Here is a 67,186-nt window from a genome sequence, read left to right as displayed (position 1 = left end):
AAAAGCAACAGAGGGTCCTGTGGCACCTTTGAGACTAACAGAAGTATTGGGAGCATAAGCTTTCGTGGGTAAGAACCTCACTTCTTGCATCTAAAGAAGTGAGGTTCTTACCCACGAAAGCTTATGCTCCCAATACTTCTGTTAGTCTCAAAGGTGCCACAGGACCCTCTGTTGCTTTTCATGAAAGGAAGTATTGAGTGATAAAGGGCTCTTTACTTTTGCAGAGAAAGGCATAACAAGAACCTATGGCTGGAAGCTGAAGCCAGACAGAGTTAACTTAGAAATAGGGAGCACCTTTTTAACAGTGAGGGTGACTGACTTTGGAACCAACTACTTAAGGAAGTGGTGGATTCTCCCTCTCCTGATGTCTTTAAATCAAGACAGAATGCCTTTGTGGAAGATATCCTTCAGTCAAACACAAGTTATTGGGGTCAGTATAGGTCAGAGGTTCTCAAACTGGGAGTTGTGACCCCTCAGGGTGTCGCGAGGTTATTACATAGGGGGGTCACAAGCTGCCAGCCTCCACCCCAAACCCTGTTTCACCTCCAGCCTTTATAATAGTGTTAAATATATATATATTTTTAAAAGTGTTAATTTGTAAGGGGGGGGGGGTCGCACTCAGAGGCTTGCTGTGTGAAAGGGGTCACCAGTACAAAAGTTTGAGAACCACTGGCAATGGGGTAATTGGGTTAAATGATATGGCCAGTGTTAGGAGGTCAAAGTAGATGATCGCATGGACCCTTCTGTCCTTAATCTATGGATCTGTATCACTGCTTCCAACATCTGCAAACGAATGCATATATCTAAATGGTTCATAGTGTCTCTTCCATCTTTGACCTCTGATCTAGAGCAGTAGAGAGTGGGGGAGCCAGGGGAATTAGCAAAAAATTACTTGAGGGACGATAATCAGGGAACAGGAGAAGAAGCAATAATGATAAAGAACAAACAAAACAAAAAAGACAGGAGAAAAGGGTGGATGGTGGAGTGTAGGAGACAAAAGCAATGAGAGAAGTTCAAACTCTATCGTGGATGGGCTAGGGCGTAGTCCCCTATGTGTGGGACTGGGGAGGAAGCGCAGATGGAGGGTTTATGGTTAAATCAGTCATCATAGTAATCTACACACTGGGTAAAAATAGCCATGTTAGAGAGAAACCTTAATGCAAAGTCTAAAAATGACAAACTAAACATCAGTCCCTTCATAAAATATTTTGAGTTTCTAAACAAATTTCTAAGAAATAGAAGAACATGACAAAGTAGATGTACCAAATGTGGAATGTCAGTACACTACTACCACACTCGACCAATCTGACCTCTGATTGCAGAAAGATGCCATCAGGTTGGAGGGACTTCATAGGAAAGCATCAATAAAGATCAGGAGCATAGAAAAACATCAGTAACGATTGTGGCGTAGTGTGATTGATTTATGTGCAAAGATTAAAACAAGTATGTGTAACTTGACTAAACTAGGAAGGGAACATATCAGTCCATGAGTATTGAAACTCTTTGGAGATGGTGTGTATAGGTAGGATTAATAAAATGAAGTTAAAAAGGGAAACTTTCTCAAAGAACCTGACTGAAGCTCCTTACTAGAGAAATTTTAAATTAGATATGCCTATAATCGTACTCTGTGCAAAGCACTCTCTTGCTGTTGTATCTAGGCACAGTACAAGGGTTTTAAAACAGCAGGGTCCATCCATAAGGAACAACCTCATAAAGAATAGGAAATGTTCATTCGTTGACCATAGGGAAGGACTGGATGTGACTTAATAGGTCTCTCATTATGTGTGTTACTATTATTTGTGTATACTGCTATGTTTGTAATAGTAAAGTGCCTAGCGGTCCCAGCTGAAATCAGGGTCCTGTTGAGCTAGACTGTATATAAACACATAGTAAGATAATCCCTGCCCTGAAGCGGTTTCAGTTTAAATAGGTAGGATAAAGGCTGGAAGAAAGAGAGTATACTTATTCCCACTTTGCAGCTGGAGAACTGAGGCACAGAGGTGTAGTGACTCACCCAAGGTCACACAGTGTGTCTGTGGCAGAATGTAACCCAAGTCTTCTGAGTGGCAGTGCAGTTCCCAAACCACAAGACCGTTTTTACTCTGTCACAGCTCTAGTTTCTATGCTTGTGACTTGGCTGCTGAATTTTATGGGTCTGAGATTTCTTTCAAATCTCCTTTTCTGGTCTCAGTGTAGGATTTTCTTAAGATAGTAAAGAAATAAAATAACAGTTAAAAAAAATTATCCAGACTGCTGCTCCTTCAGCCCTAATTCTGCTTTTTTTTATTACAGCAGTACAAACAACTCCGCCCCGTGAGCTAGTGACAAAGAAAGTCCCTTCTTCAACCCCTTCTCCTCCAATCCTGGGTCAGAGCGTGCTGAGTTACAGCCCATCCCGCTCACCTAATACCAGCCCAAAGTTTGCCACTGGTTGCATGACTGGGTACAGCCCTCAGCTACAGGCTCTGTCAGGCAGCGGTGGTTCTTATAGCACTGCTGTGACCTACTCACCAAACAGCACCTACAGTAAGGTAATAGCCTTGATAACCCAATGGAACAAGTTGGAATTTACTTATTAGATTGCTTGTATTGTGCCCTACACTGCAGAACCTGATTCTCCAGTAGCTTGCTCCCCTTGTGTATTTATTTACCCCTTTTGCACAGCAGGTGTAAAATTTTACCCACCAGGAATTCTCCAGTCTCCCACTGGTGATGGCATTTTTTTCACTTTGCACCACCTGGCAGGTGATGCAGTAAGAATTTAAATAAACCAACCAGCAACTGAAACATACAAAAGCCAAAGTGGCGTCTCGTTGAACAGTAACTAGCAATGCAATGACAAGTTGGATAAATGAGGATAACTACATTCATTTTGTTTCCAAATTGAAACTAATAAATAGAATTCCAGCTTTACAAAATAACACAATCACTCACTCTATTTCCCACAGGTATCCAGCTTCAGTCCCTCTCCTGGTGGCTCACCATACCCCACCAGCATTGGACCAGTGGAAAGCAGCGGGCTGAGGTCTCGGTACCGTTCTTCGCCAACTGTGTATAACTCCCCTATTGGCAAAGAAGACTATATGACAGACCTAAAGTCCTTGGACAACTTCCTTCAAAGTGAAGAAGAGAAGCAACATCGAGTTCAGCTGGGTAAGTCAGTAGCTCTGTTTGGTCTAAAAGTTGTTGTTTTTTGAAATGCATTTGTGGGATGGTTCTCCAGTTCTTCTGGTGTAAGGTTTGGCATATCTGTGCCCATCTTAATGAAATGGACTTAAGTCATTTGCACAGAATCCACCTCTTAACAAATCCCTGTAGAAGGCACAATCTGAAGACTGATGCAGAACAAGTTAAGTCTTTTACTGAATAGTCTAAGTGAGATGTGAAGCTGAGCTCCATGACTTCTACAGCCCTTTGCAACAGAGAAGCCTTGGGGAAACTTTCCAGAGAATAAAGCCTTGTGTTATAGATAGAAATGTACAGCTGTTGACACTCTGGAGATGACTCTTGGATGTCTATAAATGACAAACTACACCTCTACCTCGATATAACGCTGTCCTCGGGAGCCAAAAAATCTTACTGCGTTATAGGTGAAACCGTGTTATATCGAACTTGCTTTGATCCGCCGGAGTGCACAGCCCCGCCCCCCTCGGAGCACTGCTTTACCGCATTATAACACAAATTCTGATACATCGGGATAGAGGTGTATATCTGTATAGGGCTTACTGGCCTACAGTAAAGAGCCAGGGCCTTCATCTTGACAAGAGGTGTGGCCTGTGGAGACGGCATCTCGGCTCAAGATGCCAAGTAATCTGCAGGTGACCTGTGTCCTGAAGACACTTTTTATTATTGAGATGACAGTGACTAATAATATTTTACATAGACTGAGTTTGGCATTTGGTTCATCGCAACTTGTGGATGGCGTCCCTCCAGTCAAAGCCTAAATGCTCTGACCTGTCATCTGTACAGCAACCTCACACTGCTTAAAAATGGTTTGGCAATCAACACGGAGTAATTATTTGTTTACTGAATGGATAATTTCAGGGAGTTCAGATTCCAGCTCTCCTTCCAGCAGTCCGACTCTTTGGAACTACAGCCGTTCCATGGGCGACTACGCACAGATGCTGAGGAAGTTCCAGTACCAGCTGGCCTGCAGGTCCCAAGCCCCATCAGCACACAAAGATGAAGCTGATCTGAGCTCTAAGCAAGCTGCGGAAGAGGTAAATAGAAAACTCGAGGGAAAAAGAGACAGTTGTGAATTTTGCAATCTTCTGCAAGGATTTGGACGCGTCTCCCATTCACGTTACTGGAAAGAGAGGCGATAAATCCCATGGCATTGAGTTGCCTTCGTATAATTTATACAAGTATTTTCTTATTCCAAACTTCAATCTGAACTAGTTCGTTGTACATTACCTTCACCAGGAGAGGGCAATTATAAATTTGTTTGGGGTAAAAAAGTGACTTCTGACCAAACGCTTCTAGATATATCTGCTGTATAGAATTTTATAGTTTATTAGTATTCATTTTGTGAGCAGTGGTGGGAAACAATAAACACAGATTTAACTTTTTCCTGTCTTAACCAGTTTCTCACAAACACCTTAATTATGTAGTAATATATAACAATTCTAGATATAGTAGTTCAGTCTGGAGTTCAAAAACTAGTAGTTTAACTGCGTTCTTGGACTTAGTGATGAGAAATCTTCTCTTCTGCCATTTTATACTATGGATAAAAGTGTTTATAACAGTAACAGTTAACTGCATCTAGTGCATTTCAAGCAGCTGAATGTATATTGAAAATCCTCTGTTTCACCTGTACGTGCTCAGTGGATTTTGTGAGACACATGGAGAAGAGTACTGCACATCTGACTTTAGTGTGGCCAATAGGAGTAGCTCTTAACTTGCCTGTCTTTTAATTAAATGTTACCCCTTTTCTCTACCTTGCACACTGATTTAGTGTAACTTTCCATTAACTTAAACCTTTTCTAGAAATCCTATTAGCTTAGACCAGTTTTATCCTAATACAAATAGCTATGGGTACCAAAATAGTGCATCTGGACTTGGTGTGTTAAACTAACTGGTATATAGTCCTCATGAAATGCCCTGTGAGATATGAACATTCTAAAACCTAGCTGGGACTTATGATGGGCGCGCTATAATTAGTATCAATAAGATGGCTTGGCCTCTAAAAGCCGTATTGCGTTCAGCTGGGTTCCTACATCTTTGCAATAAGTCTCTTAAACTACTTAACTTTTTAGGTTTGGTTGAGGGTGATAATGAATCGACAGCTACTCAATCATGTGGACTCATGGACAGCTAAGTTCAGAAATGTAAGTCCTATCATTGCTCTTTAGAATCTAATATTTTAGTATCCTGTCCTTATTTCTGCGGAACTCAGAGCTAGAAAATACATGAGTACATCATCATTTGCCTCAGCCTTAATGGAACTGAGCTATGGTATAAACTTGGTAGGGTGTAATACTTTCTTAATGATCTTTGATTTGTAACAGAACTCTTGCTTTTTGATCTAATTGTATTATATTAGAATGGTGGTGTGGTGGGGGAGGGGGGAATTGCGTTGCCACATGTGAACCTAAGATTGTAGAAAGAACTACAGAGTGTATTTAAGGATTAGCATATGGCTGTGTAACTAGCAACTAACACAAAGCATGCTCACAAGGGGGCGATATTAAGGTTACACGTTCAACCTTAACTCCTGCACTTGCTGACTTTTGTGCTATGACATCCTGGAAACTTCAAATTGTAAAGTTCATACCAATGAAATTGGGTAGACTTGTTTTTCCCTTTTCCACAACTCAACCTGCTGACTCTGTTTTCCTCAAACATTTCAAAATAACTCACCTGGGCTGACCTGAAGCATGGAAAATCCCATCTCCAAGGTTAAAATTTTCCAAAAGGTCTGAACAGCTGAAAAGTTAGAATGACAATCCTGACGTAATCTGACTTTTAAGAACTGTTATTTCTGCTATTGCTATTGCAGACCTAACTACACTTCAAGGTAAAAGTATTAGGTAATCACATAACAAACTACTCAACACACTGCTTGTTGGAATTCATGGCACTCCCCAGGCATGTTTGTTTGTTAAGCCAATAATATCCATGAAAAGCTCAAGTGTTCACAAATAATAGATTTCTATCGGCACCCTTCTTCCTTAAAACAGTCTGTGGGAATTATGGACACATGCAAGCATAAATTAAGTGTTTGTGGATGACTTGCTGCTCTTCATACCATTACTCCCCTCACCATACAAAAAGTCTGTATCATAGTCTAGAAATGTTATCTAGAACTCACTCATTGAACTTTTTAAATAGTCATTCAAATCCTACCATAGCCTGATAGTCTATTTACTTAATAACTTTGTATATCTCTTCTGCTTCCTTAAATGTTTGTTGTTCACCTTTTTTACTTTGCAGTCATAACAGTAATTCAGATACTGATTAGGGTATAGTAACATTTCACACAGACTTCCTGTTGCTGCTTATCTTTTTAATTGTCTACCTTTCTCTCCTCTTCTAGTGGATTAACGAGACTATTTTAGTGCCACTTGTGCAAGAGATTGATTCTGTGAGCACGCAGCTGAGAAGAATGGGGTGTCCAGAGTTGCAGATTGGAGGTACTGTATGAAGATACTGTAATAGATTTGGTTCAGTTCTCATTAGTACCTGTGCTCGGGATGAAAACTTCCAGACAGAAGAGAGTGTTCTTTGCAACCTTAAGAACTAGAAACAGATTTTTTTTTTTTATGAGAGATCTTGGATTATACAGCAACTTCCACAGGTGCAGAATTGCAGAAACACAGGAACCTTGTTACAGCTGCATCAGTGAGAGGACTATGTTCATTCCAGTTGAGCGTCCTGAGGCAAATCCCTTAATAAGACAATAACCTGGTGTTTGATCTCTAACTGTTAGATGCTCTTATAGCTGCTAGCCTGGATTCTATCTTCAGTTAAACTGGTGTTTAATCTGAAGTAATTCCACTTATTTGCATTGTTACATCAAACTTGCACCAATTTAACTGAGAGCAGAATTTGGCCTTCTATTTTGTAGGCTACTTAAGCTTTAATCTCTCCTTAAAACCCACTTCTGCTGTGACACGTATGAGAAATTAACCAACTAATAATGGCTAGATGGAGAGGCAGTTAGAAATCTGCTATATATTTAGTCAAATGCAACACTAGAAAGTTTGTCGTATCTCCTTTTCCCACCAGTATAAGTGTCTTTTGTCTCATAGGATGCAAGGTTTTCAGGACAGGGACGGTCTTCCTGTATGTGTGGTGCCTAGCATGTTTTGTATGCTAGGATGATGTAAATAATACAGACTCAATCTTTCTCCCAGTGAAGTAAATGTAGGAGTAAACTTCTCTAGGATCAGAATTTGGTATTTGGCAACATCAATAGTGATGTAGTGTGCCAACTATTCCTAGGACCCAGATTCTCAGAGTGCAACAGGCAAGCAAGCGGAACAGAATGTGTCAATTCTTTGTAATAGTCTGTTAATGAGCTCCTGAGTAAGTGAGGATGTTCAGTGTTCTGCTATGGCCATAGATCATATGTGCTGGTGCTCTTTTGTATTGCAGAAGCCAGTATTAGCAGTCTGAAACAAGCCGCTCTTGTTAAAGCTCCACTCATCCCCACACTGAACACTATAGTGCAGTACCTGGACCTTACACCAAACCAGGAATATTTGGTTGAAAGGATCAAAGGTAAATGGTCATCATGCACACTTAAAATGTGCTTCATTACAGTTCTCATGCGTCAAGTGTTAGTGATGTTGAACACTGTCAACAAGACCTTTGAACTTGTGTATTTCCACTACTTGAAAAGCAGCCCCTCCTTCATACCTGCTGTGACCCAAGTATTGGTGATTTTCTACTCTTGTTTAAAGTGACTTAATGATGTGGGATCTTAATATAATTTACAATACTCTTAAAACAAAAGCTTTGTCACTCATTCACCTTTTGAAATGTGTGTTCTGGAAGCTTATTGTTGGATTTAATCAATCTCTTCTCTTACTACTTTATCACTCCCTGATTTCATTCCAAATAAAAATGAGTGTTAGGATTTAAATCTTTTTTTAAATCCTGATGGTGATTTTTAAAATTTGCTTTGCAAGTGTTTCTTGCATGCATTTCTCATGTATACAGCACCATAAATATGCATGATGTCTGAAACAGACATAATAGATTTCCTTCTTCCACTTCCATCTCCAACCTTGCCCCAGAATAACTTCATATAAACTCTGTTGCCTTTAGAACTTTCTCAGGGAGGATGCATGAGCTCATTCCGATGGAACAGAGGAGGGGACTTCAAAGGCCGTAAATGGGATACTGATTTGCCCACTGATTCTGCTGTAAGTTTGCATAGTTGTGTTTGATGAGACTTAAAACGCATTATTTTTCAGTGCTAGTAGTAGGAATACGAAGTAGAGATACAGCTTGTGAATCTCTTGAGGAACATGATCCCAAATCCTGCACACCTCATTTACCCAAGTAATCCCATTGCACTCAGTGAGATTACTTGGTAGAATTATGCAAACCAGATCTAGCCCATATAGATCACAAAAATAATGTTGTTGTGTATCTTAATCTTACGTCACTCTTATTTAGACATAAGTGAAATGCCTGTTGAATAGCTGTGTCTGAATGTAGAAAAACTGCTCTGACCTCTCTACTGCAGTTGTTTTTCTACATTCAGACACAAATAAATAATCATCTGCATTCAAATGAATCGTCTATAAAATAATTCCCAATACAGGAACAAATTATTAAATGACTTCACCTTGATTAAATGTCTAATTTCAGTTCTCCAAAGCAGATTGCAAAGTAAACAGACATGAAAGAATAATAAACATGGATTGAGTGGCCTTGTGCCCATTTAATTGAATATGGTTTAAATCCTAAATGACTAACTCAAAGGAGTAAATAATCTAGTTAGAGACTCTGTGTGGCTCAGCCGAGCAACCTGAAAGGTCAGAGGATAAGTGTTTCTCAACAGAAACAGTAACATGTACTTGAAAACAGTGAATTAAAATATCACTTCAGTTGTCAGAAAACTGACATAACATAGATACGAAGAATAATGACACACAGCTGAGTGACACAATTCTGAGGATTTATTTTTCTTGCTGTCTGTGCAAGAAAAGATAGCGGAAGTCCTGCCTTGAGTCAAGTAGGAACCCACCAGTTCTTAAGGGAAAGCACTCGTAGTCATGGGGTCGGACATCACATCCTGTAATTGAGCATTTGTTTCCCCCTCCGACAAACCGCCAGATGAGAGGCCATTGGAGACTATATTGAATATCTAAATACTAATAAGACAAGACTAGTTCTCACAAATCCTCCTAAACTTCTGTAAACCCCTGAATGAGTTACTAGTCTAAAATATATTAAATGTATATTGAGGAAATGTTAACATTGAAAACTTCAAGACAAAAGTCAACAAATGCAAAATTGTAGTATATGCAATATGACTGTTACTGTAAGAACCTTAACATTGAGTACTGGTTCTAGCACTCTTCCCCGTATATAGGGCGGACTTTTGTTCAGACTGAGAGAGGTGGGCTTAAGTTTTACAAAAACCTCAATGTGTGAGTATACAGTTTGCCAAACCATGGTTGGTTTGAATCTGTCAATCTCAATCAAACCTCCCAAGTTAATGGGGGAGGACGGAATGAGTTAAAATAAATATTCTGGTTTGGGGCCCACGTTCGCTACTAAATTCTGCAACTTTGCATACAGCCATCTCTGGAAGGGAATGAATGTGCCATATTGTGGCTGACGTCTCGTTGTTCAGCTGACAGACGAACCTTGACTTGTTAACATCTTGCATAAATATTCTGGCCAATATCAAGCATTGGGCCACCGAGGAGAGTGGTTAAAGCACTCCACTGCTTTGTCCCTTTTTAAATTTGCTGGGGGTCAGTCAAAGCTGCAATAGGATCACTGTCCCTTGGATTCTGTAACGAGTATCTAAGACTGTTAAAGATTAACCGCTTTATTGTAGCAGTTGGTTCTACAATCTGTCTGATGGGCACTAAATTCTGATTTAATTTTTTCTTCAGATCATTATGCACGTGTTCTGCACTTACCTTGACTCCAGGCTGCCTCCTCACCCAAAATATCCTGATGGCAAAACATTTACCTCACAACACTTCATTCAAACACCAGATAAGCCAGGTATTGGCATCCTTGGTCCCTTTGTTTGCTGGGATCGATTGCTTGGATCATGTCCTCCATGTCCATATTACCTCTTAAATTTCTATTCATAGATGTTTCAAATGAGAATGTGATTTGCATCCACCAGAGCACCATCAACCCTCCCCACTATGAGCTTATCTACCAGTGCCAAGTCTACAATCTGCCCAAGGTATGAACATGGTGCTTTTCTTCTGATACCTCAAGGAAGCTACATACAGTCTGAAACTCTAACTGATGTTGATTGGTTATCTTTTTTGAGCAGTCAGGTTTATTGACAGGGAAATTGTCTTTGAATATAGCAACGGTCAGTGCAATGTACAAGGCAACATGTTACCTTGATCTAGTCATAGCCCTTGGCATATAAGTTGCTACTAAATAACACCATTACCATAAAGAGTCTCAGTAGAGTACCAAAGGCAGTATCTTCCCCTTGTTGCATGTTCTTTTGATCAGTTGCTAGTGTTTAAAATAAATAACTTAGACCCCAGAGGTCTATGTTAATTCTTCGGTGCCACAGATCTCGTGTCTCTTACCAGCAAAAGTCTGTGTTGGAAAAATTACCATTCCCAGAATCAAAAGCTTAAATTGATGCTGTTGGATCCCTGGTCAAAACTTGAGCCCTAGTTTCAGAAATGATCATCAATTCCTCTAGTCCTTAAGAGTGGAAGGTCATAATCCAGCCTCACAAATTTTCTCTTTTTGCATTTGCCCAGCTGGAGGATGTAAGCAGTGTCCCAAAACTAACTTAAGTCCTGGAGGTTCATTATGAGGAAGAAGCCCATAATATTATTCCTTTGGTAATGGTTTCCCTTCTATAGCAGTTTCTCATCTCAAAATACTTTGCAGGTCAGCATACAAACTCCATAATGACATCTTGCCAGTGAAGTGCAGCCACCTCTGGAGTGGAATGTGACAGCTGTTTAACAGTGCAAAGCCATATTACACAAAAGCTTAGGACAGGAAGTGAAGGGTATTTTCTTTTAAATAAGAAATTGTGCAGAACTTTCAGACGGAATATTGTATGTATTACTTAATCTTCACCCTCTTCTCTTCCGGTGCGTTCAGGGCAGAAACAACATGTTCCATACCTTGCTTATGTTCCTGTGCATCATAAAGACAAAAGAATCTGGGATGCTCGGGTAGGTATAGAGTGCCATGAATCCCTGCATTTAATACAGGCTGAGAACCGTAACATTCCCTGTTGTAAATAAGCAGTTTAGCTGCATGTAGACTGATCGTAAGTTCCTGTAGAAACAATCTGTATTCTTCACTGCATGGCAATTTCTTGCTGGTCTGCGAACATCCTATTTCTTTCACTCCCCGCAACGCTCTCTTTTGGCTGCCTCCTACACTCTTATGTTAAATAACTTAAACCTTGCCATTTGCATTTCTAACAGAAATACAGAATAATATTCTTTCTCCTCAAGCACGAGACAGGGAGGTGTGAGGGCCCTTTTCTCTTTATGAACTAGGATATAAATCTACCTTAAAAACCTGACTCCACTTTCACTTCCCAGTAACAGCTAAAAGTTTGCATTTCAGGATGAACTCTTCAAACACAAGAGCTTTACTCTGAACTTCCATGGGGAAAATCAAGCTCCTCGGTTCCTAAAAAGACTAATTCAGGGCAGCAAATGAGGACTGACAATTAAATGCACTAAAAAAAGTACTATGGGGAATCACGCACCCTTATGTCCTACAGAAATCTGGGATAGGAGCACTTAAATTATGGGAGTTCTAAGGAGTAACATATTGATTAAGCAAGGAAAATTAGCACACTAAAATGAAATACAAATTTGTTTTTAAAAGCTGCTTGTATAAGTCTTTAGGTGCATAAAAAGAGTTGCATTTTTTTGCAGGCTGACCATCTTTTGGAGCGCAAACTGTAGAATATTGGTCTCTTTAGTCACTGCCTGGCTAGATCCTGGCCTGAAATCCACTGCCATCGAGAAATATAGGTATAAGTAGATGCCATCATTAGCCACTAAACTTTGCTTTTGGAGCAGTATAAGAAATGTTGAGGGCAACTGTGCCTACGTTGGCATAAAAGTGAAGTCCAGACTTGCCCATTTAATTCCTGTGGGGTTGTACTCTGTTCATAGTGAAGCACGACTCCTAAATAGAAGGAACCTTTGGCAGGGATTGAAAGAACTGCTGGAGTCAGGGGCTTGCAACCTGTCCTGGCAACTTTCTTTTATAACAAAACTTTGCTTTAAATGTAGGTTTGTGCTTATTGTTATTTTATTATTATGACTTTGTCTTTGCAGGCGAGTAAATCTTGGCTTATCAGGAGTGAATGTTCTGTGGATCTTGGGAGACTAGTACATCATGGTTCACTGTGGATGGCCTCCACCTTCACATAGTGAGAAACAATTGTGCATCTCTGAGATAACTGAACAGCTTATTACACTTGTGCCTTGAATATAAACCTATAACAATGTACTAGTGTGATATCCTTGTGAACATAGGATACGTTTACATTCAATACACTGTTCACATGAGAACATGCTTCCAGCATTGAAATACTCCTACCAGCTCTTATTGCGCAAAGACATCTCTTTACAACTTCCCACCTTCACAAGCCCTACTTTAAAAGCCTTCACCATTCTTCTGGCTGAGTTGCCCTCCAGAGGCCATCACTGCTGATACTTGAATTAGAAGCAACTCAACGGTACCCCTGCCAGCTTGGGGAATGAATTGGGAGCCCATCTCATCTACATGGCAGGGTAGAATACTACAGTGCAACTTGGACTGCCCTACTATGGTTGTACACTGCTGCTTGGTACTTGGTACTTCAGTGCTGCCCCTTGAAAAATCAGTCACTGCCAAGTACAAAAATCAGTGTGGCCAAGTAGAAGATCCACATGCACCAGGAAATGCCACATAACCAGGATTCTCTTCGGCTTATGCAGAAAGGCTTGTGGCTAACCATCATTGGAGGACCAGTGTAGTGGGATTTTGTGGCACCACCACACTTTTAAAGTGACTGCACTGAAGGTGTAAGTGAAAGAAAACTTCAGACCCTACACACCAGTTAGACTATATTCTTATGAATCTTTTTTAAACAAAATAACCCAATATCTTTTAAATTTGAGTGTGTTTGGGGCAACAAAACGTTGCTGATGTCTTGACTGAAATTGAAGTCTTGCCCGAACGTCCTTTATTTTTTAAAAAGTTCTCACATTAGTGTTTCTGGTATTCATCCCCTATTTTAGAGGTGTTTGAGCTGTAAAAAATTTACTCTAAAATGGAACATAGCTTCAGTGTCTCTGCAAAAGAACAAAATTTTTACACTTAAATCAGGATGTCCTAGGAGTCCAAAGGGACATCTTCTCCTCCACCCCCATATTGCTGTGAAGTTCTTTATAACCAAGGACAAACCTGACCAGCGTTAGTCATTGGAGGGAGTTGAGGCTCTGCTGGTTTTTCCAGCCTGCTGCAAATAGCAATGACCCAAAAGCAAGAATCAAATATATGACTTGAACTCCTATTCTGTATGGGTGGCACGTCACTTTAGATCCTCAGACCAGCCAACACCTTCTTTTGAGAAAAAAGATGTTCTGCTCTAGTATGTATAATGATGGGGTGTCCCTGGATAACCCAACACACACACACATATAGATATATATATATATATATATATATATATATATATATANGGGGTGTCCCTGGATAACCCAATATATATATTAGTTATATAAGCAATTGCTTTGCAATGTAGACTAGTTGCTCCGTGGAAAAAATTGAGTCAAACTTGTTTTAAACAAAATGGATTCCTACATGTATGCCAAGGTTTTTCCCTATAGGGATGAAGAATCCATTGCAAATCCTGGTAACCAGGCAATTTTAAAAATGTGTGCTAAAGGTTCTTCTTTTAAAACAAAAATATTGTGGGGACAATTTCAGAAGCCCTCTGGTAAGGGTAATGTTAAGGGTCCTCCTGTTTCTCTGACTCTTGTCATAAGGCATGAGGTTAAGGCCGAGTGGCCTGCTTAATTTTACCCTTTCAACCCACAATGACCAGAAAATTGAGACCTTAATGTCACTGTGTTAAACTGCCAACGATGATGCTCTGTGGAATCCTGCTGAAAGTATTCCTCCAGGATTCAAAAAAAGAGCTGGCTGGCTAGACTTGTGAAGAATACACTAGATTTGTATTAGTTTTACACTCTTTTGTACTGTTTTCATTTTTTTACTGAACTGTGGATTGCCTATCTAGACGAGAGCAGGTGGGGAGGGGCTTGGAAATGTGTCCTTTTTACTATGCTCAGCAGGACATTCATTATCTCAGTTGGACTGTTTGGTTTTTTTTAATGCATAAGCCGAACTTACTGCCATTGTCTGTCAGAACTGCATCTTATTCAAGATACAACTTCCCCAAGGGGAGGTATGAATTCTTCCTGGAGATCAGACTGTTAACAATGGTTAATTTGGTGCCTGTATTAAATGGGTTCATTTGGTTAAACATTTGTGTGTGGTTTTGTGCAATAACAAATGGCATATTTTGTCACCCAAATCTGTTTACACATCCCATATCGTCTAGTTTGAGACTTATTTCCGCATTATACAATTCACTGTCAGGTTTGCATGATAGTTTATCTGTAGCAATGAGTAACTAAACTTCACAGTAATGTGGCACGTTTTGCTTAGGACAGGTGGCAAAGAACTGATAGAATTACTATTTGAGTGGCATTTATTTAAGATCGGAAGGAAATTGGTTTAGTCTGGTAACAATCACTCGCATGTTGGTGCATGCAATTCTCATTGAAGCTCAAGGGTAACTGAAGGCAGACCGTAGCTCTGTCTTCCACCCTGAAGACTGCACATACCTTGTGGGTGGGACAGCCCAGCAGCAGGAAACTCAACGATTACAATTCTAACACCTCTAGTGCTAAAATATATCACATGCTTCTTCCTTTATGAACTTTCAGATTGTTTGTTTGGGGACAGAAGAGAGAAGTAGACACAGTTGTAGAAGCTTCTTAAAAAAACAACTGCAGAGTTCAAAATTCACTTGGGTTTTTGGTCTGAAATCTGAACAAAGTTAGCTAATAAGTTCTTCAGGAGTAATATCCAAGGGCTGGAGATTATATCCAGTATTATATCTAGTATTTAAAAAAAAATGCTATGCAAAGGCAATATTAGTGATCAAACTATAGAAGAACGCTCAACCAAATTTTGTTTAACTGTTTGCAGCCTGCCACTGTTCCACTGAAAGCGCCTACTGTCCTGAGTGCAAATATTATGCAGGCAGTGTAGCCTAGTCGTCAAGCCCAGTGGCTCCCAACCTTTCCAGACTAATGTCCTCCTTTCAGGAGTCTCATTTGTCTTGTGTACCCCAAGTTTCACTTCACTTAAAAACAAGTTGCTTTCAAAATCATACATAAAAATATAAGTGTCACAGCACACTTACTGAAAAATTGCTGACTCTCATTTTGACCATATAATTATAAAATGAATCAACTGGAATATAAATAGTGTACTCCGTGTATAGCCTATAGAGCCGTGTAAACAAGTCATTGTGTGACATTTTAGTTTGTGTTGACTTCGCTAGTGCTTTTTATGTAGCCTGTTACAAAACTAGGCAAATAGCTAGATGAGTTGATGTACCCCCAGAAGACCTCTGTGTGCCCCCAGGAGTATGCGTACCCCTGGTTGAGAACCACTGCTCTAGCCACTGGAGGGTTCCAATTAAAAGGTGAAGTATGATAGTAAAAAGCTGAGATTGCTAATAAAATTCTGGTAACTTTAATTAAAAACATGACCTCAGTCTAGTTCTTAGAGAATGAGTGTTCATGCCACAGAAAAGTAAATGCTAATTGACCCCTTGTTGGCAACCTCAGAGGAGAGACCAACAAATGAATTGCTATGGAGAGTGAATTCCTCTTACCCCTAAATGAGGTCCCGCTAAAGCAGGAATCGGGCAGTATGAGGAACGTTCACTCTGCTTATTTTGCCTGCTGTGTGGCTAAAGGGAGGGCTCAGGCCCCAGTGATCTCAAGCCAACACCTTTCAGCAGCACTAACTTTCCACTGTTGCTTTTAAATTCTATTTATAATTAAAAGAAAGCTCACTTTTACAAAATCTAAGTGGAACATAAGCTTTTCTCCTTCAGTAGCTGAAGAGCATTTCTCTTGCTACATGGACGATTCCAGTGTCAACTGCCTGTTTTGCTTGCTTCTACAGCTGTCCTTTGTGCGTTCTTCCCACTGCCCTATATAGGTGGGGCTCTGCAAGACCATTACCACGTCTCTTATTTCAAGTCACTTCTCAAGACGCACAACTTGATGCCAACAACCAACTGCTAATAATGGCTGGTTTGAGACAGGAGATGGTTAATACATGTTTCAAGTGCCTTTCTAGAGTGTGAGCTCTTTGGAGAACAGGCACTGTTTCTTGTATGTTTGAAAATCCACCTAGACTTTGGGATCTCCTGTACATCACATAAGACATCTCTATTGCCTGCAGTGGTGCAGGGTTTTGCATTAAATGTTAGTAATGCCTTCTACTCTTGGAGGAGAGACTCAAATTCTCCAAAGGTACTGAGTTTCAACTACTGTATTTCAAAATGTATTTACTTTGTGTCACAATAGTCTGTCAATGATGGTTTTACATTTAAAAAGCATTTTGTTCACTTCTTCCTAAACCTCTCCATAGCCTTTGTTACTGACTTAAGAACATCAGAATGGCCATAACAGGTCAGACCAATGGTCCATCTGTCCCAGCATCCTGTCTTCTGATGAGTCAATGCCAGATGCTGCAGAGGGAATGAACAGCACAGGGCAATTTATCAAGTGATTCATCCCCTGTTGTCCAGTTCCAACATCTGACAGTCAGAGGCTTAGGAACACCCAGAGCATGGGGTTGTATCCCTGACTATGTTGGCTAATACCCATTGATGGACCGATCCTCCCTGAACTTCTCATCCTTTTTTGAACCCAGCTATACTTTTGGCCTCGCAACATCCCCGGCAATGAATTCCAAAGGTTGATTGTGTGTTATGTGAAGAAGAACTTGGTTATGTTTATTTTAAACCTGCTCCCTATTAATTTCATTGGGTGACCCTGGTTCTTGTGTTACGTGAACGGGTAAATAACACTTTCTCCACACCACTCATGATATCATAGACTGCTGTCATATTCTCCCTCGGTTGTCTCTTTTCCAAGCTGAACAGTTCCAGTTTTTTTAATCTCTCCTCGTATGGAATCTGTTCCATACCCCTGGTTATTTTTATTTCCCTTCTCTGTACCTTTTCCAATTCGAATATCTTTTTTGAGATTGGGTGACTGGAACTGCACATGGTATTCAAGGTGTGGGCATACTATGGATTTATATAGTGGCATTATATTTACTGTCTTATCTATCCCTTACCTAATGGTTCCCAACACTGTTTGCTTTGATTGCTGCTGCATGTTGAGCAGATGTTTTCAAAGAACTATCCACAGTGACTCCAATATTTTTCTTGAGTGATAACAGCTAATTTAGACCCCATCATTTTGTATTTATAGTTGGGATTATGTTTTCCAGTGTGTATTACTTTGTATTTATCTGCCATTTTGTTGCCCAGTCACCCAGGTTTGTGAGATCCCTTTGTAACTCTTCGCAATCAGCTTTAGATTTAACTATCTTGAGTAATTTTGTATCATCTGCAAACTTTGCCACCTGTTTACCTCTTTTTCCAGATCATTTATGAATATGTTGAACAGTACTGGTCCTAGTACAGATCTTGGGAAGACCCTGCTATTTACCTCTCTCTATTGTGAAAACTGACCATTTATTCCTACCTTTTGTTTCCTGTTTTTTAATCAGTTACTGTTCCATGAAGAGGACCTTCCCTCTTATCCCATGATTGCATACTTTGCTTAAGAGCCTTTGGTGAGGACCCTGTCAAAGGCTTTCTGAAAATCCAAGTACACTATATCCACTAGATTAGCCTTGTCCACATATTTGTTGACCCCCTCAAAGAATTCTAATGGATTGGTGATGTATGATTTCCCTTTACAAAAGCTGTGTTGTCTCTTTTCCAACATATTGTGTTCATCTCTGTGTCTGATAATTCTGTTCTTGACTATACGGGCAAATATAGTGCCCATCTATAAAAAGGGAAATAAAAACAACCCAGGAAACTACAGACCAGTTAGTTTAACTTCTGTGCCAGGGAAGATAATGGAGCAAGTAATTAAGGAAATCATCTGCAAACACTTGGAAGGTGGTAAGATGATAGGGAATAGCCAGCATGGATTTGTAAAGAACAAATTGTGTCAAACCAATCTGATAGCTTGCTTTGATAGGATAACGAGTCTTGTGGCTAAGGGAGAAGCTGTAGATGTGGTATACCTAGACTTTAGTAAGGCATTTGATACGGTCTCGCATGATATTCTTATCGATAAACTAGGCAAATACAATTTAGATGGGGCTACTATAAGGTGGGTGCATAACTGGCTGGATAACTGTACTCAGAGAGTAGTTATTAATGGTTCCCAATCCTGCTGGAAAGGCATAACAAGTGGGGTTCCGCAGGGGTCTGTTTTGGGACCGGCTCTGTTCAATATCTTCATTAACGACTTAAATATTGGCATAGAAAGTACGCTTATTAAGTTTGCAGATGATACCAAACTGGGAGGGATTGCAACTGCTTTGGAGGACAGAGTCATAATTCAAAATGATCTGGACAAATTGGAGAAATGGTCTGAGGTAAACTGGATGAAGTTTAACAAAGACAAATGCAAAGTGCTCCACTTAGGAAGAAAAATCAGTTTCACACATACAGAATGGGAAGAGACTGTCTAGGAAGGAGTACGGCAGAAAGGGATCTAGGGGTTATAGTGGACCACAAGCTAAATATGAGTCAACAGTGTGATGCTGTTGCAAAAAAAGCAAACATGATTCTGGGATGTATTAACAGGTGTGTTGCGACAAGACACGAGAAGTCATTCTTCCGCTCTACTCTGCTCTGGTTAGGCCTCAAGTGGAGTATTGTGTCCAGTTCTGGGCACTGCATTTCAAGAAAGATGTGGAGAAACTGGAGAGGGGCCAGAGAAGAGCAACAAGAATGATTAAAGGTCTTGAGAACATGACCTATGAAGGAAGGCTGAAAGAATTGGGTTTGTTTAGTTTGGAAAAGAGAAGACTGAGAGGGGACACGATAGCAGTTTTCAGGTATCGAAAAGGGTGTCATAAGGAGGAGGGAGAAAACTTGTTCATCTTAGCCTCTAAGGATAAAGCAAGAAGCAATGGGCTTAAACTGCAGCAAGGGAGGTTTAGGTTGGACATTAGGAAAAAGTTCCTAACTGTCAGGGTGGTTAAACACTGGAATAAATTGCCTAGGGAGGTTGTAGAATCTCCATCTCTGGAGATATTTAAGAGTATGGTCTAGACAGTATTTGGTCCAAAATAGGGATATGCATGCCATTTTTGCCCACCTGCAGTTAGGGAATCCCATTGCCGCAAAATCATCCACTGTTTCGTGGACATTTCCAAGAGTCACAGTCCTTCGTGGCAGGATGCAATTAATGGCCCTGCACCCTTGCGTTAATGCAGCCCCAATAGTGGACTTTCATGACTGCAAACTGATTTGTGACTGACCGATAGCAGTCTGGAGTTGCAATTGCCATGTGGAAGATGGCCACGTGCTTCTCCAATGAGAGGGCAGCTCTCATTTTGGTGTCCTCCTACCACAGTACTGGGGCGAGCTCCGCACACAGTCCCAGGAAGGTGGCTTTCCGCATCTGAAAATTCTGTAGCCACTGATCGTCATCCCAGGACTGCATAACAATGCAATCCCACCACTCAGTGCTTGTTTCCCAAGCCCCAAAGCGACAGTTCACTGTGTGCAACTGCTCCATGAATGCCAAAAGTAATTTGGTGGTGTTTCTTTCCGTGGCATGCAGCAGGTCAGGCAACTCTGATTCCTGTTCATATTGGGTGCTCATTATTTACTGCATGAGCAGCTGCAATGTATTTATAACAGGGACCACAACAGTAGCGAGCAATGCAGGAGCCATCCTTTCAGACAAAGATGGCTGGCACACAGTAAATGGGCCATTGAAAAATGCCACGGAACACAGTCCAAAACCCCTGGAATGATGGGACAGAAAAAATGGCATCATGGGAGGTTGAGCCCGCACCCAGGATGCACTGCGATACACTCCACCTTCTCACAACTTCTAACTGCAGAAAGTGGCGAGTTGCACAGCGGGATAGCTACCCATAATGCACTGCTCTCACTGTCAATGCTAGAGCACCAACGGTGGACATGCTCCACTGACACAAGGAACATTGTGTGAACATGCATAAGCGATGTAATTACCCAGCTCTTTGATCGGCGTAGCTCGCATTGACAAAATGCGGTAGTGTAGACAAGGCCCTAATTGCTTTTTCAAATTCGTTTCTGCCTGCCTAATTATACTTTTACACTGGACTTGCCAGAGTTTATGCTCCTTTTTATTTCCTCAGCAGGATCTGACTTCCAGTTTTTAAAGGATGCCTTTTTGCCTCTAACCGCCTCTTTTACTCTGTTTCGTCATGGTGGCATTTTTTGGTCCTCCTATTTTTTTATTTGGGGTATACATTTAATTTGATCATTTATTACTATTAAAACATCATCTATTAAAAACACTATGATTAGAGTTTTTAAACTTCTCTTTGCATTACAAAGTAACAGGTGTGGGTCCGAGCAGAGCCTGTCAGATGCAGTTGCAAACAAGTCTTTCATACACAAATACCCAGTGTTTTGTACACAGGTGTGACTCAGTCCTTTGCAAGAAGAGAGTTGGGTGGTTGCTAATAATCCATCTGTTTTTACTCCAAACATAGGCTTCCTTTTAATTTTTCACCAGCCAGTTTCTTGTACTGCAATTAGAATGGCGCGTGAGTATTCAAAACACCTGTATTCATATTGCATTTCAAGCATTAACTTTTTTCAAATAGCTTTCTACTGCTAACCTGACACTTCATCTCTTTAGCAGTGGTTTTCTCACATAGTCTCATTTTAAAATTACAACTGGAGAGCGGTCTTTATGGAGCTTTAAAGTACTTGAATGGGACTTGATTCTTCCTTCTCCAATGTCATATGCTGAGGATTAGACATTTTCCCCCAGATGAAGTAACTGATTTCCTTACCTTAGTCTTTCAATAGTCTCATGAACATTTAGGCCATGTCTACACTAGCAAGCCACTGTAAGATCGCTCGTGTAGCCATTCTATGTTGACTGGGGGGAGTTCTCTCATTGACATAAAACCAGATCAACCTGTCTCAATGAGCGGCGGTAGCTATGTTGGCGGGAGAAGCTAGTTTGGTGGTAGTGCACTCAGTGGCTTTTTTTCACACACCTGAGCAACCTAAGTTTTGCTGACATAAATGGTAGTGTAGATCTGGAGTTTTAGGCCATGTCTATCAACTTCCCTTATCATCATGCTGCAAAAACTAATAACTTGTTCTTCCCAAGCAAGTAGAAGTGTAGGGTTTTGCAGGATTGACTTTTCGTTTATTGACTTGATGTGCAACGATCTTGAATATATTTGCTGCATCCATGTGTGTTTCCTGGGTACACCTGGAACTGTCTCATAAAATGCGCTGAATGTCCCCTATAGTGGAGGCAGCAGAAGCTATGGGGAGCACCTATAATCTAACCTGGATGAACTCACATGAACTAGCTGTGGGCAATAGTGGAACACATGATTTGATGGCTGGCTTAGTGGCAATCTGAACATTGCCAATGGGATGGAACAGCTACCCTAGTCTTCCTTCTCTTAACATCTGATTCCGTGCTCCATCTTGTCCTGTTTAAGAATAAAAACAAGGTAGGCACTAATTAAAATGCAGTTTGCATAGAGAGCCATTTTTATTGGCCAAGGGTATGTATTATTCTAGGCTTCTTAGAGACGTGTAACATGGTCACCAAAAGTGCCTGCCATTAGGAGCAAGCCCCTTAGCAGATTGCATGAGCCAACTTTTGGAACCAGTTCTGCTTTCTTAAGAAAGAAGCTTGTGAATTTGGCAGGTTACTGGCTGCTCTAAAGTCTTCCTAGCTCAGAGAGATTCAGCTGGGGCGGCAGACCCACCTGTGGCTCTCAGCGAGTCCACAGGCCGAGTTTATCCATTGACTTTAGTGGCATTATACCAGCGAATTTGGCCCCGTCAGTTTGATCAGAACTCTGATCACAGAGAGGGCTGCGGGCAGAAGGGTATATCTCCATATAACTAAGGATCCTATCTCATAGAGCTGGAAGGGACCCCGAAAGGTCATCAAGTCCAGCCCCCTGCTTTCACTAGCTGGACCAAGTACTGATTTTGCCCCAGATTCCTAAGTGGCCCCCTCAAGGATTGAACTCACAACCCTGGGTTTAGCAGGCCAATGCTCAAACTACTGAGCTATCCCTCCCCTCTTCAATCCAGAGGCCTTCCTAGCAGTGCAGGTGAGCTCCTAACTGGTGTTGCAGAGAGCCACAAAATAATCGTGCAGTGCCTTAGCACCGCTACTGCGAACAACTAATGGAGTCTCTCCTTAGCTCAAGTGATAGGCACCTGTGTGTTTGGAACAGGAGCATCTGGACCTCTCCTTGCGGTCACTGCGACATTCCAGATGGCCTAGTGTGCAAAATAAAGAACCAATCATGTCCTTGATGGCCATATGTTCATTAGAGTCCTGATGCCCCTTGCTAAAACCAATTGAGATAAGAACCTTTAAGACTAACGGAAGTATTGGGAGCATAAGCTTTCGTGGGTAAGAACCTCACTTCTTCAGATGCAAGAAGTGAGGTTCTTACCCACGAAAGCTTATGCTCCCAATACTTCTGTTAGTCTTAAAGGTGCCACAGGACCCTCTGTTGCTTTTTACAGATTCAGACTAACACGGCTCCCCCTCTGATACTTGAGATAAGAACTTCCACTAAATAGACAAGACAACTTTGCCTCCATCACATTGGGTATGTCTACACTACGGGATTACTCTGAATTTACTGAATTCGATTTTTGGCAATCGATTGTATAAAGTCGAGTGTATGCGGCCACACTAAGCACATTAATTCGGTGGTGTGCGTCCATGTACTGAGGCTAGCGTTGACTTCCGGAGAATTGCACTGTGGGTAGCTATTCCATAGTTCCCGCAGTCTCCTCCGCCCATTGGAATTCTGGGTTGAGATCCCAATGCCTGATGGGGTTAAAAACATTGTCGCGGGTGGTTCTGGGTACATCCTCCCCCTCCCTCCGGGAAAGCAACATCAGACAACCGTTTTGCGCCTTTTTTCCTGGGTGAACAGTGCAGACGCCATACCTCGGCAAGCATTGATTGCTCTGCTGTCATGTTCTGTCCCTTTCCGTTCTCCTTTCTCTTGTCTGTTCAGATTGTAAACTCTTCTGACTGTCTCATTGTGACTGGAAGAATGAATTCAAACGGGAACTCGTACAGAGAAGGCCTACTAGGATGATCTGAGGAATGGAAAACCTGTGCTATGAAAGGAGACTCAAAGAGCTTGGCTTGTTTAGCCTAACCAGAAGAAGGCTGAGGGGAGATATGATTGCTCTCTATAAATATATCAGAGAGATAAATACAAGGGAGGGAGAGGAATTATTTAAGCTCAGTACCAATGTGGACACAAGAACAAATGGATATAAACTGGCCATCAGGAAGTTTAGACTTGAAATTAGACGAAGGTTTCTAACCATCAGAGGAGTGAAGTTCTGGAACAGTCTTCCAAGGGGAGCAATGGGGGCAAAAGACATATCTGGCTTCAAGATTCAGCTTGGTAAGTTTATGGAGGGGATGGTATGATGGGATAGCCTAATTTTGGCAATTAATTGATCTTTGACTATTAGCAGGTAAATATGTCCAATGGTCTGTGATGGGATATTAGATGGGATGGGATCTGAGTTACTACAGAGAATTCTTTCCTGGGTGTCTGGCTGGTGAGTCTTGCCCATATGCTCAGGGTTTAGCTGATCGCCATATTTGGGGTCGGGAAGGAATTTTCCTCCAGGGCAGATTGGCAGGGGCTCTGGGGGGTTTTCGCCTTCCTCTGCAGCATGGACACAGGTCACTTGTTGGAGGATTCTCTGCACCTTGAAGTCTTTAAACCATGATTTGAGGACTTCAATAGCTCAGACATAGGTTAGGGGTTTATTACAGGAGTGGGTGGGTGAGATTCTGTGGCCTCCGTTGTGCAGGAGCTCAGACTAGATGATCATAATGGTCCCTTCTGACCTTAAAGTCTATGACTTCTGTTAGTCTTAAAGGTGCCACAGGACCCTCTGTTGCTTTTTACAGATTCAGACTAACACGGTTATCCCTCTGATACTTGACTCTCTGACTAGGGTCCTAGGGGGGCCACGCCGAAATTGTTCAATTAGGGCAACCTGCAAAGAATGGGGCAGACAATCCCCAAAACCGGTGGCTATTCTTGTACTTAGATTTGCCAAACCAGCAACAAAACAGCTTCTACAACACCTTACTGGTTACCCAGATGCCAAAACACAGTTCCCTTCAAGCAACCCAGCCTCGGGCTTCCACCCAGACAACCAAGTCAAATATGGGGATTACTGAAAATCTTGTTCATCATATAAAAAGTTCTACCAATCCCAAAGGATTGGACACATTACCCACCAAATGAATGAATAGTTCAGATTTTACCCAAATTCATGCTTCCCGGTGGTGGTGGTGGTAGGGGGGTGTTAGCCCACGTTCCTTCTCTTCCTGCCAGGCCAGAAACTGGTAGCATGTCCTGTGGGGCAAAGGCACGGGCCGGCGGCTGTTCTTGGGCACCCTGGTCTCTGCCCAGAGCAGGTGGAGGGTCTGGGGCTCCCCACAGCATCCTGGGTGGCTCTGGCTTCCTAGCCTAGCTGGGGAGTGGGGGCTCAGGCAGTCAAGGAGGAGCAGGGGGCATGGCCACAGAGGGGGTGGGGCCTATGGGCAGTGGGTCAACCATGGGTTCAGGGAGGCTAGCCCCTTCTGCCCAAGACCCTGCCCTTCCCACCCCCGCCTGGCTGCCTGAGCACCGCCAGCCCCAGAGCGCTGGGCAAGCAGCGCCGCCCCCCCCCAGTCCCAGTCCCAACCCCCCGAGCAAAGGGCAGGCAACCCCAGCCCTAGCCCTAGCCCACTTCCCAAAAGAGTAGCCACCGGCCTGGGCTGGGGCCAAGGGGGAAGTGGTAAGCAGGAGGGGACCTCGGGGTGGAGCCTGGGCGGGGCCATGCGGGGCTGTTTGGGGAGGCACAGCCTTCCCCAGCCTACTATACATGCCGCCCATGCAGGGGGCTCCTTTACGTGTCCCGCTTTGCTTTTCGAAAGAGGGGTCACTCCAGTTCTAAACGAAATGAAGCCTGAGTTATGATCATGAGTTCGGCTTAAAAACTTTACTAAGAAATTGCTGTCGGTGCTGATCCCTGGGCTCCGGCTGGCAGCCCTGGCGGGCGGACAGGGGCGGCCCCAGCTCCTGGGGAGGACAGGGGAGCCCCTCTTTGTGGACCCCTTCCCCCAGGAGAGGCTCCTTCCCTCAGCCAGATGTATGCCCTGAGAGCACCCTAAAGGCTCAGAGACCAGAAGGGAAATAAAGGGAACCCACGTTTCATTTAAAAACATCTTAATGATTTTTAAGCTAATTTCATTATGGGGGGGGTCTGACTCATGATTTTCCAAGGCCCAGGGTTGGCAACAGCCCTGTGCTCTTCAAGGAAGGCGCTCCTGGGGACGGTGCAAGATGCATGCATTCCTGGGCCTCCTCCCTGCCAGGGACAGGTGCAAGGTGTCTGCACAGCTGGACCCCCGAGAATGCACCCCAGGGGGAGGTGCAGGGTGCGTGAATCCCCTGGAGCTCATGGGGGAGTGGGCCAGCCCCGTCCAATCCCTTACCTTACTGCAACCCTTCTGCTCTGCAACCCGGGGCAGACACACGGTGTATGCACCCCTTGGGGCTCCGGGCCCGCGGGGGGAGGTGCAGAGGGAGTGCAATCTTCCAGTCAGTGAACCCCGGGGGCGGGGTGCAGGCATCCCCTGCAGCTCCGTGCACCCGGCGCGGGGGGCAGAGTAAACACATCCCTTGCAGCTCCGTGCATCCGGCAGCGGAGTACAGGGTCCATGCATCCCTTGCAGCACCGTGCACCCGGGGTGTGTGTGTGTGCAAAGTAAACACATCCCTTGCAGCTCCGTGCATCCGGCAGCGGAGTACAGGGTCCATGCATCCCTTGCAGCACCGTGCACCCGGCGGGTGTGTGTGTGTGCAAAGTAAACACATCCCTTGCAGCTCCGTGCACCCAGCAGCGGGGTGCAGGGTCCATGCATCCCTAGGACTCCGCACCCCGGCGGGCCGAGCTGGGTGCAAACATTCCCCCCCCCCCCCATCCCGGGGATGGAGAAGGGGGGGGCGGTGCCAGGCGCATGCTCCGCGCTGCCCTTTAAATCCCCCGCTGCGGGCCTGGCCGCCACCGCACGTGCTGATCCCCGCGGAGCCGCCTTCTCCTCTCCGGCGCGGGCGCTGCCATGTCCCACGAGTCGGACCCCGGCCGCCGCCGGCGCTACACGCACGACACCTTCGGTGAGCGGCGGGGGCTGCCTGGCCCGGGGCAGGGCGGCGCTGCGAGCCGGGGATGCTCCGCGAAAGGCCTGCGCCGGGGCCGGGTGTTTGGGTGCGAGCCGCGGGGAGCTCGCTGCGCCCCTAGAGCCGCCCCCGCCCCGTGCCGGGCGCCCCAAAGGGCCCCCGGCTGCAGCTAGCGCTGGGGTGGGGCAAGCACGGGGCGAGCCCGGGCTCTAAGCGGCGAGCCGCTGTCAGGTGCAGCGAGGGGGGAATCCAGCTCTCACTAGCCGGCCCCCGAGCTGGCCACTGGCCGCACCTGCTGCCTCCTATTCCCGGCACCCCCCCTCGCCGGTGTGCGTGAAAACAGGGGGGTGTGAACACCAGGGCTGCTGCAGCCCCGGCCCAAGGGGCTCTGAGGCCAAGCCAGGCTAAATCTTGGCCCCAGTGATGCCGCCCAGAGCCTCTCCTGGGCAGAGCAAGGCGGAAAACAGCTGGCCCTAGCTTTAAAAAAAATTCTCTGGCTTGTTTCTATTTGCTGGCCAGCCTCTGTAATGTATAAATAAATCACTGCGCCCTAGAAAAGTGTCTGACGCTGGGTTCATTCAGGTCCCCAATCTCTGGCACCCCTGAGGCTTTACAGACCCTGAATAATAACCTCTGAAATCCAGTGAAAAGTTCTATGAGGTGCCGATTCCCCTGCAGTGTCCTGGATGCTAGCGCGGCGTCCTGCTAGTGTAGGAGAACCGTGAACTGAGGCTGTGTTTGTGCATGGGGTGCATAAGCCTTCCTGGAATATAATATTTGGGCTAAACCGAGCGAGTGTATCTTGCTGTGTGTTTTGAGTGAAACATGTTTGCATCTGGTAGGTAGCCCACCTTCCCCCCTAAGTGTTAGGTGCAAGAGCTGGACCTAGTCCTGGAGAGCTTAGTCTATGGTCTGTCCGCGGAGTACTGCGGTTGGGGAACAACAAACAACTTGGGTGTGGTGCTTGCTGTGACCCTAGTCTAAGCAGAACTGTGTCTGTAAGAGAAATTTAAATGCTCCTCTAGTTAGGAGACTTGAGGCTGAGCGCAGAAGTATTGCCAACCCCAAACAGCCAACAATCATGGCATTGGCTTAAGAATCGTGAGATTTTTAAAAATATTTTGTAGTTATTCAATTGCCTTCTAGTTCTCTCGCCCCCTCTCTTCCTCCCCTCCCCCCAGTCTCTAGGGTGCACAAGCTCCGAATTTGCAAGCTTTTATCTGCAACCGTAAGGACCAGAAACTTTAATGAAAGCTGATCTTTTCGGGCAATAGCATGATTCCAGCAGCTGGGTCTTTAAGGAAAAAAAATCTAAAAATGGTGAGACCGTCAATAACATGGTGAGAGTTGGCAACACTGGTGGAAAAATAAGCTTCGACTCCTAAAAATTCTTTCGGTTCCATTATCTAACCCATTCACAAGTAAGCTTTAAATGTATGGCTTTATCTTGGACGTGCCCCTTCTTTGTCTGGCTAAGCTGCCCTATTGTATTAGTGCTTGAAAGAAGCGGTTATAAAGCATGAATAGCTCTGACTCAGACGACCAGATGTGTAGTCAGATTTTATTAGGCTGAAGGCAGGGGCGCCAGTAGGGCTTAGGGGGACGGGTCAGTGTTGTACAATATAGAGCTAGGCGCTGCAAAGGGCAGTCAAGCAATATTTCTGTGTGGAGAGAGATTCTGGGGACCCAGGGCAGGTTCAGACAATGCCGACTTTGGGGTCCCCTTTTTTGGCACCTAAAGGTAGGTAGATGGGGTGCATGCTGGAAAGGAGCCTGATCTGTCCTTTGACACCCCTGGAAACTGATTTTACCTAGCACCTTTCGCCAACAAACAGGGTGGGGGAAGAGGATCGATACCCTAAACATAAAGGGGAAACTGAAACGATTTGAAAGCCATACGCTGTTGGAGGTGACAGTGGGTTAAACCCGCTCCAGGCGCTGTCTCTGAAGCCCCAGGACTGTATCCGTCTAACTGGTGTAACCTTGATGGTATAATTAATTAGTTTGGTGAAGATCATGTGAAGCCACTTCCAAACCAGCCCTGTGAGCTGTGTTTTGTTATCCTGGCTGTCATCTGATTCACACTGGGACTGTGTGTTGGGTGAGAGTGTAACTTGGCTGGAAATTTTGTATTGCTTGATCGGTCCTCTGCTCGGGTGGCGGCAATAGTCGAATTTTCCCGGCCCACCCTGAAACAGATCTATCTAGGCCAAACCTACCAACGTCTGAACAAAAACAAGGGGGCTTTATAATGTCTGCGGGGGGTGGGGTGGTGGAATCTGGGACCCCTTTCCTTGCCCAAAGGTAACCTTCCGATTACCCCGTCTAGAAACAGCTAGTCCACCATTGCCTCTAACCCAGCAAAAAGAACAGGAGTACTTGTGGCACCTTAGAGACTAACAAATTTATTAGAGCATAAGCTTTCATGGGCTACCGAAGAAGTGGGCAGTAGCCCACGAAAGCTTATGCTCTAATAAATTTGTTAGTCTCTAAGGTGCCACAAGTACTCCTGTTCTTTTTGCGGATACAGACTAACACGGCTGCTACTCGCTAACCCAGCAGGAAGCAAACATTCCATGTAACACACATCCTGCCTCCCACTTGAGTTTTCCTCCTTGATGCATCTAGTGGCTGCTGTGTTAGTCCACAGAGCTGTAAAAATGGGGTGCCTTCCCCAAGGCTGCCCTAAGCAAGATGAGCCAGACAGAATGCAGCATTGGAAAAAGTCCTCAGGTGTTTGCTGTCATAGAGAAACTCCTCCATCGTCTCTTCGGATTTGGCCTTTCCTCCCGCTCTGTCCATGTGTCTCACCTTCAGCATTTCTCTCCCCACCCTGCCTGTTCCTAATAATGACACTCTGCCAGTCTGGCATCCATAACTGCTCCCTCTTAGAAGCACTGCTCCCCGATGGGGACTGGCTCTTCGCTCACTCTCCCTTTACCGTATCCATTTCAGATTTCCCCAAGGAATTTGAGCACCGGGTCGACCCTCATCGGCGAGGGTCGCTGTGTGACCGGCATTGTGCTGCCATTAACAACAATGGAGACCTTGGGGACATGCATTCGGGATCCCATCAGCACAGCATAATAACCCCCAGGATACTGCCAGGTGAGCGGAGCTGAAAGGGTCACCTGGAGTGGTGCTGGGGTTACTGCACGGAGTTGGCCTCGGGGGCAATGGGAAAGGGTTCTAGCTGGTGCCTTTCTCATTCAGTCCCTCTTGAGAGGAGAGGATGAGGTGGTTGATGCGCCGTAGCTAAGAAATGCACTGCCACAAACTGTGCAGAGAGCCCAGGGAATGCCAGGGAGACTCCAAGTGCAAAGGGGTCCGTCTGTGACCATCTTCTCCAGCTCTGGGTCACACACCAAAACCTTGTGGCACTCACCTAGCACCTTTGGTTGAAGGATCTAAGTGCTTGGCAAATACAAGTGATGCCTGCCTCTCAGGGCATGAGGAGAGGCAATCTGCCCTCTCTTAGAGGAGCAGACCTGAGGCATAGAGTGACTTCCAAGTGGATGGGAGAGCTGGGAACAGAACCCAGGAGTCCTGGGCTCATTATATGGGTGGGTCCCCTGAAATCCTACTGTGGTAGATGGGTTATATTAGCATGGTGGTGCTGAGCATAGCTTATTTGTAATAGCAAGAACTTCAGGGTTTTCTAACATCGAAGATCTTGAAATAAAACTTCTTGTTACGTATTCCTCTACTGGCAGGCTAACCTAGCACTACTGGGGGGTGGAGACTGGTCTCTGGTTGCAAAAAAACCCCAATGCTCAAATAGTGAGTGTGAGGCTGGGCCAGAGCAGACTTCAGACAAGGAGTGCTCTCATGACCTGCATCTAGCTAGGAGGAATAATGCTCTTGCCAAGGGACTATTTGCGAATGCTGTAGGTAGAACACTGTGGTATTCCCTTGATTTCAGTGAACAGGGGGAGCAACAATGAAAGGGTTAAACAGGTCTACGTCAAAAGCGGCTATTGGAGGCACAGTCTGCACCAAGAACGCTCGGCCAGGGCTGCTTTACCTCTCTTCTGCCATTCCTGTGCCCATACCGTGGGAATGCTGACCTCATTCAGGGGTGTTTAGGGTCTGCGATTTAATAATAATAATACACCTTGGGTACAACCCCCCGCAGTTCTCTCTTGGTAACTTCCCCTGCGGGGCATATTGAATTTGACAAATGCATCATCAGCTCTTTGTTGTTTCTCATATCGGCTTGGTTTAGTCCTTTTCCTTCTCTCTGGTCACAGCAGCATCTCACTAAAGCCCCAGAGGGGGACTGGGCTCCCCTGTCCCTTCTTGCTCACTCCTGAGACTGGCTGGAAGGACTGGCTATGAATCATTTCTGTTACATGTTTTCCAAGCTACTTGTGACTTTTGGGAACGTGGCTGTGTTGAACTGTTTGTCATGGTGGGGGGTCCTTAAACGTCACCATAGCAGGGAACCGCCTGTCCAAGAGAGATGGGGCTCAGGGACCGCCTCTCCTGCTAGTTTCAGTGACAACTCTAGCAATTCATAGGAAAAGTGCTTTATGGGATCAAATTGGGGGGCCTGGAATATCTCCATCCAAGAATATTAAAGGAACCGGCACATGAAATTGCAGGGTTAGGGGCCTACCACAGGAGAGGATGGGTGGGTTTCTGTGGCCTGTACTGAGCAGGTGAAACTAGATGATCCTGATGCTCCTTTCTGGCCTTAAAGTCTGTGAGGAATGGCTCTTTCATCATCTCTTATCCAATTTAGCTGTGGGCGCCAGCACCTGGTGGGCCGCCAGCTCTCCACGCACCCCCAGCAAGCGCTCTGGGTTGTGTGATGTACAGCAGGGCACAGCGTGGGGAACCACTGGTTTGGAAGAACAGCGTTGCGTGGTTTGAGTGTCTACCACACATGGCACTGCTTCTACTCCCTGATTGAAGTAGTAGACGTGGTAAACGTCTTAAACAGGTGGATAGAATACACCGTACTTGGTAGGATGCCTTTTTTGGACTATCATGATGTGCTGAGACTGGTGGGTTAGAATCACCCATCCAAATACCCATCAGCCGTCTTCCCGGGGTGACTGGCTGACTAATTTGACCCTTCAAGTAGCAGCAGACTGATGCTGGCACATTCTTCTTGCTGAGACTGGCAAATTTATTTTGTCTTAGTGTTTTGTGTCTGTACAGCATGTGGTAGAATGGGGTCCTGGCCATGGCTCCAAAGGTACTATGGTAATACAAATAAATAATATTGTACCAGCTCTGAGCTCCCTACAGGACAGACATGCCTGATCTCTGCAGGATCCTTACAGGACAGCTCTACGCTGGCTGGGGCTGCTGTGTGTCTAAATCTTGTGCTTCTCCTCGCTGATCTCTTGCGCAGTGATCTCGACCCCCGCCTGCTGCCAGCACCTCTCTGACGAGGTGCAAATTTGTGACGGCTGCCTGGTGAAAACCACCATCACGGCAGAGAACGAGGTGGAAGCCAACAAACTCTCCAACAACTACAAGGTTTGTTCTGTGTCGTTTTTCCCCCCCCCCTCCCTTTGGGGTCATGCGTTGGTGGCTGAAAGACAGAATCTCCATGAGTGCCGCAACCTCTCTGCTGGCACATATGCTCTCAAGCTAGGCACAGAAAGTGCTTCTCTGTTCTCCGCTGTGGCTACTGGGCTCTGTCCTTCGCTCAGTGCAGTTGTTCCTTACAGAAGTGTGGCCACTGTGTCAGCTGCTTCTGTGAGGGGCCTAGTCTGTAAAAACCCACTCCTGCAACGAGGCTCTAGCACTGGGGTTGGTTATCTTACTCTGGTGTCTGAGAGGAAGGGTGGCTCAGTGATTAGAGCACTAGCCTAGGCCTTGAGACCTGGTATCAATTCCCTGCTCTGCTACAGACTTCTTGTGACATTGGGCAAGTCACTTACCCTTTGTGCCTTAGTTCCCCATCTGCTGGAATTATTCATAATTGAAATTAATATGGGAAAGCGCCAAACACAATGTAACCATAAATTTCTTTATTAAATCCAAAGGCCAAATGGTATGTTCTGCAGGTGCTCTAAAAAGCCTAATTATTAAGCAACTTACTACATCCAGACAGTAACAAAACATATTTAGAAGCACTTGATCAAGAGATTGACGAATGGGCTAAAACCAGGGTTGTTCTGACCCATATTGGTTGGCTCCAGTGTGGTCAGGCAGGTATTAGCAATGAACCCTTTGAGTTTACTTTTTGTATATCCTTTAACAAACAAGTGATGTCATTGCCAATGACTCACTTCAGCTAAAAACCAATCTGAGACCGTTCACTCTGATTTCCAGTCTTAATCCAGATAAGATTTACAACCTCCATTCCTCCCAAGGTCTTTCCTCCCCTCCTTCTTGCTGTTCACCAGTTTTCCCATTGCACCTGGAGTCACATCGGCTTTAACACTGGTGTGTGGGTTGGGGGAGGGCCATGTTGGCTCATTTTAAGACCGATTCTCTTGGTTTGATTTTAAATCATTTGCAGTTAACCCTATCCGTCAGAGGCCTTTTTAGAAACCTCCCCTTATCTTATTAGTTATTCTTTGAGCCAGACATCCACCCTACTTCATTCTTTCTGGCTTTATAACTATTATCAAAGCCTTCCTGCGTCTTGCTAGTCAGGGCCTTTCTTTACAACACACACGTTTCCTTGACCAAACTCAAGCTAACTTTAATTCTCTAATTTTAAACTTCTCATTCCCCATCTGTGAAATGGGGATAACAGCACTGCCTCATCGGGGTGATCTGATGGTTCTAAACCTCTGCTCCCCTTACGCCCATGCTGCTGATCTCACAGTGACTCCCAGGGGCCCATCTGGCTGCTCTGAGGCTGAAAACTGGCCTCCTGCCTGAGTGTCTCTCCTAAATGTTTCTTCTACTGTTAGTGGCCATGACCTGCATGTTGGGCCTGCTGCGTTGCTAAATACCTTTTCTGACTCGCATCACCTGCCTCTCTCCCATAGATCACGTGTTGCAATTATTACTATGATGATGATTTATGGAGGGTATCGCTGCAACACCGATTTAACCATATTTTCTTTGTTCAATCCAAAGGCCGAAAGCTGTTCATACAGTTTAAATGTGCCTAACTAATAAGCAATTCACTACATGCAACTAGATTAAATGCTTCTGTTGCAAGATACTTACAAATGGGCTAACACCAGGAGTGCTTAGAAACATTTGGCTTCCACTTGGTCAGGTGGGTATTTAGCGATGAACCCTTTTTAAGAGTTTACTTTTCTGTACCTGTTAACAAACAAGTGATGTCATTGCCAATTCTTGGGCCTTAGCTAAAGCAAGATGAAGGCATTTCTTATTTGGTCAATTTACTGAACCAGGTACCCAATTAACCATGTTTTAATTCGGTTACCTTAGCCTGAACCTTAAATAAGAGAACTGATTTTTCTAAGGGTCACGACAAGTGTAACACACCTCTTCTTTCTCATGACCTCGTCCATTTTGGTCACATGCTTTGGGCCTGTTGCTTATGCCAATATCCCACCTCAATTTAAAACCATAGTTCACTCACATCTAACATGGTCCTATATTCCTACATTGTGCCTGGCATGTTGAGGGCTCTCAAAAGCAACATGCGGCACCAGTCACCTTGTACGTGGAAACTGAAGTTGGAGGCATGTTCTCCTCTTCAGCCATGGGTTGGACAAGTCAATCAGCCCACGAGCTGCACAGGACAATAGCTTCTCCAGATAATCAATAACTAAATTCACTTGTCTAGATCAAGGTTTTAGCTGCCCCAGGCTAATGGACGGTAGGAGCATGCTAACTGAGAGAAGACCTAGGGGAGCAAAGACGCCCTTTGTGGGGTTAGGCGCTTGCTGGTGCCTGGCAGTGACGGGGAAACCTTCATACCCTGTGGGAAGCCAAAGGGGTGAGGCAGAGGCCAACCGGCCAAAGGAAGAGTTTATTGTCCTGCTCTGACCTCCACCCCATCTGCATCTTTGCTTATAGACTAAGAGCAAAGAAGGTCACTTGGTGCGCAAAAGCAAGGACCTTCTGTGCAGGGACTCATGTAACCAGTCACCACTCTGTCTGAGCATGCTGGAGAGTGCGGACTCTGGGAGAAAATTTGGGGGCTTGAGATGCATGCAAAGGTGATCTCCCTCACAGTGGTGTATATGGGGGCCACTCTCTTCCTTCCCAGGCTCGACAGCAATGGTGCTTTGCCTTCCCGGGTGCAGAGAAAAGCCACCCATTGGCCAATAAATTACAAAACCATCCTGGATCTGGGAATGGCTCAGCTTCTCCCAACCCTGCACTGATCACACAATTCTCTCCCCCAGGGGGAAAGAACAAACCACCTGGGACACACTAGTCATGTTCAGTGGCCTGCTGGTAGCTGCTTGGATGCTGTGGTGGGGCGTGGGGGTGTATGAACCTACGCAGAATACAACAGAAGGGTAGATGCCCTAGGTGTGGCAAAGGTTAGGACTGTCAGAGCAAAACACTACTTTCTCCTCCCATCCCCCACATCTTGATGAATGACGGAGCTCTGATCAGAGCCTTCACTTTGTGCAAATTGATGGCCCTTCCATTGGGGAAGCAGCGATCGCATGATAAAACCTTCTGACTTGCGTTAAATTGCAGAACGGGCGAGTCATGCGCCTGAAAACCAACCATTGTTCGTTCTGTAAAATCGTAATTTTCTCACCCCCTTTGCTCGTTAATCTGGATTGATTTCAGTTGAACATAATCTGGAGGACCTCAGCAAAGTAGCCCTGACTGCTGATCCCTGGGTGGGTCTAGAGCTGCTGACGCTGCCTCTGCACTGAATGGGCAAGGTTCATCTGGGATGGTAGCTAGCTGGGAATGGCGAATAGGTGTTTCATCAAAAAGCCGTGAGTGAAGAATCTGCTGCATGCTCCATAGCAACCAGTCACCAGCTCCAGACTGGATGGGAACAAATCAACACCAGCTCCAGACTGGATGGGCGGGCACTCCAAAGGCTTGTTCTGGGCACTCTGTACTTCAGATGGGTGACAATGCTCTGGCCTCAGTCTTCTAATGTTGGTGGTGCCAAAGTGTTACTGAAAGGAGCTGGCTTCTGAGACGCCGTCACCTCACACAGTTCTCGCTTCATACAGAAGCGTTGTTTATAAAACAACAAATGGGGCATGCTTTGTTTATAAAATAATACACCTGAATAAATGGGGCGTGCTTAGGGCAGGTCTGCAGTTGCCACAGTGCAGCATTTTATATCGCTGAAGATGTTACTGCACCAACTGGAGAACCTCTCCCATTGACGTAGGTCAGGAGCGGGCAAACTTTTTGGCCTGAGGGCCCCATCGGGTTTCCAAAATTGTATGGAGGGCCGGTTAGGGGTTGGGGGCCGGGCCACAGCCTTCCCTATCTGACCCCCCCTTGCTTCTCACCCCCTGACAGACCCCCTGCAACTCCTGTCCCATCCACCACTCCCTGTCCCCTGACCGCACCCAGACCCCCATCGCCTCATCCAACCCCTCCTCTGGGACCCCTGCCCCATCCAACCATCCCTTCTCCCTGTCCCCTGACTGCCCCAACCCCTGACCACCCCCTAGAACTCCTCTGCCCTCTATCCAACCACCCCTGCTCCCTGCCCCCTTACCACGCTGCCTGGAGCACTGGTGGCTGGCGGCGCTACAGCTACGCCGCCCAGAGCACCAGGTCAGGTCACGGCTCAGCAGCTGCGCTGCCCGGCCGCCCAGAGCATTGCACCAGCGGCACAGTTAGCTGAGGCTGCAGGGGAGGGGGGACAGGAGGAGAGGAGCTGGGGGGCCAGCCTCCTGGGCCAGGAGCTCAGGGGCTGGGCAGGAGGGTCCCGCAGGCTGTAGTTTGCCCACCTCTGACGTAGGTCCTCCACCCCTTCTTTCCCTCCTGCCCCCGAGTGCTGGTAGCTATGTCAACGGGAGACGCTCTCCCAGCGCCAGAACGCTATCTACACCCGGTGTAAGGCCGATTATAACTGTCTCTCTCCAGGGTGTGGATTTTTCACACCCCTGAATGATGGCGTTATACTTGTGTACGTTGGTAACGTAGGCCCGGCCTTACACCATCCATTACTCCCCCATCAGCATATGTTGGCTACAAGCACATTATTAGATGGGTGTAAGCAACATCATGTTCAATTTCCATTGGGTTTATAAAGTCTGACCCAAAGCTAAGGACCTGTAGGCAACTGAATGTCACTTTGTAGTCCGTTTGCTACTGGGGAGCAAAAACTACTGAAGATCTGGGTGTTCTCACTTGCCTTTGTCCCCCTTTTAGTTGAGGGGGTCAAGGTCTTGTGTCCTGATGGCTGTAGATGTGGATGTAACGACAGCTGGAAGGAGGTTGGGGGTGCATGAAGTTTAGAAGTGGGAAATGCATGTAACCTGTGTCTAATACCAGCAGCTGGGAGACAGCACCAATGTTCCCTGCATGAGGTTCTTTTCTGACCCCGAGTTACCTTCGTGCCCGAGCACCTCACTGCGTAGCTTATCCTCACAATGCCCCATGAGGTAGGGCAGGGCTCTTGTCCCCCATCTCTCAGATGAGAACTGAGGTACAGAGTAAAGGTCATGCCCAAGATCACGCAGGGAGTCTGTGGCGAAGCAGGGAATTAAACCCGGGTCTCAAGTCCTAGGCTCGTGCTCTAGCCACTAGGCCATCCTTCTGCTGTGCTGTAGGGAACTTTGAAATTCCCTCCGATTCTAAAACGTCTCGCTGCCTTCGCTTACCAAAAGACAGCACAGGTAACGCAGGCCACGGAGTCCAAATTGGAACTGGCCAAATTTTCTGTAGGGGAAAATCTTTTTTTTTTTTTTTACCCTCCCCCCGCCCTTCTCCAGGGAATTCTGGGGTCTGGATTTTTACACACACACACACACACACACACACACACACACACACACACACCTTATGTAACAGGAAGGCTAAATGCCTTTCGGTACATCTACATTGCAAAGAAAACCCCCCGGCACTGAGTCTGAGCCCAGCTCGATTGACTTGGGCTCAGACTCTCTTCCCTTCGCCTGGAACATCTGCACTGTTTGTAATCCCACAGCCCAAGCCCCACAAGTCTGGGTCAGTGGACCCAGGCTCTTTGCAGTGTAGAGATTCCCTGTCTGTCCTCGTTAGCGAGGATTAACTGGCTCTGGTATTCACTGTTGATGTTGTGTGTTGACCACACACAAGATCTTTCACTGCCTTTCTCATCCAGGCTGGGCAGTAAAGAAGTTGACTGAGGTTTCTGGGGTGCCATCAGGTGTGTGAGCAGAGGGGAGTTGTCCCTACTAGATTGGTGGCTGGTCTCAGTCTGCTAGTCCCAGACAACTTTATCCTGATGTTTGGTTGCCCTCATGGAAATGAGACCCCAGCCAGAAGTCCGTCCCCAGCTCTGTATCCTGATCTCTGGAGTCAGCCTGGCATTCCGGCTCCCCAGTCAGTCCGAGTAGCACCAGCTGTATGCTCCTGTATGATCTCCTCCTAGGGAGCAGAGGAGACTAACTACTGTCTCAGGTCACTCTAAACCTCCTGTGGATTAGCAACCACAATCCTAATGTGGGGCAGCCACTGCCTCTTGCCCTCAGTATATCTGCCCATAGCACATTTGTTATGGCTGCAATGTAATAGCAAGTTTCACTGTCACGTGACTGTACACATCCCATGTGTGCTGAGCTTGGGCGGGGGCTGATCAGACACAATAACATGGTCTCCAGTGGGGGGTGGGGAATAACCTCCTACCAACCGAAGAGCACCTTCTAAAATTCCCTATTGGTAGCTTCCTTGTGAAATCACCTGCAGCACTTCTGACTAGCTGGAAGGAGTGGAACGTGCTCTCTGGAACGGCAGCACCGGACAGGTGCCGTCGCCTGGGGTCTGACTTATTTGTGTCTCTCTGCTTCGCAGTTTGGGTTTAAGAAATGGAAGAGCCACGTGACAGCCAGGCCCTGGGAAGACCGGTCGGAAATCGTGAAAGAGCTCTACTCCGATCTGAACGTCGTGAAAAGCCCCATAGGTAGGAAATGATGCCCTGCCTGCCCTCCCCCTTTCTGGTAAGGGCATCTCTAAATCCCCCCCCAGCAGCTAGCAGTTCTGAGAGTTCTGTTTTGATTCTATTTATCTGCAAGGCCAGTGCGGGGCGTCTGGAATCCATCAACCCTCTAACTGGTCAGCACATCTGGTAGGTGATAGTAGCAAACTCCTGTAGACTGACCCGGCCCTCATGTTTAAAGTGCCACCGAGTGGGGGCTGCTGCTTCCAAATCCAGGCCTCTGTGCGTACCCTCCTTAAAACCACCTCCCGCCAAAGGGAAGCACTTGATTGCCCTCAGCAGAAGGCAGTGGTGGCCATCATGTCGGCATTCATAACGTAACATACGCCAGGCCTGCCCACAAGACCAGCAGCAGGGTGACCGCTGCCCTGTAACTCTGACAGACTCTTGCTCTCTGATGAAGGATGGTGTCCTGGGCCCCCAAAGGAAATGAGGCATGTCTGTGGCTCTCGTAGCAAGTAGAAATGGCACCTCCAAGGACTTACAGACAGCAGCAGAATGTTTGTACTAAACACGGTGGGATTTTTTCCCCCCACATTCTTCTCTGCCTTGTACGAGCCATTAGTTAACTAATCCGCTAATGTGCCGCATTCCCACTGCTTACGTGACTGCTTCCCTGACTGGGCAATGTAACTTTAGGGGAGTGTTTGCCCATGTCTTGGAAATAGAGGGCATGCTGCCCTTTGGGCTTAGAGTGTTCCTTTAAGGCCCTCACTCCCAGCCTTTAGCTGTCTGCATCTGGCTCTGAGCTGAGCAGTGCAGGTCTGCTCCTGGGTCATATGGATCCCACTGCTTGGAGTAACAGGGTAAGAGCTTTTCACTTCAGCTAACAGCGCAGCGTGTGCCTGTGAACACCTACCCAGCCAGAGCATTGGCTCAAGTCCGGGACCCAAGTTCCTCCTGGTGGCTAAGAACATAAGAACGGCCACACTGGGTCACACCAGTGGTTCATCTAGCCCGACATCCTGTCTTCTGACAGTGGCCAGATGCTTTAGAGGGCACGAACAGAATTGATCAAGTAATCGATCCCCTATCATCCAGTCCCAGAATCCGGCAGTCAGAGGCTTGGGGCACCCAGAGCATGGGGTTGTATCCCTGACCATCTTGCTAAAAGCCATTGAAGGACCTTTTTCTCCAGGAACTTCTCATTCTTTTTAACCCAATTACACTTTTGGCCTTCACAACATCTCCTGGCAACAAGTTCCACGGGTTAACGGTGCATTGTGTGGAGAAGTACTTTCTTGTGTTTGGTTTTAAAGCTGCTGCCTATTAATTTCATTGGGTGACCCCTGGTTCTTGTGTTAAACAAAGGGGTAACTAACACTTACTTTCTCCATCTCATTCATGATTTTATAGACCTCAATCATCTCCCCTTCGTCATCTCTTCCAAGCTGAACAGTCCCGGTCTTTTTAATCTCTCCTCACAGGGAAGCTGTTCCATACCCCTACTCATTTTTTGTTGCCCTTTTCTGTACCATTTGCGTTTCTAATACAGCTTTTTTTTGAGATGGGGTGACCAGAACCGCACACCATCTTCAAGGTGTGGGCAAAGCATGGATTTATATAGAGGTGTTCTGATATTTTCTGTCTTACCTTTCCTAATGGTTCCTAACATTCTGTTAGCTTTTTTTTGACCGCCGCTGCACATTGAATGGGTGTTTTCAGAGAACTCTCCACAAGGACTCTAAGATCTTTCTTGAGTGGTAACAGCTAATTTAGACCCCATTTCAGATGTATATTTGGGATTGTTTTCCAATATGCATTACTTTGCATTTATCAACAGTGAATTTCATGTGCCATTTTGTTGCCCAGTCACCTAGATTTTGTGAGATCCCTCTGTAACTCTTCATTAGCTATCCTTTAGTCATCTGGTACAGAGGCAGATTTAAGTGATAGGTTTCATACCACAGTTAGTAGTTCTGTAGTTTCATATTGGAGTTTCTTCAGAACTCTTAAGTGAATCCCATCTGGTCCTGGTGACTTCTTGTTTAATTTATCAGTTTGTTCCAAGACCACTCTGAGGAACTGTCCCAGATTGAAGTGATCGAGAGATTAGTCACCTAAAAAGATTGGCTCGGGTGTGGGAATCTCCCTCACATCCTCTGCAGTAAAGACTGATGCAAAGAATTCCTTTCGTTTCTCCGCAATGGCCTGGTCTTCCTTGAGTGCTCCTTTAGCACTTCCACTGTTGAGTGGCCCCACTGATTGTCTGGCAGGCTTCCTGCTTCTGATGTAATTAATTTTTTTTTCTGTTAGTCTTTTGCTAGTTGCTCTTCAACTTTTTTTTTTTAACCTGCCTAATTATACTTGATTTGCCAGAATTTGTGGTCCTTTCCATTTTCCACAGTAGGGTTTGACTTCCAGTTTTTAAAGGATGCCTTTTTGCCTCTGTTTAGCCATGGTGGCATTTCTTGGCCTTCTGACTGTTTGTTAATTTGGGGTATACGTTTAATTTGATCCTTTCTCATGGTGGTTTTTTAAAAGTGTCCATGTAACTTGCAGGCATTTCCCTCTGGTGACTGTTCTCTTTAATTTCGTGTAACGAGCGTCGTCACTCATGTGGTTCCCGTTTTCTGAAGTCAAACAGTGAGCTGGGAATGAGCCTGGTCTCAGTCCCGCTCCTAGTGAATAAGAATCCCCAAAACTGGTGCTACTTGGCAGTCTCAGCAGAGAAGCCAAGAACGGAATGGGCAGATGGCCACCTCTCCTGTCCTAGTGGAGTTCCCTCTGGGTCGGGGTTGAAGACAGTGGAAGGGATTGTGGGGGAGGTGGTGGTGCTACCCATGCTGTACCTTGGAGCTCAGAAGAACTCCCTGGGGGCTTACTAGCCTGGAGCTAAGCTCCTTGGCCAGAGGAGGATACAAAAATGGTAAGAGGGCAGCAGAGATCTGCAGAAATAGAGGTCACCGACCGGGAGAGACCCCTCTTTCTTCCCCACAAAAGTCCCCCAGCTACAGAGAAAGAGGGGTGCTATTGGTGCATCCTAATCAGGGGCTTTTTCCCCCCTCGTTGCCTGTGGCTATCAGGTGTCTGAAATACAAAGCCTGCCTGCTTTCAACCTGTGGAACTCATTGCCAGGAGATGTGGTGAAGGCCAAAACTGTAACAGGGTTCGAAAAATTTGGTAAGTCCCTGGAGGATAGGTCCAGCAATGGCTATTAGCCAAGATGGTCAGGGATGGAACCCCATGCTCAGTGTCCCTAGCCTCTGTTTGCCAGAAGCTGGGAGTAGATGACAGCATGGATCACGCAATTGCCTGTTCTGTTCCTTTTCTCTGAAGCATCTGGCATTGGCCACTAGGAGAAGACAGGATCCTGGGCAAGATGCACCATTGGTCTGATCCAGCATGGTCGTTCTTATGCTGGAAGAGAGCTCTTCCTCTCGTCCCAGCTACCCTAACTTCCCCTCTCAGCCTTGGGGTGAGGGTGGGGAAGAATCCTCCTTACTCATGAACCGCTTCAGCCACTGTCTGCCTCCCACCTCTTCTCAGTCACAGAGTGAAATCCACACAACTCTTCCGCTGCTGCCTTAAGGGCTCTGGAATAGCAGCAGTCAAACAGACCCGAGTCCAGTTAATGTCCTGCAGCTGCTTGGGCAAAGCTGAGCTGAGCAGCAGCCGAGGTACCAGAGAAGTCTGTCTGCAGACTCTGGAAAACTGCACAGCATCACATCACAGTTGCAGGCTTTTAGCTTTGTAGATACAAGAGTGGGAACATCCAAAAGGGGGTGCTTAAATTCTGCAGCGTGGGGGCTTAGCCGCCTCATCTGCCAGGCAGTGTTCCTCACTTGCTTGTGGGGAGGGAGTGATGGAATTCCCAAGTCCAGCTGTACACATTTAGCGGATAAGCAGGACTTCAGTCTCTAGGGCTACTAATCCAGCTCCTTTCACCAGGACAAAATTCTGGGTATTAGACTTGATGACTCCGAAACCAACTGGGCCAGCCTTCAGATGGGCTCCTCAGAATTTACCCCTTAGTTTCTCCATAGGTCACTCCCTCAATCCTTATATCTTCTCTTTGCCAGGTTCCACAGTCACATGTGGGAACATCCTCTACCTGCTGCTGTTTGGATGGTGGCTGTCCCTCCTCTATCTCCTGGTTTCTGCCCTGATGTTCCTCACAGTACTGGGAGCTCCATACGGTGCGTTCTGCAGAGACTCTTGAACTGTGAGGTGTATTATCATAGGCCTAGAAGCCAGGGCCCATTGTGCACCGGACACACACGATGCGATCCCTGCCAGTGATCTGTGCTAGCCGTTTCATTTCTTAGACCCAGCTCGGTTCTCATGGAACACTGGGTTACAATAAACCGCGTGTTTCTTTAATAACGTATTGCCGCAGTGCTTAGGAGCTGTGGTTATAGACCCTGTTGTGCTAGCTGCTGTAGAAACACAACGAAAATGGAATTCTTCCCACGCCTTAGAGCGTTCGATCACATCTGTGGGAGGAAAACAAGAGCAACACCAGGTATAGGGAGGCAACGTAAGACATCCAATAACTTCGATTCCAGGTGATTGAGAACTTGCAGCCCTTTAGTACCGTATATACTCATTCAGAAGCCGAACTTCTTTAGTAAAAAAGGGAAGCACCAGAGAAAGGGGTCGGCTTATGGACGGTTATAGAGAGGGAGAGGTGGGACACAGCCCCTCCCCCCGACAGAGGGAGCAAGGAGAGGTAGACCAGCCAGAAGAGGCAGGGTCAGAGTCTCTCTCCGCTTCTGGCCACACTGCTCTCTTTCTCTCCCCCACCCCACCCCCAGCCGCTCGGCCCTGCCCCCCAGAGCAGGCTGTGGCTGCGCCACCGGAGCACACCGCGACCGTGCCGCCTGGCCCAGCCCGCTGGAACATGCTGCGGCCGCACCGCCCGGTCTGGCCTGCCGGAGCAGCTCCAGCTAGCCGGAGACATCTGCCTTGTCCCTCCTCAGATAAGGTGGGAAGGGATGGGATAGGGAGAGTGTGAGGGTCCCAGGCTAGGGGTGAGGCCATGTGGGGGGGTAGTCACAGGGGTTACTCCCCTGACCTCCCAGCTTCTCCCTCCCCCCCTCTTAAAATTTCCCCACCAGTTGCTGTCCTGGCCAGTCAGGGCAAGCAGCTGGCATGCCGGGACACTTTGTTTACTTAGGTTTACCTCCATGCCTGCGGATAAACCATCTCGGCCCCCCGGCGGCTTATCCTGATAGCCTGGGAGCCAAAGTTTGCTGAGCCCTGAATTATGGGGTCGGCTTATGAACGGGTTATAAAAAAATTGCTATTTTTACTTATCCATCTTGGGGAGGGTCAGTTTATAAACGAACCGGCTTATGATCGAGTATATACGGTAATTAACCATGGGGACAGATTTGTTGGGGATGTGGTAAATTCTCTATCACTTAGTCTTTAACTCATTACTGAGTCTCTGTCTAAAAGAGACACTTGAATTCAAGGACAAGTTCCTGGGTTTGATGCAGAAATTACACCTCTACCTCAATATAACGCTGTCCTCGGGAGCCAAAAAATCTTACCTCGTTATAGGTGAAACCGCGTTATATCGAACTTGCTTTGATCCGCCAGAGTGTGCAGCCCTGCCCCCCTCAGAGTGCAGCTTTACCACATTATATCCGAATTTGTTATATTGGGGTAGAGGTGTATTGGATAAAATCTGGTCTGCGTTGTGCAGCAGGTCAGACTAGTTGATCTAATGGCCGGCCGGCCGGCCTGAACCTTGTATTGGTGAAATTTCCTACGTTAAGGTACGCAGCTGCCTAAAAGCAGAAATGTAAAGTTCCCTCTAATTCTTCAGGCAATGAGCACAACTTCCAAGATTCATCCCTCTCAAATGATAAGTAGGCAGAAAAAGAACTTGCTGTGAAACTCTTACCTAAAACATCCAGGGGACAAATCTCACTACCCTGCTGCAGTGAGACCACTCTCCCCCAAAGCCTGCTTCCCAAACCTGCCTCCAGACCCCTATCTTCTCTTCGTGGATGTGTGAGAAGTTGTATGTCACCACTTGAACGCAAGGACTCCTGGGTTCTACTCCGACAGCTGTGATCACACTTTCCTTGTGGCATGAAGTCAAATCACTGAACCCTGCTCATCTTCTCCCTCCGTAAAATGGTGTTTCCTCTCTTCTGGGGTGGCTAGCTTTAATCGGTCACTGTGTGGATGAAAAGGCCAAGGGCCACCATCCACTGGGACTTCACTTACTATTCTCAAGGGCCCCGGAAAGGATTAGGCAGCCTAGTGCAACAAGGGAGGGCAGTAGAAGGGATGGGATGGGCTTCCTGGGTAATTCTTCGTTTCCATTGGATGCCTGGTCTCCTTTTCCCTTCCTGGTGGGTAGTAGGACCCCCTGACCTAAAGGCTGTTGGTGGCCCTGTGTCAGGAGCCCCAGGGTGAACTGTTGGGGGAAGGAGTCGGTGTTTCCTGACAAAAGACCTGAAGGATGCTCTGCCCCCATTTGAGCTCTGCAGCTATCGCAGGGAGTTTGCTTCTGGTGCAAGAATCCTGTTTCTTGGACCCTGTCCGTCTTGCCTCGCCTCTCCCCAGAAACAGCCAGGCTAAAGTGCATGAGCGCTTCATAGCTAGTCGTGAGCGTCCTTCCACCCGCACTCATCATGGTGACTGAGGGCAGGTCACCTTCCCTTCCACCTGGGCAAATCCCATCCCCCAGGACAGCCTCCGTAATCCCCCTCCGCTGCCTCTGGCTCAGAGGGAGCGCCTGGCCAGCCAAGGGGAAACGTCCCAGCTCCGGGGGTGACTGCCGTCTCCTTTCTCCCCACAGGGAAGCTGTGCTGGGACCTCGCTGGGTATTTTCTCTGGCCATTTGGAAAAGTGATTCAGAAGGTAGAGGGGCGCGGCGGGGTGGAAAATGAGCAACCTGCTTCCTGTCGCTGCCCAGTTCTGAACTGGGGATCCCCAGCCAACTGGCTGACAAAACTGCAGGAGCATAGACTCTTCCCTGCCCCCTCCCTCTCCAGGGGAAGCTGGCTTGCTTGCCCAGTACATCCTGGCCAGAAAAGGGGCCAATATTGGGAATGATCCCCTGCCTAGGTACCTAATGCAGCTCGGGGCATCTGTTAACAGGGTAGCAATGATAGCGTGCTCCATGCTGGGTCAGGGCCCTGCCTTAGAGGCAGCAATCCAGTGACCTGCAGAGAACGACTGTAAAACGGCAAAGGGAGCTGGAGCAGGCCCTGAGCCTCGGCCTCCAGTACCAGCCTCTGCAGAAGTGAAAGCCGCTGTGCTCATGGCGGAGTCATCTCCGCCTCTCGGGGGAGGTTCCTTCGATGTCCCCTCCCATACTCTTCCCCCGGCCCCAAATCTCTGCCCCTCTCTGAAGACCTGCTCTCCTGTCCCCTAGACCAGGACGTACTCTCGAAAGTGCAGCATCAAGTTCAACAAATGTGAAGTCATCTCGGAGGTGAACGAGGCGAAGGAGAGCACCCCTCTGCTCAGCCGCCATGAGATGGCGCCCGGCCCTCAGCAGGAGCCCGGCAGCCATGTGGACGCCACACACTGGGTAAGGCCCCTTCCCCATGTACCCCGCGCCTGTGTCGCACGGGGCGGAGGGAGGAGTCGGAGACGCTCCATCCCTAGCTGCTCCCTGTGCTGTTGGCGTGGACGGCTCAGGAGGGGCTGCTACCGTCTGGCACAAACCAGATCAGCTGTGACTTCAAGTTGTAAGGCCTCTCCCCAGGGATCGGCCCAGGAGGTGCCTGCTTCTGACTCCCTCAGCAGAGAGGCCAGAAGGCGCTGGGGTCCCCTTCCTCTTCTAAATGCCCCCACAACCGGATGGGAGATAGGCATGACCCTTCCTACTCTGGATCAGCTGTGGCTTGGTTCACGCTGCTGGGTCCGTATCAGTGCAGTCCTACGGCACTCCGAATACCCTCTCGGAATGGGAAAGAACCAGCAGGGAAACATCTCTGGCTTCTGAATTCCTGGCCTCGATACTACCCGGGCCAGGAGATGGAGGAACAGGATGCCAGTAGGTGGTCTCCAGTTGTACGGTCCCTAGAACCGAACCATGGGCATAATGGTCTGTGCTGATGCCCCAGCAGATCTGAGTATCCGCTGGGGAGCCCCGACGGCTCCTGATTGGAAGCGTCTTCTCTTGGCTTGGTACTCCCCTTGGCCGCTCACGCAGCCCTTCCTTCGCTCTTCCCACCAGCGGCGTGTCAACACTTATATCTGGCTCTTGCTGGGCTACCCGGTCCTCGCTCTTGCCCACGGCCTGGTCTGCTTCATCGCCTGGCTCTTCGTGTTCATCATCCCCGTTGCCAAGATGAACGCTCGGACCATCACCAAAGTCCTGCTCCTGGCCCCGGAGCACGTGCACATCCAGCGGATGAGGAAGGTTGGTTCCGCAGTGACTGTAACAGGTTTCTTGCCTGCCCCTTGGGAGGGGGGTGCCTGGCATCTGGAGAGAGTGGCCCACTACTTGCTAACATTTCCCATCTCTGTACTGGGGGTGGGGGGGTAGACTGGGAAGACTTGGGTGAGGAGAGCAGTCTGCCCACAGCACCATCTGCATGGGAGGAGCGTTCATCTTAGCTCAGTGCCCCGCTTCCCAGCCTCCTGGACGTAGGAGCCGGCAGAGCAGCTGCGGAAGGGCTGGGTGGGTTGGCTTCTTCTCGTGCAGAGCTAGGCTGGGCTGGTGGGGAAGCAGCCAGCAGGGCGATCTGGAGGATGGTCGGCTTCAAGCCACCCGCAGTGTCCCCTTCCCAACGCCAGTGCAGGTGAGCGCAGGGCTGAGCCAGTCGACGTGCCTAGCACAGGGTTCCAGACCAACCTGCTCCGGAGCTCTGGCTGGCGCTGTAGAGCGGCTCTGATAAGACCCTCGCTAAAGGTGCCTCCATCCCACAAAGGAGGGCAGGGGAGAGCCCAGCAAATCCTTTGACATTTCCCCTTGTCCGAACAATCCTCCCCTCCTTGGGGGACGCCATGAAATGGGACGCTTTAGGCAGCCTCAGCTGGAGACGTCTCTCCCAGCACTGCCGAGAATCGTGAGGTTGGCTGCGGATTAGAAACCACCCTAACGCCTGGGCTCTCTGACCCCGCAGACAGAAGTGCCGCTGGAGGCCGAAGTGGTCCTGTGCTGCTACCGGGCCGTCAATGCCTATTACTACAAATATGCCGTGGATGGGATCAACGTCTTCGCCGTCAGTATCCTTCAGACGGCTGCCTGGCTCCAGTGCCAGCATTGGGGAAACGCCGGTGTTGCTGGGTAACGCGGGTTGGGCGGCCCAGGGCTCCCCTGGGGTGGAGAAGAGAGATGGAGGCCCTGAGAACGTACAGGGACCTCCTGCAGAGGCGTGCCTGCAGCCTCTGTGCTCTCTGGTGTTCTCCACACATCCCTGATGAGCTCAAGGCAATCCTTCAACCAGCTCTCAGCAGCTGGCATGCCTAGTGCGGGGTTAGGGGAGAAGGACCTTGCCTTGGATGGAGGCTGACAGAGGTGCGAGCATTGTACATGTGCTTAGCAGACACTTGCGCTCTCTGACCATGAGGCATGGCCAGGTAGTAGGAAAAACGTGAGCGTTGGCTTCATGGCTAAGGACCAAGCCTGGGTGTTGGGAGATCTGGGTTCAGTCCATCTACATGGACTCTCCTGCCCAGGTTATTTAACCTCCCTCCTGGGATGTGGAGGCAAAGCACATCCCCGGGCGAGGCGCTCTGGCCCTCGTGATGGGTGCCCCAACATTGCCGGGAAGTGCCCCTTGACCAGCCGCCGCGCAGACCTGCTGCCGCTCGTGATCGTGACTCTGGTTCTGGGCTACGTCGACAGCCACAACCGTTTCACCAGCTCTCCTGTGAAGTTCACCCTCTCGCTGCTCTCCATCATGCCCCTCTCGTACTACATCGGCATGGCCATCGCCAGGTGAGGCCGCGCCTTCTCCCACATCCGGCAGGGGGCTGGGGTTCAAAACAATCCCTTGTGTAATTCCTCCCTCCCCCTGTTCTGAAGCTGCATTGTCACATCTCGCTGGAGTAACAGGGCAAAACATGACTCTCCTTGTCTTCTCTTCCCCTTCCCCCTCCCCCCCAATCTCACACCCTCCTTGCTGGGAGGGGTCCTGGTTGCTACTTGAGCAGATCATTCCTGTGATAGGCCGTGGGCTTCTTGTAGCAAAGCAGGCTGTGAAATCGAGCTGAAGGCATGAGCTCCCCGTGGGATTCTTGGACTCCCGGTGGAATGTCACTGTGCGTAGCTGGCTCATCGCTCTGTATCCAGGCCCTGCCCCTGCTGTCTCTGGGGTGGAATATGGAGCCCTCCTACGCAGCGGCGGATTAGCCACTGGGCCAACAAGGCCCATGCCTGGGGGCCCTGGAAAAATGGGCCCAGACCTGCTCCAGTTGAGGTGCAGGGGCTTGTCACACTCCACCCCCCCGCCCAGCACTCCAGGCGGAGTGGGGCAAGCCCCGGCTGGAGTGCCAGACAGAGTGGGGGGGGGGACTGCAGGCGGAATGGGTGGGGAGGGGCCCCCACTTGCTCTAGCCCAGGGCCCCATAATACCCTAATCTGCTCCTACACTAACCCCGCAGGCTGTTCTAGAAAGGGCGGCCGCATGCAGTATCCGCGACAGGAAAGCTTGCCGAGATGACGCTAAGCTGTCCAGCCACATGTGCGGCGGCACAGCCAGTAGCCCAGGGCCCCCTAGCACCGGGCAGAGCCACTGACATGACCCCACTTCCAGCAGCTCTTGGCTGATCCTCGGGTTTCCACTTCAGTGCTGCCCTGTTTAGCTTGAGCGTGCAGCACAAAGGGGCGTAACGACAGCCCTGCTGGGGAACAGGTTTGTAGAGGACGGCAACACCCTCCCTAAAACAATCAAACGTGCCCTAAAAAAGTCCCTTTGTGAGGGCTGGGAGCCAGGTGGCTCCAATATAGAAGGTTGCACCAGTAGCCGGAATTCTCCTGCTCACGCTGAATGATCCATCAGACTGTCTCCAGCCTCCCTCTGCTCACTAACCCCCTGCCTTTGTGTGACTTAGTATTTCAGCTCAGAGTAACTTTGCGGTGGGGGCTGTGGTGAATGCCTCCTTTGGCTCCATCATAGAGCTGACCTTCTACATCACGGCGCTGATCAAGGGCTCCCGGGAAGGGAACAAGTGTTACGAGGAGATTGTGAAGTCGGCCTTGACGGGGACCCTGCTGGGCTGTGTCCTCCTCGTGCCGGTGAGTCTGGCTGGAGGCTCGTGGCCTGGGGCTGTGCTCCGGGCCCAGCTGTTGGAGCGGGCAGCTTCTGGTAGTTCTGCCTCTTGGTTCTAAAGTGCTCCATTCAGACCCCCCCGCCCCCGGCCGACCTCTTTTTGGCCAGAGGGCCACATTGGGGTTGCAAAACTGTATGAAGAGCCAGGTAGGGAAGGTTGTGCCTCCCCAAACAGCCTGGCCCCTGCCACTTCCCACCCGCTCACTGCCCCCCTCAGAACCTCCAGCCCATCCATAGCTCCCCCCCGTTCCTTGTCCCCTAACTGCCCCCTGCTCCCAGTCCCCTGACTGCCCCACCCCCTGACAGGCCCCCTCCGGGACTCCCACACTTATCCAACCCCCCCCGCCCCCAAACCTCTGCCCTATCCAACTGCTCCCTGTCCTCTGACCGCCCCCTGGGACCCTCCGCCCCTTATCCAACCCCCCGGCCCACTTACCATGCTGCTCAGAGCAGCATGTCTGGCTGCCGCACCGGCTGGAGCAAGACACGCTGCCGCTCCACTCAGCAGGAGCGCACCGCTCCGCCGCCCAGAGCGCAGCCTGTGTGGCGGCATGGCTGCAGGGGAGGGGGGACAGCAGGGGAGGGGCCGGGGTCTAGCCTCCCCGGCTGGGAGCTCAAGAGCCGGGCAGGACGGTCCCGCAGGCCGGATGTGGCCCGCGGGACGTAGTTTGCCCACCTCTGCCATTTGAAATGCACCTCAGCTGAAGCGTACCAAGGCTCAGGCGTGATAACTGAGCGTCCCCTGTTCCTTTCAAGGGCTTGTGCATGGTGATTGGAGGCATCCGCCACCAGGAGCAGAGGTTTAACAGCAGATCGGCAGGCGTCAGCTCTGCCCTACTCTTCCTCTCCGTGGGAGGTAAGCAAGAAACTGGCCATGCGCTGAAGCCCTGGGTATAGGAATGAGACAGAAATGCAGTCTCCTAACCTGAACGTGTTGGCTACACGCACTGACCATGCCTGTCTCTTACAGGCTGTCCCCATCTTCCAATCTCGAGGCCTCTCCAGTGAAGCCTGGCTCTGCTGCAGGGCTCCAGCCTTGAGGGATAAATGTACCCTGTGCACATCCCCTGGGGGTTATGACCTAGTTTCAGGCTGGTTTTGTGGCGTTCCATCTCTGCACCATCCCTTCAATTGGCAGCGCCCATTGCAAATTTGGGACCGTGTCTGGAGTTGCACACTGCTCACAAAATGCTGCGGCCCATCATTGCAAGGAGGTGCCCACAGTTCCGGGGAGCTGGGTGGGACACCCTCCTGTGCATAATGCAGCTCCTCGAGCTAGAGGTGGGGTGCCCTGAGCAGGGTGTATCGCCCCTCTTACTTCCCCTGGGTACTGGACACCTTGACTCCTAGGGGGGTTACTTCCATCCAGCTGGCTGGCATAAAATGGGTTTGGCTCTGCCTAGGTCCTGGGAGCGGGCAGGTGTCCACTTCAGAGTGGCCATGCAGTCAGGATGTGTTGCCTTTTATCAAAAAGCCAGGGATTGAATAGACACAAACTCTACTCTTGTGTAGGGAGTGGGGCCCTCGGGGAACAGTTAGAGCACACTGGCGGGGAAGCGTGTACTGTTCCTTGGACAGAGGATGTGTGTTCCTGGGCTCTCTGGTGGGTTGGGAACAACCTATTAAAGGGATTGTTATTCCCTAATGGCCCGTCTCCAGGCATGGTGGCCAGATGGAGGGGGGATAGGCGGGAATTCCTCTTAGCCAGCTGCTGGAGAGGAGAATCGGCACTTCTTTGGCCCGCAGGGAAGTGGGACTCTGTGCTCTGCAGCTCATTCAGTCTCTGCAGCCGGATGTGGCCAAAGTCTTGATCAGCTTCCCAGTGGAAGTGTGGTGTCTCTTGCACCCTTTTCCTCTTGCCCTGGGTCTCGTCGCCAGTGTTAGCCGACGGTGTGGTGTGAAACCCCCCGGATCCATTCCAACCCACCTTTCTCTCCCTTGACAGGCGTGTTTGCTCCAACTCTGTTCTCCAAAGTCTATGGGAGGCTGGTCTGTGGCGAATGCCAGAACATTACCCAGAGTCCAGCGGGACACTACCTCTGCCAGAACTGCCACTTTGACCTGGTAGGTAGAACCCTGGACACCTAAATGTATTCGCTCTTGTACAGGCCACATCTCATGGGCCTGGTGACCTGTAGATACCACTGCCCAGCCATACAGGGGATTTACCGCCTGACCCCTGGCCTCTTCACGCTTGCAGTGCCCATGACTGCTTAGCAGTGCCTGTCTCCTTGATGGGGGCAGGGTGTAGCCGACAAGGGCCAGACTTCTCTGCAAATCAGTGACTCCTCCAGGTGAGATTGGTGGCTGCTGCAACATGGGTGGTGTTTGTTTAGGTACAGCAAGTCAGATGCTTTATTAACTCTCACAATTGCGCAGAGGGAGAGAGCTAAGCAGGTCTCTCAACAGGTAAACAATTACAGCAAGCATTTGTACTTTTTGTTACAGACAATAATGAGCAACAGTTGCATTTTGTTTATACATAGGCCATCTTGATATCTCATTTCCTCACTTGTTTTAACTCTTGCCAACATACAATATTTTCTATACCTTATCTACACAAGGTCTTCTACACCTTATCTATACCAGGTCATAATGACTTCTTACACAGTTCTTTCTCACCCGCCTCACACAATCCTCGCTTCTACAAATCTCGCGTTATCAGGGTTACAGTTAGCCTGACTCTTGCTAACGAACTGTCATGTATTGCATCCCCTTCCTGTCAGTTCTTTCTCTGCTTCCACAGTGGTCTTCGTGCATTACAGAGGCTTCCAGGTGGGGTTGGGAACAGGAAGGACCCCGTTGGGTGTGGGGTGTCCCCTGCTAGACCATGACATTCTGTGATGCCTGGTGTACGGTATGTTCTGAATTCAAGTAACTAGCAAAACCTGCACTCCTGATCAGCAGGCAGCTGCTCAAGAAGAGGAGGAGGGCCTTGCTTTTCTGGACAGCACAAATGCTGTACAAAACTACTGGTCCTGTACACCAAAATGCAGCCACCTCTAGGGTGGAGGCATCTTGGAGGTCTGCATCTTTACAGGCCAACTCCTTGTGGTGCATTGGTGGTCACTCCTGACTAGACTTTCCTGTGCTTGGCGGTAACTAATCACTGAGGACTGAGCTGCGCGTGGAGGGTGTTCTGTGTGCGCCTTCAGGACTCAAAACACTCCAGTGTGCCAGCCAGAGTTACAGAGCAGGTTGGTCCAGTTCTTAGCTTCTGGTAGTTGGCATTCCTAATTCCTCGCTTATATCCTGAGGCTGTTGAGGAAAGAATATACTGAGATCACATGGAATGGGGAGATCTCTTATTAATCTGATCACTTCTCTCCACTGCATGCACCCAGACTCCTTGCTTCCTCTTGGGGAGCTAAGTGTTCTGTAAGACTCTAAAGGCTCTGTGAGATTCCAGATCAATGTCTCCAGCCTGCCCCGCTAACTTAGGGGAGAATAATCCTTTTGATAACTGCAAACTCAACCCAGCTTGAGTCTCTGATCCCATGCTATTGCCATCTTGTGCCGAATCTCCAGAAAGAGGGTCTGAGGACCACAATAGTTCCTCAAATTCATCTGCAACTCCTTCTGCTTCAGGAAGTCCTCGACACTACCCTCTGCATCCATTCAGACTTCAGCTCCACAGTCTAAATGTTCAGCCTTTGTCCTGGTGGCCTCCTCCCGCTTCCAGCCGACTGAAGGGTTCCAAGAAGCCACAGCCCCTGTCTGGGCCGGACTCCGTTCCGGCAGCCCTCAGTCAAGCCCCAAGGCGTCGTGTGGCCGAACTGAGGGCTGGGTGGTTGGATCCCACTGTTCTGGTTCCAGAAGAAAGGTCGAGGACCAGTTCAGTACCTCATGCCTCACAGCAATCTGACCCTAACATTGCAGCTGCAGGACCGGGGTCTGTCCCAGTTGCCTGGAAGATGGATGTGTAAGCAGTGCCTTTGAATTAGGGCCATCAGCGTCTTCGGTGCCGCAGCATCTGAGACGGAGAAAAAAGTCACGTAAGAGCAAGACAGCCAGCATGCACTCTGATACGTGGGAACCAGAACTGCTAGCAGATTCCATCTGATTTTTCATAGGGCCACAACCGTTCCGAAGCAGAGACTTGTTCCACCTCCAGCTTCAGTCACTGAAGAGAGGAGCTCACATGGGCCATCGGATCTGACTGTGGCCAAACCTTTGGATCTGTGGTTGTTTCCTGATCCAGTCTGCCGGTTCCGCACAGTTCTGTCCCTATCGGCTCTGGTGCATGCCTTGGATCCTGGTGCAAGGCGCATGGCTCCTGAAAGGAGGCATGTATCCTTGGTTCCAAGATTGTCCTTCATCACTTCCTAGGAGGAAGAGACTGGATCCCGCTGGCTCGTCCCTGGACCTTTCTCATCCCTCCTCTCAGGCTTCCAACAGGGCCTCAGCAAAGAGCAGGAGCCCCATTCCTCCCTCTGCATTGGTTACTATCCCTGGTACGCTTTCTCGGGTCCCGACCTGGACCTTCTCCCGGAGGAGGATAGAGGAAGAACTGACCTGCAGCGAGGTTCTGACCACCCTTTTGGTCCAGCCCCTATTGGCATGTTCCTGACACCCAAGAGTAGGGGAGACTTGGCAGTCCTGGGGCCTTAGTGGGGGACCCCCTCAGGTTCTCTCCAGGTTATCTTCCACGTGGATGGAGAGGGGACACATCTGCAAAGAATCTGAAAGCCCAGGATCCTCCGATCCTGCTCCCCCAGTTCCACTGATGCTACTGAGAGAGCTGGGACTCAGTTTGAGGTGGATGAAGAGAGAGCTGCTCTCTTTGGACAGGAGCTTTTAGGACCTAATCGTGAGGCTGTGACCTATGTGGGGGTGGCATCAGCCTTTTCGCCATCTGGGGATGCTATGCATTTCTATGACTTAAAGCATCCCAGGGTGTCCACTCGAATCTCCCTGCAGTACTGGAGGAAGAGACTTCTCCGTATCTTACATCCTCTGTGCCACTGCCAAGAGTAGGATATTGCTGCCCATCCTGGATGAGTTATGAGGGCTGGCCACCTCTGCGTGGCCCACTGACAGCCCATCTCTAAGGCTAGGTCTACACTACCCGCCTGAATCGGCGGGTAGAAATCGACCTCTCGGATCGATTTATTGCATCCCGACAATCGATCCCTGAATCGGCGCTCTTACTCCACCAGTGGAGGTGGTAGTAAGCGCCGTCGACAGAAAGCCGCAGAAGTCAATTTTGCCGCCGTCCTCACAGCAGGGTAAGTCGGCTGCGATACGTCGAATTCAGCTACGCTATTCACATAGCTGAATTTGCGTATCTTAAATCGACTCCCCCCTGTAGTGTAGATGTACCCTAAGAAAGCAAATGAACTAATATTTCTGAAGGGAATCTTACTTCCATACCTGCTTTTGTGCTGAATTCATTGGTGGTGGCTGCTGCCAGCAACAGGAGGTCTGGACAGCTACAGTGGGGGAAGGGGGAGAAAGGTGGTGCTGCTTCTCACCCGTCAGTGTTAGGGTGGCAAATTACCTGACAGTTCTGGCCCATTACCAATTCCATCTATGTGGGGGAGGGGGAGTGTTGCTTTTCTCTAGGCCTTGCCTGATGGCAGGACACAGCCGGTAGACGCCATCTTATTGGAGGATCAGAATGTAGCTAGACACTCCCTCAGGGCTTCCTTCAATGCTTTGGACTCTGATGTCAGAGCATTGGCGTCAGCTGTGACTATCAGGGGCATGCATGGCTTTGATCCTCCCCTCCTACCTATGGACACTCAGTCAGCTGGGAGAGCTTCCTTCTGGAGTGGAGGGTCTCTTCAGTGAAAAGACCATTGGAAAAACTAAAGGAGATGAGATCAACAGCTCGATCTTTGGGGTCAATGCCATCTACTCGAAGGAGGCCCTCCAGTCCTCTTGCCGATACCAGAGGCAGCATTACCCCAACCTTCAGTCATCCAGTCACATGTCAACAATGTGCAGCCTCACAGAGCCGTTCTGGAAAGAGGCCTTTCAAACAAGGTTCCAAATCTAAACTGCCCGCATCCTCATCCCAGACAAGTCCACCTTCTGTTTTGGTGAGATCTTTGAGAGTCAAGAACCAACCAACCAGCTCTCTTCTACCCTTTCCTTTGGAGGCAGGCTAGCCCACTTCATCAACACATGGAAGCAGGTTACATCAGACCAACAGGTCTTGGAGATCATGGAAAAGGGCTATGCCATTCAACTGGAAAGACTGCCTCCTCCCAACTCCCCCTACCCATCCCTCTGCAGGGACCTTTTTCACAAGGCAATCATCGCTGGCATGGAGAAGTAGCTTCTGGTAGGAGCTGTCAAGGAGGCTCTCGCTTACTAGAGGGGTCCAGGTTTTTACTCCGGGTTATCTTTCTGGTGCAAAAGAAAGAATTGGAGATTTTGGCCAATTCCCAGTTTTAAGAGTATCTAGAAGCTTTTGGTTCCATATGCTGACTCTGGCCTCCATAATCCGTTCCCTGTTGGTCCAGGATTGGCTTGTGATTCTGTCTAAAAGATGCATATTTCCAATCATGATTTGACAAAACCATTGGAAGTGTTCCATTTGTGATGGCCGGGCACCAGTTCCAGTACAGGGTGCTCTCATCTGGCCTTTCCACAGCACACAGGGTATTGGCAAAATGCCTGTCTGTCTGTGGTGGTAGCACATCTGAGGAATCAGGGTATTTTTGTTTACCTTTACCTGGAGAGTTGGCTACTGATAGCTGTTGTGCGCGAGGGCCCATTGAGCCCCATAATCACCACAAGTGGTCTGCTTTTTCTCCCTTCCCCCCCCCCCCCCCCTTTTAGACCTAGAATTTTTCCTCAACCTCCCAAAGACTATCCTCTGTCTTACACACAGGATTTCTTTTACGGGTGCCATACTGGACTCGGAAGGGAGAGTTTTTCTGAGGACAGATTGTCTCATTCTGAGAAATGTCTATCCTCTGTGTAGGGCAACTTTGAATCTTTGATAAAGTTCTTCCTGGGTCTCATGGGGGGGTTATGGCAGCCACTACCTACAGGACTCCATTTGACTGTCTGAGAATGGGACCTATTCAGCACTGGATGTCCCAGGCCTACAGTTCAAGTCGGAACAGTCTTCAGTTGATCACCATGTCTTGGAATGTCGTGGTCTTGCTCGACTGGTGGCCAACCAGGACAAACCCGCTCAAGGGTGTGCAGTTCAGTTCTATGGGTCCATCCCAGACGTTGACTCCAGCTGCATCAATGGTCAGGGGTGGGGCACTTGAGTCACTTAACAATTTGGGGGTCCTGGTCGTCTTGAAAGAACGTTGCACATCAGCGTACTGGAACTAAGAGCAGTTCGTCTGGCTCAGTGTACCCTTCATCTGCAAGGGAAGGGTGTGCAGGCAGTTATGAGCGTTACATCGCCAATGCAACATCTCAACAAGCAGGGGGTGCTCATTCCACCCCCTTGTGCGCAGAGGTGTTTCTGCCTCAACATTTGTCCTGTAGCCCTATATCTGGCTGGGGAGAACAAATGGGGATTGCCTCAGCAGAGACTGCTCCTAGATGCATGAGTGGCTGCTGAAGGATCAGCTGTTTCAGACCTTATCTTCTAGGTGTCGTGGACCTGTTCGCAGTAAGGTTCAACAGTGTTGTCATGGGGACATCTCTCTCTGATGTCTTCCTGCTGCACTGGAGGAGGTGTCTGATGTATGCCTTTCCTCGACTTCCCTTGGTGCAGAAATCATGTCAGGACAGGGCCAGGATGATACTCATTGCACTGGTTTGGCCTCCTCGGCAGGTGGTTTACCAATCTCCTTCAGCTATCTGGCAGTCTTTATGCACTTCCCTCTGCCTCCTGTCCCAATTGGGGAGCAGGATTTTTTTCACCTGGACCTGCAGTCTGTACTTGTGTTCTTCATCTGTGCAGGACATACTAGTTAACTCTTAAAAAATGGTCCACCAGAAATTGCTACCATCTAAAGTGGTCCAGATTTCAGGCAAGGATGCAGAGGAAGTCCTGATTCTCCTAGATCTGTTTTAATTTCATCAATACTTAATGTATTTTGAAAAGGAAAAAAATCAAGGGTTGCATAACTCATAATTTAAAGGTCCATTTTGCAGCCATCTCCATGTATCTTACTTAGTTGACTGTAGATGGCTGCTTTGTTCATGTTTTGGTTAAAGTTTGAGAGATTTATCAAATGTCTAGTCTCCTGTTAGACCCTGCCCTCTTGAGACTTCAGTTTGGTTGTGACCACGTTGAAACAATCTCTGATCAAACCATTGGCGGAGTGTTTGTTTCATCATTTTAACTATCTCAAGGCCTTCATTATTGCCATTAAGTTCACCAGGAGAATGAGTGAACTGAATGCACTCACGGCTGATCCACCTTTCACAAGGACAAGGTAATCTTTAGACCTGAGCCTTAGACCTGGTCTTATCAAAGATGACATCAGATTTCTTCCCCCTCCGATTAAATCAGTCAGTTGTATTTCACTTTCACTCCCTACAACCCAAACCACATTCTAAGGAGAATCTGTCCTCCATACATTGGATGCTAAAAGGGCTCTCACCTGTTATTCAGACAGAACTAAGTCTTCATATATCGGAGGGGTAGCCATGTTAGTCTGAATCTGTAAAAAGCAACAGAGGGTCCTGTGGCACCTTTAAGACTAACAGAAGTATTGGAGCATAAGCTTTTGTGGGTGAATGCCCACTTCCTCAGACGCCTCTCTTGCTAAGTCTTCATAAAACCTCAAGACTGTTTCAGTTTTTCATATGCTAAGGACAGAGGGCACACGCTTTCCTCCCAGGGTACTGCCAAGTATTACACGCTAGAAAAAGTTCCTGTCCCTGCTTCAATTGGACCAGATTCCACTAGAACTGTGGCTGCTTCCTTCACTCAGCTGAGGCGGGCACCAGTTGCTGAGATCTGGATTTCAGTGCCCGCTTCCAGCCAGCACTAGGCTCTGGATGTGGATGCAGGGTTTGGCAAGGCACTGCTTCAGTCTTTGTTCAGCTAGGACTCTGTTCCCGTCTCCAGGGTAGTTTCAGCAGTACCTCTGTCTTTCCCATCAGTCATTCGAATCTATTTCCCCATGTTCAGTATCCTCACACCGTCCTGTCAACTGTCTGGAATGGGCCATCTTGATTATCACTACAAAAGTGTTTTTTTTTTTTTTTTTTCTCCTGCTGATAATAGCTTATCTTAATTAGCCTCTTAGAGTTGGTAGGACAACTGTGTGTGTGTGTGTGTGTGTGTGTGTGTGTGTGTGTGTGTCAGATTCTATGCATCTGAAGAAGTGGGCTGTAGCCCACGAAACTTATGCTCAAATAAATGTTAGCCTCCAAGGTGCCGCAAGTACTCCTGTTCTTTTTGCGGATACAGACTAACACGGCTGCTACTCTGAAACCAGTTTACAGGTAAGTAACCTTCATTTCTCCTGGGTCACTGCATGGGGCTCTGTTCCAGTCTGACAAACGAATTGCTGTTCCCTAGCATCTGTGGGGAGGGAGACGGGGGTGAGCATGGAGATCATGGCTTCGGTGTATCATCTCCATTCATAAACCGTCCTACGCTGAGCACGTGAGACTAGATCAGTGTGTTGCTGGAACCAACCAAACGGTCCTGTGGTTCTTGTTTTTCAGATGGAGAACAATGGCACCCTGTACTACAAACACGTCCAGTAAGTGCCTCACCGTCTGTCCTGTTGCTTGGACATAGTGGATCAGCCCTGGCCCCACTAAAGAAGCACATGAGAGCTGTGATGATCCCTAATGGGATGCCCAAGCACCTTCCACGCTGCATTGCTTTCATGCTTCTCTTGGCGCTTTGCCTGGAGGCCCAAGCCAGCTTCCCTTACGGGAGCAGGGGCTGATCCTGGGCTCTGCCACTGGCTTACCCATGTGGCCTCAGTCTCATCATCTGTAGCCTAATACCTGTCTCCTGGGGGGGGAAATGACTGTCTCCAGTGTCTAGGTAACACGTGCTGCTCTCTTCTTAGCTGAACCCCCAGCCCTAAGTCCCATCAGCCATGGACACAACTGGGCCCGATTATCTCTGCAGCGCCATTGATGCTAGAGCAGGATGACCCGGTGCCGCATGGAGATGTTAATGTAATGGCCAAGTCTCCGATTCCCATCGGATAGTACTTGGGAGGGGGGCTCTTTACAAGGCGTTGTGGGTGAGAAAGGTTTAATCCTTCCTAGGGCTCCTTCCCCATGGCCCAGCTTAGCTGTTGACTGCTGCTTGCTCTGCCAACTCCTTTGTGTTAAGCACTTGCCACTCTGACCCTGGGTTTCTCCAGCAAGTTGCTTCAGCGTGCAGGGCTCCTGGCCAGGGAGAGTGTTCTTAGCCCCCCCGGGGGCCGCTTGTGTGAGATGAGGTACATCCCCCATCTGCTGCATCCCCTTGGGTGGCTGCCAAAGCAAGGCCTGGCACACCAAGGGTTAGTGGGGAGAAGCGGGCGGGGGAAGGGTTAGTGGGGAGAAGTGGGCGGGGAAGGGCCTCTGGCGGACATCAGGTGGAAAAACCATCTAGCAGCCAACTAGCTTTGGAGGCTGCCAGAGCCCGGAGGATTGAGCACCTTGAGTCGGGGGGGGGGAACACGGACAGTAACGCCCATCTTAGTTTGGGATTGGCCCTGCTTTGAGCAGGGGGTTGGACTAGACACCTCCTGAGGTCCCTTCCAATCCTGATATTCTATGACTCCCCGCCTCCAGTCATTGTAGAGTGACTGAAACCAGCCTGGCCAAAGGCAGCAAGCCCCCGCTCTCCTTGGGGAAGGGCCAGAGATGAATTCCCAGGAGCTGCTGGGAGGGGGGAAGCAGGGGGTTCTCCATCCAGCTCTCTGCAGCTCTGGTGTGTTGCAGGCCCCTGGTGTACACGGTGTCCCTCGTGCTTCCCGCCGCCTACCTCATCGGCCTCTTCTTCACCCTGAAGACTCACTCGCACATCTACGACATTCACATCAGCGACTGCCACAGTAAGTCCCCACCACGGCTGGTTGAGCCCAGGTCTGTGCCTAGGGGGGTCTCTGCTCACATGCCTCCTTGCTTTCTTTAGTGCCCGGTCACCATCACAGCGCCGTGGTCCACTGGTCCCGCTGCAGGGCCCTGATCATTCTCCTGCTCTCCACCCTGTGCATGTCCGCCTGCGCTGACCTAGCCACCGAGCACATTAGCCCCATCCTCACGAACTCCACCGTGTCTCAGGTAAGGAGCCTTCTGCCTGCCCAGGTCCACAGGCCTGTGGTGCTGCACCACCCTGCAGGGAACCACAGCGGCATGGAGAAGTAGCCCCGTAAAGCCTGGATTGGATGGGGCTAAGCCTCAAACCCAGATCAGGCTCTAGGGCCCGATGCCGATCTCACGATGAATGGCGTTCCTTTGGAATCCAGCCCGACGGCCCCAGTTAAAGGACTTGCCAGACACTCGGCCGATGGGCCATGTAACCGGGTTGATGTGGTAGGTTTGGATTTGGGGCTGCTTCGTGACTACCAGGAAGAACCTGGACTTAATACAGGCCTTAACCAACAAGTTCTCTCTCTCTCTGCAGAGAGCTGGGCTGTGGTGGTTTTCAAGCTCCCTTTCATGAGGCTCCCATGAGGTTCAGTCTCTACTCCCTGCATTGGCCCCTTCCCTGACAGGCAGGCGAGCCGGGGTTGCTGACGCCCGAACTTCTGAAGGGGAAGCCTCCGGCTCTGTCACGGGAGAGTTGACAGTGTTTAGTCACATGACTGGGTTTGAATGGGGCTAGTGCACTGAATGTTCTGTGTCAGACCAGGAAGGCTAGTTCATCATAAGAACGGCCAGACTGGGTCAGACCAATGGTCCATCTAGCCCAGTATCCCGTCTTCTGACAGTGGCCAATGTCAGATGTTCATTCTCTCTGAAACACAACAGGTAATCATCAAGTGATCCATCTCCTGGTGTCTACTCCCAACTTCTGGCAGTCAGGCTTAGGACGATGGCTCTCAACCAGGGGTACAACTAGATGACCTCCTGAGGTCCCTTCCAACCCTGATATTCTATGGTGGTGAAGCACTGGAATGGGTTCCCTAGGGAGGTGGTGGAATCTCCTTCCTTAGAGGTTTTTAAATCCCGGCTTGACAAAGCCCTGGCTGGGATGATTTAGTTGGAGTTGGTCCTGCTTTGAGCAGGGGGTTAGATATTCTATGATTCTAGGGGTACGCAGAGGTCTTCCAGGGGTACAGCAATTCCTCTAGATCAGTGTTTCTCAACCTGGGGGTTGCAACCCCCAGGAAAGTCAAGGGACCGATTTAGGGGGGTTGCAAGTGCAGGGCCAGCCTTAGGGGGTGGCAAGCAGGGCAGTTACCTGGGGCCTCACACCACAGAGGGCCCCGCAAAGCTAAGTTACATGCTTCTGCTGCAGGCGGTGGGGCTCTGGCTTCCGCCATGGGTGGTGGAGCAACAGGAGTCTGGAAAGGTTGAGAACCACTGGCTTAGGACACCCTGACTGTCTTGGCTAGTAGCCATTGATGGACCCATCTTCCATGAATTTCTCATTCTCTTCTGTACCAGAGTGCCTGCCCTGCCAGGTGGGGAGGGGGAAGTAGCCTCTAGAGGTGGCAGTCTGTGCTCTCAGCCCTGGAGGGCAGGGGGGGACTCGAGCTGGTCACCATTGTTCATGTCGTATCCCCTCCGGTTGGATGCATTTCTGAAGGGTGCACTTGCCATGTGAGGATGCTCCGTAGAACCCCATGGAGACACGACCTCATGCCCTGTTCCCCTGGGGGCCCTTTGCTTCGGCTCTATGCCCACTCTAGGATAGCGACTCCCCCAAGGAGCTCATGTTCTGAAAGGCTGTGAAATCGGTCTCTGTAGGAAGGGATGAGTGAGGGATAGCTACAGGTAACGGGAGCTCACTGCTCCACGGAGAGCAGCCCTGGCGTGGCTGTGGCGTTCACTAGCTCTGTGCTGACTCTCTTGCTCTCCTTGGCAGTATTTCATTGGGGTGACCGTGCTGGCTATGGTGCCCGAGCTCCCTGAGCTCGTCAATGGAATCCAGTTCGCCCTGCAGAACAACCTAAGCTTGAGGTGAGTGAGTCCCCTGAACCTGGCAGGGCTTCTGCAATAGCTGGCGTGAGTTGCCAGAGGCTAGTCCTAGCCCATGGCTTCAAATAGAGCAAATGGATAGATGCTGAACTGGTCACCGTGTTCCCTAGCAGGAAACTCCCTTTAATGATCTGAGAGGTTGGGACATGTGCCTAGTGCTCTAGTTCACCCAGGAGCTGCCCCTGTCTGGAGTTGACCGTGGGGACCACTTAATCTGATGCACCAAGTGACTCTCCAGTGTTGGCCAGCAGTGGATTTCCATGTGGAGGTGTCGGTAGCTCTCCACTGCTCGCTGTGATAAAGTCTTGGCTTCTCAGGAGGGTATCTAGGGGAAAGCCATCTGCTCCTTGTCTCAGGTTATTTAAGCAGAGCGGGTCCAGTCTTCCTAGAGCCTTAAATGTCTAAAACGGCCCATTACAAACTCCAGGGTGAAGTATCCCAGATCTCCCCCTCCCAGCAATTGGAGATGCACGAAGCAGGGCCAGCCTGAAAGGTGCTGCTGGGTATTTCTTGGTGCACTGCATCTCATACTGGTCCCTTGGTGGGAAGGCATCCTAGTAGAGTCCGTGGGACAGGATTTACCTGGCCTGCAGCCCATGCTGGAAACTGATCCCAAAAAATCACTTTTTCCTATTGAAATCTAACATGCGCCTCCCACACTGCTCAAGGGTACACAGCGCTGCCCCTTCCTGAAAGCTGGGCCCCCTCAAACTTGCGACCGGAGCGGGCAGAGTGCAGTATAATGAAACGGATCCTCCTCTTCCACGCTGGGCTCTAAACACTTCTGTGAGAAGTTATTTGAAGATCACACTTCAGCAAAAAAATCTTTGCTGTTCTGGTGTTGGAAGAGCCAGTCTGTGAAATGCCGGGTGCTGTCACTCTTGAACTAAGGTGCCTGCACTGGATGATGTTCCGGGGGGCTCTGCGGGCGGTCTAACCCCTCCTCTTGGAGAGGGGTACAACTCTAATGCTGTGTTAGAAGCCTCGAGGGCAGGTTAATTGATGGTGTCTCTGCTCCTCCTCCCTAGTATTGAGATTGGGAGCTGTATTGCTGTCCAGGTCTGCATGCTGCAGATACCCATCCTGGTGCTCTTCACAATCTTCTACGTAAGTAACGGAGCTGGAGCCAGACTTCATGGTTCCTACTGGTTTCTCCACTCTGCTAGTGGCCACTGGGGCTTTGGGGCAGGAGGAAGTACCCCTGGTTGCAGGGGTTCGGGACGGTTGCACGCCTGGGAGAGCCAGTCGCTAGTCCCCAGTGTCCCAAGCAGTGGGCTGACTGCACAGTCAAATCAACTCCCTCACTGTCTCTAACATGCTCATTAGCTTTTTAAAGGGGAGCAGACGGGACAGGTGAGATTCTGGTTCACACGTATTAGCAAGAGTGATGAAAACCTGGCTTTTCCCCCTATCCAACAGGGATTGGGAACATGGCAGGTTAATACATTTTTATCCTGATCATTGACTTTAAAATACTAAGCTTCCTGTGAGGGTTTTTGTACTATGTGCCTAGCTTGTTTGTCCACACTGCTGCAGGTGGAGTGTATAGCCGTGGGTGGAAAACAGTCTTTCAAGAGTCTCTGGGTAAGGAATTGGGACTGTCTAAATGGGCAGAACAAGTTTTCTGAATTCACTGCGACTGTCCCTGCAGGGCGTAACCATGGCAGACATGCCAAGGTTTAAAAGCTGCTCTCTACCTTTCCACAGCCTACAGGTTTCATACTGGTCTTCAGTGACCTCCATGTCTACTCCAGCATGTTCAGCGTGGTTCTCATGAACTACATCTTCATGGATGGCAAGTGTGACTACTTCCAAGGTAACCGTCCATGTGGGCCAGTCTTCTCCTCCCGTGAGAATTTTAATCCTATCCAACTCCTCCCATAGCCGCTCACAAACATCTCCATGCTTCCTGAGCAATCTCCTTCAGGGACAGGGGTTGGCAGTGTAGAAGGGGTATCGCTGTGTCCCATGTCTGTCTCTGACTCCATATCCGATTGCTCTAAGCTTAAAAAGTCTTAACTGCAATCTCACCCTGGGAGCAGAGTCAAGAGAGGCCCTTTCATTCGTGTTAATCTCCCCACTAGAAGTTCCAGACCACCTGATCGATCATGATGTGGTGGTGGGTGTCCGCAGTTAACTGGCCCAGTAACTGGAACTTAAATCTGTTGTCCCAGGAGTAGTAGAATCCAGGAGCAAAGTGGATTCTTCTAACTGGTAGATGACTCAATCCCCACAGGAAGCTGCTCCAAAGAGGGTTTTGTCATGACCTGCTGTTACCTGGCTCCCAAATGTGGGCTTAAACTGTCCCTTAACTTTGAGATGCAGTGTGGTTTCACCACCTGGAGCACTTGTCCCAGTGTGAACTTCCAGATTCTGTCCTGAGCAGACTGGCAGCTGCTCCATCTAGTGCAAAACCCACCTTCCCAAATCTTGTTCACTGCTGAGTGTGTGTGATTCCAGCCCTCTAGCTCCTAACCATGGAGGTTCTCACTCCCGCAGGTACAGTGCTGGTGATGGTCTACTTCATCCTCCTAGCTGTGTATTTCTTTGCTCCTTCCCCTGCTGGCTGCTGAGGCCTGACTCCATGGACCTTGTGTTCTCATCTTGGGAGAAGGCTCCCCCCCCCAGGGCAGCTTCTGTTAAGAAATGTTGAGTGTTTCTCAGGGACTCGGCTGATCTGGTTTTACTCTAAAACCATTTTGTTGCATGAAGCTAAAGAACCTGCCACTGGAGTTTGTTTTTCCGTCGTCAGCTGTTTTAAAAGATGGGATTGAATTGGGAATTGCTAAGCACTGGAAAAGGGGGGTGTTTTGCTAGTCTGGTCACTCCTTCTTAATCCAAGAAGAAGCCTTAATGCCAGAAAGCGTCCTTGTGTACCAAAGTGCAGCTCAGTGTGGGATTGTGGCTAGAGGGAAATCTGTTGTTGGCAAAGGCTTTTGAGGAACAGAAGAGTCCTCCTTTTAGACTCCGAAGGATGCACTGTTCTCCTGCTGCTGGGAAAGTGGTGCCCTCTCCAAGGCGCTGTCTTGAAACAGACTGAAAAGAGCCGTCTCCTGTCCTCCCAGGATAGAATGCTACCTGCTTGTCATGGACATGGCCACCTCTAACTCGGGCCTGTACAAATAACACAGGTGGCTTTTTTGCTGTAACTTGAAATGAACCCTGTTTTTTCCCAACTGTACTGATTAAAGCAGTTTTGTACAAGCTTGGTCTGGTCCTGTGTCTAAAGGGGCAAACAAGGGTCTCTGCAGGCAGCCACATGCAGGGATGTGGGAAATTGTAGTTGACTAACCTATCTGGGTTCTTCATGCCACTGCCCTACTCAGGGACAATACAGGTTCTTAGGCCTGCTGTTCACAGGGCTGGTCTACACTGCGGGGGGGAAATCGATCCAAGCTATTTGCGTAGCTGAAGTTGCGTATCGTGGATCGAATTACCTGGGGTCCACACGGTGCGGGATCGACTGCCACGGCTCCCCTGTCGACTGCACTACCGCCGCTTGCTCTGGTGGAGTTCCGGAGTCGACGGTGAGCGCGTTTGGGGAGCGATATATCGCGTCTCGTTGGCCTTCATGTGTCGGTTGCTAGGTTTACCATGTGGCTACTGCCACCTCCCTGGGCTAAGGTGAAGATAATGTTGGAAGCAAGGCCCGTGGGGTCAGAGGGCTAGAGCACCCTGAGGAAGGAAATGAGTCAGTGCAGTATTGAGGCCGGGTGGTAAATAAGTCCTGGGTCCACTCACCGAATGAGGACAAAACACTACAGTGCAGCGGGCTCTAGCCCAGAACACTCAATGTCTGGGCACCCAAAGCTTCCTTCTCTGGGGTACCTGACTTTACATCCCAAATTGCTCCTTTAAAAGGATTTACTTCCCCAATTGGTTCCCCTGGAGCATCTGAAAAAATCAGATTGACCCCTTTCCTCCCCGCCCCAGATCATCGGGGTTTGTACAGGGCTTTGCCTGCACAACACACCCTTACTAACCCTTGCCCTAATAGTACTGGTAACAGGAGCAGGCTCGTGTCCTCTGGATCAGCCACAAGCCGGGGATGTTGGTTTGACAGGAAGGTGGAGATGTTGATGTTCTATAAGGAGTTGTTGGCAGTAGCTACTGCTGTGGTGCTCTGCTCTTGTTCGATGCTGATAAGTCCGCTGCGTGCGTGTTCCCTCTGTGTGCTGCCCCGGCTCTGCGCAGATCG

At 48.6% G+C, this 67,186-nt stretch overlaps 2 protein-coding genes across 2 annotated transcripts in view; both read left to right on the top strand.

Moving 5' to 3' along the window:
* Positions 1-13,845, top strand: part of TMEM209 (transmembrane protein 209) — a gene marked incomplete in the record, with an annotated part of 22,963 nt that extends 9,118 nt beyond the window's left edge. Inside the window, 11 exon segments of the mRNA XM_034763918.1 lie at positions 2,293-2,531; positions 2,949-3,153; positions 4,045-4,220; positions 5,256-5,327; positions 6,536-6,632; positions 7,597-7,722; positions 8,272-8,369; positions 10,080-10,194; positions 10,287-10,384; positions 11,281-11,354; positions 12,483-13,845. Coding sequence (XP_034619809.1) covers positions 2,293-2,531; positions 2,949-3,153; positions 4,045-4,220; positions 5,256-5,327; positions 6,536-6,632; positions 7,597-7,722; positions 8,272-8,369; positions 10,080-10,194; positions 10,287-10,384; positions 11,281-11,354; positions 12,483-12,537 — 1,355 coding nt within the window.
* A 12,761-nt stretch (positions 13,846-26,606) lies between these two features.
* Positions 26,607-66,187, top strand: LOC117874094 (putative cation exchanger C521.04c). The gene is made up of 20 exons (XM_034763907.1): positions 26,607-26,739; positions 29,698-29,850; positions 32,105-32,232; positions 38,623-38,731; positions 42,790-42,906; positions 45,528-45,589; positions 46,107-46,265; positions 46,917-47,102; positions 47,809-47,911; positions 48,485-48,626; positions 49,742-49,925; positions 50,716-50,815; positions 51,905-52,023; positions 59,560-59,597; positions 60,784-60,896; positions 60,977-61,125; positions 62,876-62,970; positions 64,017-64,095; positions 64,696-64,804; positions 65,488-66,187. Exons 1-20 carry the CDS (start codon positions 26,685-26,687, stop codon positions 65,559-65,561), a joined length of 2,274 nt encoding a protein of 757 aa, XP_034619798.1. The 5' UTR covers positions 26,607-26,684; the 3' UTR covers positions 65,562-66,187.
* The last annotated feature ends 999 nt before the right edge of the window (positions 66,188-67,186 follow it).

Source organism: Trachemys scripta, chromosome 1 (assembly GCF_013100865.1).
Source record: "Trachemys scripta elegans isolate TJP31775 chromosome 1, CAS_Tse_1.0, whole genome shotgun sequence".
NCBI classification, from domain to species: domain Eukaryota; kingdom Metazoa; phylum Chordata; order Testudines; family Emydidae; genus Trachemys; species Trachemys scripta.
The sequence above is the reverse complement of the archived record's forward strand: the minus strand, read 5'-3'. Positions and strand labels throughout refer to the sequence as shown.

What these genes read in the sequence shown, in the direction of transcription:
- LOC117874094 (XM_034763907.1), top strand. Translation starts at nt 26,685, where the DNA reads ATGTCCCACGAGTCGGACCCCGGCCGCCGCCGGCGCTACACGCACGAC. An exon ending in ATCGGCATGGCCATCGCCAG is followed by an intron (nt 48,627 to 49,741) that starts GTGAGGCCGCGC and finishes TGTGTGACTTAG; the next exon opens with TATTTCAGCTCAGAGTAACT. An exon ending in AGAACTGCCACTTTGACCTG is followed by an intron (nt 52,024 to 59,559) that starts GTAGGTAGAACC and finishes CTTGTTTTTCAG; the next exon opens with ATGGAGAACAATGGCACCCT.